This window comes from Pseudorasbora parva, chromosome 2 (assembly GCF_024679245.1).
Source record: "Pseudorasbora parva isolate DD20220531a chromosome 2, ASM2467924v1, whole genome shotgun sequence".
Taxonomy (NCBI): domain Eukaryota; kingdom Metazoa; phylum Chordata; class Actinopteri; order Cypriniformes; family Gobionidae; genus Pseudorasbora; species Pseudorasbora parva.
In genome coordinates this window covers 4,865,881-4,937,969 of record NC_090173.1, presented here as the reverse complement: position 1 = coordinate 4,937,969, position 72,089 = coordinate 4,865,881, and the positions used below count along the sequence as shown (strand labels likewise).

The 72,089-nt window shown below is 42.3% G+C and overlaps 2 protein-coding genes across 3 annotated transcripts; both read right to left on the bottom strand.

Moving 5' to 3' along the window:
- Positions 1-18,083: 18,083 nt before the first annotated feature.
- LOC137090661 (H-2 class I histocompatibility antigen, Q10 alpha chain-like) lies at positions 18,084-43,486 on the bottom strand. Of its 2 annotated transcripts, none has more exons than XM_067454613.1 (8): positions 43,327-43,486; positions 27,755-28,027; positions 27,372-27,659; positions 26,992-27,285; positions 26,777-26,869; positions 20,496-20,557; positions 20,282-20,351; positions 18,084-18,192 (listed from the first exon to the last, which is right to left on the bottom strand). In XM_067454613.1, exons 1-7 carry the CDS (start codon positions 43,406-43,408, stop codon positions 20,307-20,309), a joined length of 1,137 nt encoding a protein of 378 aa, XP_067310714.1. In that variant the 5' UTR covers positions 43,409-43,486; the 3' UTR covers positions 18,084-18,192; positions 20,282-20,306. The 2 variants fall into 2 exon arrangements, with proteins under 2 accessions (XP_067310714.1, XP_067310721.1); XM_067454620.1 differs by having other exon boundaries at positions 20,282-20,348.
- A 21,354-nt stretch (positions 43,487-64,840) lies between these two features.
- LOC137049841 (endonuclease domain-containing 1 protein-like) lies at positions 64,841-66,142 on the bottom strand. The gene is made up of 2 exons (XM_067428559.1): positions 65,734-66,142; positions 64,841-65,578 (listed from the first exon to the last, which is right to left on the bottom strand). The coding sequence occupies exons 1-2, from the start codon at positions 66,040-66,042 to the stop codon at positions 65,057-65,059; spliced, it is 831 nt and encodes a 276-aa protein (XP_067284660.1). The 5' UTR covers positions 66,043-66,142; the 3' UTR covers positions 64,841-65,056.
- Between the last annotated feature and the right edge of the window lie 5,947 nt (positions 66,143-72,089).

The window sequence follows — 72,089 nt, the reverse complement described above, 5'->3', positions numbered from 1 at the left end:
TACCATGTGCATTTTGAAAGAAATGAAGACTGAGTATGTTCAGAAATGTTTAGTTTCAAGATGGCTGTTGTAATAAAATTCCCTTAAAATTATATATTGCACAGTCATCAGTAAATCTCTTTCCAGAATGTATTTTTAGATTATGGAGCAGGCAACCATCACAAATTCATATATTTGGATGAGGCAGGCTTAAACCTGGCCAAAACAAGGAGGAGAGGTCAGAATTGCATAGGCCAGTGGGCAACCATTCAAGTCCCTGGACAATGTGGGGCCAACATTAGCATGTGTGCAGCTATATCAGATGATGCTGACCTCGTATTGGATCATATAATGCAGCTCCCCTTGTAACCTACCTTAAAGGGATCCCCTGGTGTTGAGACTTGTATGGCTTAATATAACATAAATGATGTCTCTTACTGAATTATGTAGTAGAAAACCCATGAAAGATCTACGTTATTTAAAAAATAGATTTTATATTTGGACCATGGGCGGCGCCATTTTGTTTGCGTTCTAGGTTGATGACGTAGATTGGTTGAACTCCTCAATCAGCTGGCGTTACCCGTAGCTATTTTTACCACAACGCAACTCGAAAATTGTTTCAGAGTTAAACAAAACCAATGAATTGCTTTGTAATTGTACTTAAAACACACTCAAACATACATGTGCACAAAAACTCACCTACACAAACAGATCGGCGGCCGGGCACACACACCTGACAGACTGCGTTGTGTCTCAATCGAGATGTTGGGCTGCTCAGTCTCCATGACAGGGGCTGAATCTGAAATCGACCCCCTATACCCTGAAATAGGGCATTATTTGAAGGGACGGCCATTTGTAGTGTTGTCCGACATCATAGTGGACATGTTCGAGTGCAGTCATTCAGTCTCACATTGCACCGCAGTGTACAGCCGATTTACAACAGCTGTCCGACTTCACGCACCCAAACATACATGTGGACACAAACTCTCTCGCTCACACAGACTCACACACACCCCAACAGATCGGCGCGAACACACACACACATATGAGGCGCGAACACACACGCACTGCGTGCGCGCATACATCACTATTCCCTGTGTTGATATCATAGAAAGACTGTTGATATGCAGTAGATTAACTGTAATGCCTAATGTATCCAGCAGAGGGAAATATCTAGGTAGGATGATGGGATAAGTTAATGTGAGGAAGAGAGGCAGGATGTTTTGGTGATGATGCATGGGATTAGTTTGTGCATTAAAGTTTGAGCACGCGCTCAGTGAATTAACCTCAATCTTTAAACTTTCACTTTTAAGACACAAATTACTTTCGCTACTTTTGTTCACTAATACAACTTGAAGGAGTGAATGAAGACAAATGCGTGAAGTCGGACAGCTGTTGTGTGTAAATCGGCTGTACACTCGTTATTGCGGTGGAACGTGAGACTGAATGACTGCACTCGAACATGTCCACTATGGTTTCGGACAACACTACAAATGGCCGTCCCTTCAAATAATGCCCTATATCAGGGTATAGGGGTCGATTTCAGATTCAGCCCCTGTCGTGGAGACTGAGCAGCCCAACATCTCGATTGAGACACAACGCAGTCTGTCAGGTGTGTGTGCCCGCCCGCCGATCTGTTTGTGACTTGTGTAGGTGAGTTTGTGTGCACATGTATGTTTGAGTGTGTTTTAAGTACAATTACAAAGCAATTCATTGGTTTTGTTTAACTCTGAAACAATTTTCGAGTTGCGTTGTGGTAAAAATAGCTACGGGTAACGCCAGCTGATTGAGGAGTGCAACCACTCTACGTCATCAACCTAGAACGCAAACAAAATGGCGCCGCCCATGGTCCAAATATAAAATCGATTTTTTAAAATAACGTAGATCTTTCATGGGTTTTCTACTACATAATTCAGTAAGAGACATCATTTATGTTATATTAAGCCATACAAGTCTCAACACCAGGGGATCCCTTTAATGAGCTCGATCAGGTCATTGTGTGGGAGAATGTCAGGTTCCACCATACCCATATGGTGCAAGCATGGTTTCAGTTCCATGTACAATTTTCCCCTTTCCTTAACCCAATTAATTTTTTCTCCACATGGAGATGGAAAGTTTATGATAGGCATCCTCATGAACAAGTCACACCTTTCCAGGTTATGCTCTTATGATTAATGCTCTTATGCTTTATGGTTAAACTATGGTTAGAGTAGCAAAGTCATGTATAATTTGTGATTACCATGGTTTAACTGTAATAACCGTGTTTTTTTTGGTTTCTTTGTAGTACAACCATGGTTCATTTTCGTAAGGATGGAGGACACCATACAATGACATCACGGTCAGACCTGGTTTTGTCCTTGATTTTTGGCTAATGAAACAATCCATTGTGATGTAGATGAGAACCTGAGGCCAAATCCACAAACAGAGTTGATGAAAATTTAGAAATATGGTAATAACTCCCAGGTGAAAAAGACTTACTTTTAAATGTATTAAAAATGTACTTGAGTATGTTTTTAGAACAATACAAATATAAAATGAACATACTACTTGAATTTTGAGTGCATTTTTAATACATTTAATAGTATGTCTTTTTCATCTGGGCTCCTATGTTTTGCTTTCTACAGTACAAGCAAGCAAGTTGAGGAACGCTGAATTTGATGTTTTACAGTACTGTCTTTTCTATTTTGTAGCAAATTATTTTGCTTTGATTCAAATAAACCTATTTTGTGTGATTGTACTGTATTGTTTTACCTAGTTTGTACTACAGTATTTAATGATTCTACGAACAATGACAGTGAACCTTTTGGTTGCTTGTGTGTGGGTTATCTAAGTTAACGTTTCAATGGTATTTCACAATAAATTAGTTTTTTGAACCAATGATTATGCAAGTGCAAGATTTCTTTAAAGATATGAATGTACAATGCAATGTTTTGAAAATTGGACAGAACAATGACAGTGAACCTTTTGGTTGCTTGTGTGTGGGTTATCTAAGTTAACGTTTCAATGGTATTTCACAATAAATTAGTTTTTTGAACCAATGATTATGCAAGTGCAAGATTTCTTTAAAGATATGAATGTACAATGCAATGTTTTGAAAATTGGACAGAACAATGACAGTGAACCTTTTGGTTGCTTGTGTGTGGGTTATCTAAGTTAACGTTTCAATGGTTTTTCACAATAAATTTGTTTTTTGAACCAATGATTATGCAAATGCAAGATTTCTTTAAAGATATGAATGTACAATGCAATGTTTTGAAAATTGGACAGTTTGTTACAAGGGATGACCGTTTTAGGTTTTATATTTTATGTTTATGTTTTAAACGACATCAAGGTTCTGAAATTAGTGCCAAATTGTAAAAAACAGGTAATCATGGGCATAGGTAATATACTGTGTATGTGTGTGTGTGAGTGAGTGAGAGAGAGAAGCCCCTTTCAAGTTCAAGTTCAAGTTCAAGAGTTTTATTTGTCACATACACAGTTATACAGAATACAACCGGCAGTGAAATGTAAACAGGTCCGCTCCATGGACAGCAAATAACAATTAACAACAACAAAAAAGCACAATAAATTATAAAATAGGGATAGGATAAAATAGGGATAGGATAAGGTGCTATATATATACATATGTAGAATTATGAATAAATCAAGTAAAAGAAATAAGAGATGTGGAATAAAATAAGTGAGATAAAGTAAACTGGAGACTATAAAAATAAATACGTGGATAACAGAAGTGCAGGAGTGTAATGTGCAAACAGCATTATAATGAGTAGTTACATGAAACACAAGAATAAAGTGCAGTGCAATATCAGTATGTGAGTTTGTTAATACTGAAGTGAGGTGAAGTCACATGTAGTTAAGTGACAGCGTTCAGGAGTCTGATGGCCTGTGGGAAGAAACTCCTCCTGAGTCTCTCAGTTTTGGCCATCAGGCTACGGAAGCGCTTACCAGAAGGCAGCCGGGTGAAGTGGGGGTTGGCCGGGTGATTAATGTCCTTGATGATTTTTGTGCATCGTTTGTGCGGACTCTGCATCGTTTGATGTAGATGTCCTGCAGAGACGGGAGAGCTGACCCTGAGATGCGCTCGGACAAGCGCACCACTCTTTGCAGGGCTTTGCAGTCGTGACTTGTGCTGTTACCATACCACGCTGTGATGCACTGAGTCAGTAAACTTTCTATCGCCCCTGAATAGAAAGTTTTCAGGATAGCTGGTGAGACCCGGAATTTCCTCAGCTGGCGCAGGTGGTACAGTCTTTGCCTGGCCTTTTTCACCTGAGACTGGATATGTGCAGTCCAGGTCAGGTCCTCGGAGATGTTCACACCCAGGTATTTGAAGCTGCTCACTCTCTCTACTGGTGTCCCGCTGATCATGAGAGGGGAATATGACCGCTGCTGTCTCTTCCTGAAGTCCACAATCAGTTCTTTGGTCTTGTTCACATTCAGAAGGAGACAGTTGTCTTGGCGCCATGATGTCAGTTGCTCCACCTCATCCAAGTATGCGGTCTCATTGTTGTTGGAAATGAGGCCCAGGACAACAGTATCATCCGCAAACTTGATGACAGAGGTGGAGCTGTGTGTGGACAAACAGTCATGCGTGTAGAGAGAGTAGAGCAGGGGACTGAGGACACAGCCCTGTGGAGCTCCCACACTCACGGTGATGGAGGTGGAGGTGAACTGTCCTACTCTCACCACCTGAGGTCTGCCAGTGAGGAAATCTTCAATCCAGTGACAGAGAGAAGAGTTCAGTCCGAGATCCAGGAGTTTGTTAGTTAGCTTAATGGGAACTATGGTGTTAAAGGCTGAACTATAGTCAATAAATAGCAGTCTTACATAGTTCCCATTCTTGCTGTCGATGTGTGTGAGGGAGGAGTGGAGGACGTGAGAGATGGCATCTTCAGTCGATCTATTGGGACGATAAGCGAACTGAAGAGGGTCCAAGGTGTCAGGGATGGAGGAGCAAATGTTGTTTTTGATGAGTCTCTCAAAGACCTTCATGACTAAAGAGGTGAGAGCCACTGGGCGATAGTCATTTAGGCAAGAGGGTTTACTGTTCTTAGGGACAGGAATGATGGTGGATTTTTTGAATGAGGTTGGGACCACAGATGTAGCAAGGGACTCATTGAAGATGGATGTGAGGAGTCCAGCGAGCTGATCAGCACAGGACCGCAGGACACGACCTGAAACACCATCCGGACCAGCAGCTTTCCTAACATCCACACGTTTGAGTGTCCTACGAACCTCATCCTCCGAGACAGAGATCACGTGATTGTTGCAGCTCTGAGTGATTCTGCCTGACGCGTCACTCGGCGGTGTCGCGCTGCCGCGATTGCCATCAAAGCGAGCGTAGAAAGAGTTTAACTCGTTCACAAGCAATGGATCAGCTCTCACTTCTGCAGAGGATTTCGTTCCAAAAGCACAGATGGTCCTCAGTCCCTGCCACATCCGCCGGGAGTCGTTGAGTTGGAAATAAGACTCCACGCGATCCCTATAACGGAGCTTTGCGGCTTTAACGGCGCGTCGGAGAGCATAACAGGATGATTTATAATCCCTCATATTCCCTGTTAGTAGACCGGCGTTGTATGCGGCAGTGCGGGCGTTCACTGCAGCGCGGATTGAACTGTCCACCCACGGTTTCTGATTAGAGAAGGACGTTATAGTTATTGTTTGTGTGGCTTGCTCTGTCAGTGTGTTGATGAAGCAGAGCGCCACATCAGTGAACTCGCTGACGTCCGATGAACTCGCCCGGAACATGTCCCAGTCAACGTCGTCAAGAGCTGCCTGTAGCGTGATCTCTGAATGAGGCGACCAGCGTTTAACTTCCCGCCTCACCGGGGGTTCCTGAACGAGCCTTTGTTTGTACTCAGGTGTAAGGAAAATGGCGGCATGGTCCGATTTACCAAAGGCTGGTAGTGAACGAGCCTTGTAGGCATTCTTAAACAGAGAATAGCAGTGATCCAGTGTGTTTGCTCCTCGTGTGGGACAGGAGACATGTTGGTGAAAGTTAGGCAATACTTTCTTAAGGTTGGCTTTGTTAAAATCACCCGCGACGACGAAAGCCGCATCGGGGTGGCTGTTTGTGGAGCCGCTGATGGCATCATGGAGGCCAGATAAAGCCAGTCCCGTGTCTGCCTGTGGCGGAATATAAACCACAGTGGCGACGACTGAAGAAAACTCCCTAGGCAGATAGAATGGGCGGCAAATTATTGATAAATGTTCCAGGTGAGGCGAGCAGGATCGCGAAAGGATGGAGATGTTTCTGGGATCGCACCATTTCTTGTTGATCATGAAACACACTCCGCCGCCTTTGGTTTTACCGGCCTCGGCTGTTCTGTCCATCCGGAAAACAGAGAAGTTCTCAGACGGCGTCACAGCTGTGTCCGGGACCGCGGGCGTGAGCCATGTTTCGGACAAACAATAGATGTTGCAGTCTCTCATGTCCCGTTGGAAACTTATCCTGGCTCTAAGATCGTCCATCTTATTCTCCAAGGATTGGACATTTGCGAGCAGAATGCTCGGGAGAGGAGGACTGAATGCTCTCTTCCTCAGTCTGTTGCGGATCCCAGCGCGTTTCCCGCGGTGTTTTTTGAATCTTCGCCTACGAGTCGGGTGGCCTTTGTTCAACTCGGCGTTCCGAAGAATCTCAGGTGGCCACAGAGGATTGATGAAAGCGTCTTGAACCAGGTCAGTGTAGCGATAACCTATATCCAAAAGTGTTTTGCTATCATAGCAGACCAAGGCTGATGATAGAAAAGTAAAAATCGAGAACAAAAGAGTGTAGAATAATAAATAAAAGCAAAGTCTCAGAGGAGCGACCTGAACGGCGACCGAACACAGCGGCGCCATCTTGCAAGCCATCACACTGCGATTCCGGCAAATACAGCTAAATATACTAGATTTGGTCCATTCACACCGCCAGTTTTCACACACAACCCGTAACGGTCCCGGATCGAGTTGACACGTGACGTCCGGATGTGACGTACAATGGCGAGCGATCTCAGCTTCAGCGCGGTTAGTAAGGAGCTCCATGGTCTCGACTTGTGTCCAGTTTGTGCACATTTCTGCTTGTTTAATTTTAGTTTATTTTGTATACGAACACTCTCTGTGTTTAAAACACAGACTAGCTCTTCTGGCACTGCAGGGTTGTATTATTGAAAAAACAAGCTCTAGGAGTCGCACGATAACTACGTACACGTTGCGGCATTAGTTTTGGCTTTTGTTCACACAGCGCTCGTCCCGGATAGAAGCCCGCAGTGTTACTAGGTCCCCGAACCGGGTTCAATTCGGTAATCAATTCCGGGACGTGGTTGCTTTCACACAGAAGGCGACCTGGCAATGTTCCGGGAATATTGGGGGTCCGACGTGCAGTGTGAAAGGGGCTAGAGAGAGAGAGTTTAGTTGTCAATAATTAACGTTAATTAAGGATGTGATCAAGAATCAAAAGTGCACTTTGTATTGTGGTTAACTGGTTCCACTGGAAACTGAAATTAAATCTATATAATAAAAGTGTTGCATTTAGAGCACACAGAGCAGCAAACAGTTCAGAAGTGCAATTACCCACTCCTCCTTTCTTTCTCCCCACTTCCTTCTCTCAGAGTTCCTCATTACAGGGACACTGGCTGAGCAATTTTGTTTCTAGATTGAGCAACTTTTCAGACTATCTTGGCAACTTTTAAATTACTTTTAAAGCAATGAAATATAGATTCTTTGTTACTGTACTTAAGTCATTTTAAAAAAAAAAATTTTTACTTTGAGTATTTTAATTTGTTGATACTTTTATTTTGCTACATTCAAATCAAACACTACAATTAGAATAATACAATATGATTTTAATAGCTTTCAATATCATTGTCAGGAATACTCAGGATTCAAGTTATTCAAGGAATAAGCAGAACGTTCAACAAAAAGTAAAGTCACAGGATAGGGTGCAGACAATGGTCCTTGGCAGCACAGGGACTACAATGGGCAGATCCTGAATGAAGATGCAGACGAGAACTCCACGCAGATATAAACATCCACTTCGGCAGGGGCAGGATCATGAACAGGACCATCCATTCCCAGAGCATGCATAGGAAACTCGGGAACAGAGCAAGCAAGCAAGCACAGCAAGACGAAAAACGGGCTTAATTTTGGAGACATGAAATACCGGATGAATTCTCCTGTACGCTGGAGGAAGTTTGAGATGGACTGTCACTGGACTAAGGATCTTAGTGACAGTGAATGGGCCACTAAATTTGGGAGCCAGTTATTTTACAGACGGTGCGGAGAGGAATATTCAGAGTAGAAAGCCACACTTTTTGTACAACAACGTATTCGGGAGGTCTTGACGGGTGGTGATCGGCCTGATCCTTAGTGCGCTCTCGCACCCGGAGGAGAGCTGTTCTAGCTTTTCTCCAAGTGTGACAACACCTCTGGACGAAGGCGTGGGCGGAGGGGACCACGACTTCGGATTCCAAGCTCGAAAAAACAGGTAGCTGGTACCCTATACTACTCTCAAACGGAGTGAGGCCCGTGGACGATACTGGTAACGAGTTATGCGTGTACTCAACCCAAGAGAGCTGCTGGCTCCAGGAGGAAGGGTTCTGAGACACTAAACATCGCAACACTCGTTCTAAATCTTGGTTGGCCCTCTCCATTTGACCGTTGCTCTGAGGATGATAACCAGAGGAAAGACTGACACTCGCCCCCAGTAATCGACAAAATTCCCTCCAAAATTTGGACACGAATTGGGGTCCCCTGTCAGAAACCATATCTTTCGGGAGGCCATGAATGATAATGTCTGGCCGCAAGTTCTCAGGCACAAAAAGACGGCTCGGTGGGCAACCGGACGGAGGCGTTACCCCTTGTAAGGCAGTGCGGACCTTCGACTCGATCTCCCAGACGACCGCAGAAATGACCAGTCTCTCCGGTACGATGGAACCGGGAGAAAAAGGGCTTGATGTTTTTAGAGCCCGGATGGTACGAGATGGAAAAATCAAAATGACCGAAAAAAAGAGCCCTGCCTAGAGTTCAAGCGTGTAGCGGATCTAATGTACTCTAGGTTCTTGTGATCGGTCTAGACTATAAAAGGAACCCCCGAACCCTCAACCAATGATGCCACTCTTCCAAGGCCAACTTAACTGCCAACAACTCTCTGTTACCAATATCGTAATTACGTTCGGCGGGTGACAATCGATGAGAAAAATACGCGCAGGGGTGCATCTTACCGTCTGCGGAAGAGCGCTGGGAAAAAAATGCACCAGCCCCCACCTCTGACGCGTCGACCTCCACCACAAACTGACATGAAGGATCAGGGGTCACCAGGATGGGAGCCAAAACAAAGTGAATTTTCAGGTTAGAGAATGCAGCCTCAGCTGCACTCGACCACCTGAACGTCACCCTGGTGGAGGTCAAGGCAGTCAGAGGAGCGGCTAGCTGACTGTAGTTGCGAATAAAACGCCGGTAAAAATTGGCAAACCCCAGGAACCTCTGCAGGGCCTTGCTGGAATCCGGGGTTGGCCAATCTACCACAGCCTAAATCTTTTCGGGATCCATGCGCACTCCATCGGACGATACGATAAACCCCAAGAACGGGACCGACTGTGCATGAAACACGCATTTCTCCGCCTTGACAAAAAGCCCATTCTCTAAGAGCCTCTGAAGCACTCTTCTGACATGCTGAATATGTTCCTGGAGAGATGAAGAAAAAATCAATTTGTCATCCAGGTAAACATATATGAACAGATCGACCGTGTCTCAGCACATCATTGACAAGTGCTTGCTTGGTTGATGGCAACAGTTTTATTTGGAATTGACAGTTTGTTATCTGATGTAGCCTCTGCAAGCCTCCGCTGTCACAGTCTATAATTAAGTATAACACATATTTTACAGGTAAAGTAAAAAATTGAATTGAAACTGTATTAACTTAACCCCCAAAAAGATAATTTTTGTTGTAAAAAATATGTATATGTGAATATATCATTAAAAAATGTTATCTACATAAACCTTTTTATCAACAATTGAATTTATTAAGTTCATGAAAAAAAAACATTTAGAACAAAAAGCTGAGAAAATTGCATTTTTGTCATGCGTATCGGATTCAGAACAATGGTCGAAATGATTATCGAAATATCGACATTATCGAAGTCTTGACCTTTTTCTTGAAAATTTTATATCGCTTTAATAAAAAATTTGGTCCCACTTTATCAATCAATCAGCTTCATTTATATAGCGCTTTTACAATCACGATTGTAATTAGAAAGTAATTAGATTTGGCTGTACAGTCGTACTGGAGAAAACAGTGATGTTATCAGCTAAGTTTAATTTATCATATAGCAACAGTGTTGGCAGATCAGTATTTAAGTTTATAGAATTAAATAAGACCTAATTCATACATTTTATTTGTATAATTAGTTGAATAACTTTAATCATATTTTTAGTGTCCCCAACTGAGCAAGCCAAGCCAAAGGCGACAGTGGCAAGGAGCCAAAACTCCATCAGGGCGTGATGGAGAAAAATAAACCTTGGGAGAAACCAGACTCAGTCGGGGTGCCAGTTCTCCTCTGGCCTATTAGGGAGATAGGCACTTTATATTAGGCAGTCTTAAGTAACATGTGAAAAAATAAGTACAATGTACTTATTGTGTTCATATTGTATTGTAAAACAGTTTTACTGAAATTGAGGTGGGTACGGGTAAAGTTAGGGACAGTTGTGGTGGTGTGGGTCAGTTTAAGGGTAAAGTTAGAGACAGGTGTCTTATTATTCTGTTTTCCGCCTGGTTATCTCTGTTATTCACTGTGAAGTCTTGTTTTGCGTACACTGCATTTCTGAGCATTTTCCCCGGTTTCATGTCTCTTGGTTTGTTGGATTTCTTGCCAGTTTCCCAGATTACCCGTTTGCCTGTCTCTCCTGTCTTGTTTGCCTTTTTGGACTGTTTGATTGTGTATGACCTTTTGCCTGCTTTTGGCTATGATTGTGGATTATCCTCTTAATAAATACTGCATTTGGATCTCCTACATTCTGTCTCAGAGCGGTTTTCACTTGAAATGTGGTGTCACACTTTGAATGTTATTTATGTTAATATAAATTGTTTCTGATTAACTGTAAATATTTGTCAAAAGTAAATTATTGAATACATTTTTTGTTGTTGAGTGTTGTATTTACCATGGAGTTAATAAGACTTTTACAAAATGCTCAAAGTTGCATGTGGGCCACATAAGGGCCATTAGATTTTAACAAAACTCAGCCATACTAAAATTCCATATAAGACCCACATAAGGGCCACATACAATTGTATTGTTTGGCTCACGTTTGGTGGAGTTATGGCACTGCTTTGGCTGTGCTGTGGTAAAGAAGAATTGGGCCAGATCTGGGCCGGCAAACACAATCTAATCTGGGCCACATCTAAGCTGTTTATCTGGGCCAGATCCGGGCCAAAGGAAATTTGCTGACCGGGGGGGACAGGTGTGGTGGTGTGGGTAAGTTTAAGGGTAAAGTTAGGGACAGGTGTGTTGGTATGGGTAAGTTAAAGGGTAAAGTTAGGGACATGTGTGGTTGTGTGGGTCAGTTTAAAGGTAGAGTTAGGGACAGGTGTGGTGGTGTGGGTCAGTTTAAGGGTAGAGTTAGGGACAGGTGTGGTGGTGTGGGTCAGTTTAAAGGTAGAGTTAGGGTCAGGTGTGGTTGTGTGGGTCAGTTTAAAGGTAAAGTTAGAGACAGGTGTGGTGGTGTGGGTCAGTTTAAGGGTAGAGTTAGGGACAGGTGTGGTGGTGTGGGTCAGTTTAAGGGTAGAGTTAGGGACAGGTGTGGTGGTGTGGGTCAGTTTAAGGGTAGAGTTAGGGACAGATGTGGTGGTGTGGGTCAGTTTAAGGGTAGAGTTAGGGTCAGGTGTGGTTGTGTGGGTCAGTTTAAAGGTAAAGTTAGAGACAGGTGTGGTGGTGTGGGTCAGTTTAAGGGTAGAGTTAGGGACAGGTGTGGTGGTGTGGGTCAGTTTAAGGGTAGAGTTAGGGACAGATGTGGTGGTGTGGGTCAGTTTAAGGGTAGAGTTAGGGACAGGTGTGGTGGTGTGGGTCAGTTTAAGGGTAGAGTTAGGGACAGATGTGGTGGTGTGGGTCAGTTTATGGGTAAAGTTAGGGACAGGTGTGGTGGTGTGGGTCAGTTTAAGGGTAGAGTTAGGGACAGATGTGGTGGTGTGGGTCAGTTTAAGGGTAGAGTTAGGGACAGGTGTGGTGGTGTGGGTCAGTTTAAAGGGAGGGTGAAATGCTGTTTCATGCATACTGAGCTTTTTGCACTGTTATAGACTTGGATTCCCATCCTAAACATAGTCAGTCAAAGTTTCAAAAACTAATGTTGGACGTTTGATGGAGTATTTCTGTGTTAAAAATACTCCTTCCGGTTTCTCACAAGTTCTGAGAGTTTTTTTCGAGTATGGGTCTACTTGACGTTAATAGAACGGAAGGTCCTTGTATGGGCCGTACGGGCTCTTCTCCCGGTAGGGTGCGCGCGCGCGCGTCACTAGAGCGAGAGAGAGGAAATGCACGGCCGTAAACACTCTCTCAGCTGCAGATCCAGCCGTCCGTGAACACTAATGTCGGTTATATTCCAAGCCGCGCTCCACTTCATTCCTCCACTTTGACATTAAGGCGACTTCAATGCTTCAGCACAGCTTTCCGGGAAGGCAGCGCTGCATTTGAACCGATTTGAACGCAGAAATGCTTCAGTCGCATCGCAAAGTGGATCTCCACACTCCAAGAAGTGTGTTTTTGACGGAGCCGTCCCAGCGATAAAGGTTCGGTCCTGCTTTGGAAGCAGCCGGTAAGTAAAACTGCTTCAAATGTCTGTGCTGTTGCTTATCGTCGCGTGAGTAAACATCAGTAAATGACACGATCGTGTGCTTCGTCATTCAAATGCGCTAACGGACTTCATTGCTGTTCTATGTAACATATAACGTTACACTAGTCTGACGTGCAAAACTGTTTTGCTTGCTACTAAGGTTTGGTCGCATACAATAGTCCATAAACCGAATCATGTCATGTTGACAGGCCTCTAAATACAGTACATACCACAGAGACGGACGTCCTGCTGTTGCTGTTTCTATACCAGCCTCCGAATTAGATTCTGGATCATATCTATTAACGTTAGCTGAGATAGCCATTGGGTTTCTCCATGCTTGAGGACGTCACTGTTTTGCGCATTCACATTCTTTAGCTCCGCCCACACGATACGCCTCCCAGGCGCTCGTTTTTTTCCGGAAAGACTCGGTACAGCCCATATTTCTTTTACAAATATAATAAAACGAAAGACTTTTCGGAGATATGAAGGATGCAATACTACTCTATAGGTACTCAAGATTGACATGAGATTGACTGAAACTGAGTGTTTCACCCCCCCTTTAAAGGTAAAGTTAGGGACAGGTGTGGTGGTGTGGGTCAGTTTAAAGGTAAAGTTAGAGACAGATGTGGTGGTGTGGGTCAGTTTAAGGGTAGAGTTAGGGACAGGTGTGGTGGTGTGGGTCAGTTTAAAGGTAGAGTTAGGGACAGGTGTGCTGGTGTGGGTCAGTTTAAGGGTAGAGTTAGGGACAGGTGTGGTGGTGTGGGTCAGTTTAAGGGTAGAGTTAGGGACAGGTGTGGTGGTGTGGGTCAGTTTAAAGGTTAAGTTAGGGACAGGTGTGGTGGTGTGGTTCAGTTTAAGGGTAAAGTTAGGGACAGGTGTGGTGGTGTGGTTCAGTTTAAGGGTAAAGTTAGGGACAGGTGTGGTGGTGTGGGTCAGTTTAAGGGTAGAGTTAGGGACAGGTGTGGTGGTGTGGGTCAGTTTAAGGGTAGAGTTAGGGACAGGTGTGGTGGTGTGGGTCAGTTTAAGGGTAGAGTTAGGGACAGGTGTGGTGGTGTGGGTCAGTTTAAGGGTAGAGTTAGGGACAGGTGTGGTGGTGTGGGTCAGTTTAAGGGTAAAGTTAGGGACAGGTGTGGTGGTGTGGGTCAGTTTAAAGGTAAAGTTAGGGACAGGTGTGGTGGTGTGGTTCAGTTTAAGGGTAAAGTTAGGGACAGGTGTGGTGGTGTGGGTCAGTTTAAGGGTAGAGTTAGGGTCAGGTGTGGCGGTGTGGGTCAGTTTAAGTGTAGAGTTAGGGACAGGTGTGGTGGTGTGGGTCAGTTTAAGGGTAGAGTTAGGGTCAGGTGTGGTGGTGTGGGTCAGTTTAAGGGTAGAGTTAGGGTCAGGTGTGGTGGTGTGGGTCAGTTTAAGGGTAGAGTTAGGGTCAGGTGTGGTGGTGTGGGTCAGTTTAAGGGTAGAGTTAGGGACAGGTGAGGTGGTGTGGGTCAGTTTAAGGGTAGAGTTAGGGACAGGTGTGGTGGTGTGGGTCAGTTTAAGGGTAAAGTTAGGGACAGGTGTGGTGGTGTGGGTCAGTTTAAGGGTAAAGTTAGGAACAGGTGTGGTGGTAAGGGTAAGTTTACCCTAACCCTAACCCTTAAACTTATCCACTGCACCACACCTGTCTCTAACTTTTCCCTTAAGCATATCCACTGCACCACACAAGCAACATGACTTATTAACAGTTTTTGTAGCATTGTTTTGAATTGATCTCACCAGTGTGTAAGACTGATTTATTGTGTATGTTTTTGAAGGCTTGTGTGTCATGTGTGAGGGCAAAGTTTGTTTCAAGATTGAACAGTTTTGAGTGGAGAGCTTTTAGGCCCGAAAAAAAGGAAGTTTGAGGAACTGAGTGAAAAGATCTGAGTTTATGTTTAGAGTTTCGAGAAAAAGAGCCATTATTTCAAAATTGTGTTTTCACAATCGAGAAAAACTGTACAAAGAAATTCTTAACTGCCAAGTTGCCCAACTAATAAACTGTAGTACAATTATGTTGGATGACTCAACAAGCTTATCTTACTAAAGGCTAAAATCTTATTTTAGTCATTGTCAAATGTGCTTATTGCCACATGTGATATCCGGTGCTATACAGTTTCAGGGTGAATATTTCACATTAAATAAAAATGCTCAACATGAAGGCAGTTTTTAAAATTGATACTAAAACTATTGATACTAAAAAGTCCATTTGCCATTTTTGTAAAAGGAAATTTAAACAATCAAAGTTCAGAAAGTTTAAAAGATCACAAAAGAGTGAAAAACACTAAGGTTTAAAACCTGCGTGAAGTTGGTTAGTCTCAATCGTTTGTGCTGGTTTGTGTCATATTTTTTTTTGTTTGTGCTGCTTTGTTTTTTAAGATATTAAAAGAACATTCTGAGGTCACCCACAAGCTCCAAATTCACCCCAAATAGTCTACCTTATCAGATCGATAAGGCAGAATGTCCAGTTTCCACAGCCTTTCAACCTGATTAAAGAGTTCAGAATCTGGTGCGACACAAGAAACAAAGAGACATTCCTGCGGCTGGATAGGTATGTTGTACAAGACCCAGCTCTTTAGCTGTGAAGGCTCCATGAATTTGGAATGATCTGTCAGGTTGCAAGGCTGGAGCTATAGAGAAGGACACAGAACTTCCAAGTATGGTGTGAATCTCATGCCTCACAGTACAAAGGGCTAGGTTCTCAGCTGTACCTTGTAGGCTTAAACGTTTAGTGGCCTCATGCAGCAGAATCGTTCGCTCTGAGCCGTCGTCCAGTACTGCATAGGTCTCTAGCGACTTGCCACCATTCTGAATCACAACCCGACTCAATTTAAGTAACCCTTGCTTTCCGCTTGTGGAACGGTCCAGATACAAGGTTTGGGAAGTGGAAATCACTGGGCTTGTGCTCCCCTCTAACTCTTTGATTCTGACTTTTCCACTTGAATCTGAGCTGCCATTAACATCATGTAGGACCTCAAGATGTTTCCTATTGCATCTCTTGCACTTATCTTTCAAAGTACACTTCGAGGTCTGATGACTTCGGCCACTTCTCCAACATCTACGGCCCATTTTTATCCAATTCTCGACCTGCTCCTTGGTCAAGAGCTTAAAGTTTGAACACTGATTCATGTAATGCTGGATGGTATCGCAGAATGGACAATACCTTTTGGGCTTCTGCTGCATCTTTTCTGTGGATATTGACCCTGTTTGTCCCATCAACATTCTCAACAATTATCACCTTAAAGAAGGCCGCCGGCACTTTTTTCTCAATGCATTTACACTTTTTAGATTTACCAGCATCTCTATCAGAGTAACCCCTCTCATCTTCTGCACCTCTACTGGCAATCGTTTCTGCTCTCCTTCATGCAGAACAGTAGTCAGCTTTCGAGGTGGGAATCCAGACTTCTTATCCCTGCGGGGACCATGCTTCTCATGATCAGGGTAAGTATCGCACTGAGTTCCCTCCACCTGCACGTGAACCTCATATTCAAGCCAATCTGCCAAGTCAAGTAAAGTATGGGAGTCTGAAGAGGGTTGACAAATCTCTTAAAGTTGGCTCTTAGATCATAAGGCAATTTAGCTAAGACGCGAGAGACATGAGAACCACACTTCAACTCAGTCCAACCTGGGCTACCCAACTGATTCAGCATCCCAACTAAGGCCCGAACACGTAAAGCGAATCCCTTGAAAGCTTTGATATCACCACTTCTGATAGTGGGTCCGTCCATCAAGCTGGTAATCCATTGCTGTGCCAGTTGATGTGGTTGTCCATACATGTCGGTAAGAGCTTGCATAGTGTCACTAAAGGGAGAACGACTGTGACTGTAAGAATCAGCAACTAGTAATGCGTCCTCCAATTTCAAATGATCCATCAGGATTTGAAACTTGAAAGATTCAGACGCGTCATCAGGCAGTACATTGCCTAAGCTTAAGTCTGGCGAAACTCTCGTGGATCATCATGAATGAAATTTGGGATTGTTGGTGTAGGCCCACGATATTGCACTGGCAGTGGGTGCAAAGGATGGGTAAGATCTTGATCCAAAAATGGATATGAGCGATCAGACGGATACAGCCGCTCGTTGCCACAGCAGAGTTCAGTTCTCTGATCATGTTGAAGAGGACTAGAATGATCACGTAAAGCAGTTTCTTGCCAAGAGTGCCCTCTGTCCCCAAAGTACGGATCATGAAGGTTTCTAACGGGCTGATACCCTGAATGTGAATGATAAGTATGTACATCTGCAGGAGAATGACTGAAAACACGAGGGGGGTAGAATGGTGGATTGGGCTGCAACAACATGGCACTATCTGACTGCCAATGAGGAGAATCATACTGACGCTGCTGCAAACTACGATTTCATAATTTAATGTGATTCTCATGATAAACATGGCCAGAATAAAAATAGAATAAAAACACATATTGGACAGAGTAGCCTATTTCTATTTCAATACATTTTTAAAAGTATTTTATTCCTATGATCAAAGCTGAATTTATCCTCATTACTATAGTGTCAAGAGTCACAATCCTTCAGAAATCATTCTTATATGAGGATTTGATGATCAACACACATTTATGATTATTATCAGTGTTGTTCTCAGGATAATTTAATTAACAGGAAGTTGAAAAGAACAGCATTTATCTGAAATATAAAGCTTTTGCAACATTATAAATGTCTGTACTGTCACTTGATCAATTTAATGCATACTTGCTGAATAAATTATGTAAGGGGTTAAAATAGGCCTTCATTACAATTACTCCATTCACTCACATCAGTTCGGCCGAGAAAGCCCCGCCCACAAGGCGACAGGATTGGTTCCATGTTTGTGACACGAGGAAATAGGCGGGTCTTTGAGATGAGCTTTGGTTCACTGCAGTTTAAATGGTGTTGACTTGTGCATTCTCACATGGTTTGTCTTAAAGCACACTGTTGTAAGTGTAAATCACTGACATCTGGAGGAAAACCAGGGTTATTACACATTGGGGTATACAATTTGCCTTCAACAGAAAGTTAAGGAAGAGGGCACTAAGTTGGCCCTTTCTAATATCTGTTGTCCCCTCATAAAATAATTCAACCATCTGTTTAAGTCTAGTTTCTGCAAGAAAATATCCGAATTATAATCTTTTCAAAAGAGCAACGCACGCCAAGAGACGGGAGGAGTATTCAATTATAGATCAAGTTTAATACAATTAAAAACAGGAGTAAACTTAACACATTATAATTGATCAACTGTTTCATAAAGTAGGAGTCTAGACTCGGAATAATGATAATTTAATAGTTCATAGTTCATTGATTAACACAACCATTTGTCAAAGCTGCCATCTTGGACCCAAATACTGATAGTGTCGATATTGACAAATATCTCCACTCTCAGGGCTTGAACTGTTGCTTTAATACTAGTCTGGGACTCCTGAAAAACAGACATAAACAGTGACTTTCTTTAAATCATGTTCTCAATGAAATCACGTAACACAAGACCACTGACATTATTCCCCAGGTGAGTAATGCATGTAAAACTTGGCCTTTCCCATATGACAATACATTTCTGTGCACTTGATATACAGTCTTGTTCAAAATAATAGCAGTACAATGTGACTAACCGGAATAATCAAGGTTTTTAGTATATTTTTTATTGCTACGTGGCAAACAAGTTACCAGTAGGTTCAGTAGATTGTCAGAAAACAAACAAGACCCAGCATTCATGATATGCACGCTCTTAGGCTGTGCAATTGGGCAATTAGTTGAAAGGGGTGTGTTCAAAAAAATAGCAGTGTCTACCTTTGACTGTACAAACTCAAAACTATTTTGTACAAACATTTTTTTTTTCTGGGATTTAGCAATCCTGTGAATCACTAAACTAATATTTAGTTGTATGACCACAGTTTTTTAAAACTGCTTGACATCTGTGTGGCATGGAGTCAACCAACTTGTGGCACCTCTCAGCTGTTATTCCACTCCATGATTCTTTAACAACATTCCACAATTCATTCACATTTCTTGGTTTTGCTTCAGAAACAGCATTTTTGATATCACCCCACAAGTTCTCAATTGGATTAAGGTCTGGAGATTGGGCTGGCCACTCCATAACATTAATTTTGTTGGTTTGGAACCAAGACTTTGCCCGTTTACTAGTGTGTTTTGGGTCATTGTCTTGTTGAAACAACCGTTTCAAGGGCATGTCCTCTTCAGCATAGGGCAACATGACCTCTTCAAGTATTTTAACATATGCAAACTGATCCATGATCCCTGGTATGCGATAAATAGGCCCAACACCATAGTAGGAGAAACATGCCCATATCATGATGCTTGCACCTCCATGCTTCACTGTCTTCACTGTGTACTGTGGCTTGAATTCAGAGTTTGGGGGTAGTCTCACAAACTGCCTGTGGCCCTTGGACCCAAAAAGAACAATTTTACTCTCATCAGTCCACAAAATGTTCCTCCATTTCTCTTTAGGTCAGTTGATGTGTTCTTTGGCAAATTGTAACCTCTTCTGCACATGCCTTTTTTTTTAACAGAGGGACTTTGCGGGGGATTCTTGAAAATAGATTAGCTTCACACAGACGTCTTCTAACTGTCACAGTACTTACAGGTAACTCCAGACTGTCTTTGATCATCCTGGAGGTGATCATTGGCTGAGCCTTTGCCATTCTGGTTATTCTTCTATCCATTTTAATGGTTGTCTTCCGTTTTCTTCCACGTCTCTCTGGTTTTGCTCTCCATTTTAAGGCATTGGAGATCATTTTAGCTGAACAGCCTATCATTTTTTGCACCTCTTTATAGGTTTTCCCCTCTCTAATCAACTTTTTAATCAAAGTACGCTGTTCTTCTGAACAATGTCTTGAACGACCAATTTTCCTCAGCTTTCAAATGCATGTTCAACAAGTGTTGGCTTCATCCTTAAATAGGGGCCACCTGATTCACACCTGTTTCTTCACAAAATTGATGACCTGTGATTGAATGCCACACTGCTATTTTTTTGAACACACCCCTTTCAACTAATTGCCCAATTGCACAGCCTTAAGAGCGTGCATATCATGAATGCTGGTTCTCATTTGTTTTCTGAGAATCTACTGAACCTACTGGTAACTTGTTTGCCACGTAAAAAAAATATACGAAAAACCTTGATTATTCTGGTTAGTCACATTGTACTGCTATTATTTTGAACAATACTGTATGTGATATCACACTATTTAATTCAATAACACATGCTTCAGAATCAGAATCAAGCATTCAACCGACTTGTGGTATAAAATATTTAAACTAATGTAACCAATGGTCAAGAGCCCAACTAAAGCAAACTAAAAGCACACTGATCACCATAATGGCGACTCTTTCCTTCACTGATTCTGCTTGTTTACATCAGGTGTCACCTTTAATGCTCACTCATCATTAATTAATCACTGAATTATCTCAACTTTAACACTGCTACTGAGTTACTTTAACAATATTGAGTATGGAGGCAAATAAACGTTTTGCTGTGTATAAAATATAGTTACCTCATCAGTTCATAATTTGTAATCATCAAACTTTCTTTCTGGTCCATATTTGGTGGGTTTTTGAGATCTTCTATCAAATAAGAATGCACAAAAAAATTAACACACATGCATTTACATAAACAAAGCAGAAAAGCATGTCAAACTAAATTGAATACTGATGAAGCTATGCACGTTCTTGCTGTTTGTTATGAGATTCAAAATGAGAGACAGTTACCATTTTGTTCTCTTGATCCAGAGAGCCAGTCGCACTGCTGCCTGATGTTCTAAAAGGTAGACCTGAAACAGTGAAATGTTCATTTACAGTGCTGTGGTTATAAGTGTCCTTAATATTTGTCTGCTAAAAAACAAAACAATTCCCTGAGAAAGCATTTAGTAGTTTGATTTAGCTAGAGTTGGTGGAGTTATAATCTAACAAAGAGGCATGAGTTAGTGTCATTGAGTCCTTAATTCTGTGCATAAGATATAGGAATTACAGGTCTAGTAGAGCAGTGGTTCTCAAACTTCTCAAAGTGGAGTACACCCTGAGGCATTAATCATCCTTCTTCACACCCCCTCTCTTCCACATATACCCATTTTTCACCAAGAGCCAGAGATTCAAATTTTCCAGAGATTCAAGTCTTTCCACAGTCAAAGCACCAGCTCCGAGCAAGGAAAAGTGGTTCTTAAGAAGCACCAATCATCGCTGGTCTAGAAGTAAGAACCGCTTGTGTCAGGGGCTGTGGATGGGGTTACTGTGACCAACAAGATGAACACAAACTTGAGATCCTCCATTTTTGAAATAGCAGCTAATCGAGCTAACAGCTGCTCGATTGTAATCTCCATCATTGGATGCGTTGGATTTGCTGGGTTTTGTTGCCGATGTAGGATCGTAAAGCCATGAGCATCAGTAGTAACGCAACATTTGCCATTGCTGATTGAAGACTTGTTCGAGAATCAACGGCACTCTTCAGATCGATCGCTGTAAGCCATTAAAGTACAGTAAGACCATGCGACTAGTGTTGTAGTACTCGAGATCGGTCTTGGTCTCGAGACCGGTCTCGAGACCACTTTTTAAAGGTCTTGGTCTCGTCTCGGTATCGACCGCATTTTTACTCGGTCTCGTCTCGGTCTCGGGCGAAGATGACTCGGGATTTTGTCTCAAGACCGGTCAAGACCACAGCTGAAGGCATATAAAGAGCAGAGAACTCCACCCTGCGCGCACTCTCTCTGTCTTCAAAATAAGCACATAAGCTCTCTCTGATACTTCACATATTAAGCTAAATCAAAAGTTCAGAAAACCGAATCCATGTTGAACGTTGCGCGTTCGGACAACTGTTTTGAAGTACCGCTCGGTGTGAATTGCGCTCAAAAAACGTTTGACCAGCTCAACAGCTGACATAAATCATACATTAAATAAACAGGAAACAGTTTCTATCCAGTTATGAAGTGTTTTCTGTGTGACAAACCTTCCGCGATGTTCTGACAGCCGTGATTCACACACAACGGGTCTGCTAATGTCCGATTCACGACCAAATGACTCATTTGAACCGAATCATTTTAACGACGGTAATAAGAACTGATCTGTTCAACAATGAACTGAACGAATCAGTTTAATCATTTACTCAGAACACCTCAGAAATGAGAACACAAGTGTGCTTACCCAATTTAGCAAGAGTGGAGAGTAAGATTTATTAGTTTTAACTATCCACAGTATTTCAGTTTATGTATGTTGAATGTGTAGTAAAATAAATAGTCTAAAATCATTTAGTTTAGACTGGAGTGAGGTGAAAACAGAACAAAGTTGTTTGTTAGCTAGCTGATCATTTTATTAAATTGTATATGGCAGAAAATGTGGCTATTTGTTAACTGTTAATGCTATTTCTAATATTGATATGATTATATACCAAAACAATTCAACCTGTTGGAACAAAAGAAACATCAAGATAAGAGATCATACATAATATGACATATAAACATAAGATAATAAAAAATGATTGTTTCGTTGCATTGTGAGATATTTGTTAAATCAAACTGTAGTTAATCAAAAAATGCAAGTCGGGTTTCTTTTCCTTGTTGTTGCACAATAAAGCTGCACAATAACATTTTCAATTTGTAAATGAAGAATATGTACATATGTAAAATAATTTGCTTAAGCAGCATACTAATGCATATCTGTATGATACATATTCCACCTCCTGTTATTCACATTCATTTAAGACATAATGGACTGTGTCTGAGATTAATACCTCATCCAGATTAGCATTCTTAGGGAACTTTGAGTTTTAAAATGGGCACGAGCGCTTTTCACAAAACAAAACACAAAACTCTGTTAGTGTCAGTTTGGTGTTTGTGTCCACCATAGACTGTAAACAATATGGACACGTCGTCTTCAGTGCCTCCCATTGACGAAAAGTTAAGTGTTATTTGCTTATAGAAGAAAAAGATTAATTCCCACAAAGCTGCAATGCCTTTTGATTATTTGATCAAAACTTCTCTCATGGTACACTTACACACCCACACATACGAGAGAAGTGCCAATCATTATGCATATTCCACATTTTATCATAAGTGTGAGGACATGCATTGGTCTCGGTCTTGACTCGGTCTCGGCCTGTCTTGGTCTTGGTCTTGACTCGGTCTCGGCCCTTCAAAGTCTTGGTCTTGTCTTGGTCTCGGCCCTGCAAAGTCTTGGTCTTGTCTTGGTCTCGGTTTAGGTGGTCTTGACTACAACACTACATGCGACTCCTTATGCTTTTGAATCGCACATGCAGTTTTTTAATATCACCTGCAAATCGGTCTGTGCAGCGCTGATGCATCTCGAACAAGCCTGTTGTGTTTCCCGCTGAGAAAGATGAGATGAGTACAGAGTTGTAAGACCTGGTTCTGTGCTGGCTCTCTAGCTCGTGGAAAGGTGTAACAGAGGCCAGCTAGTAGTAGTTGCTGTGCGAGTAAACCTCACTCCTCTGACCTCAAGAGATGCTCTAGCGACTGACGCTAGAGGTTGCATCCTTTAGCCTCCTTGTTAGAGCGTCCGACTCCCATGCCGACAGACCCGGGTTCGAGTCCCGGTCCGAACAGTAGGGGTTAAATTGGTGCCGTGACCCGGGTGGGAGTGAGGTTTAGGAGGGTGATTGTAACAGGGGCCAGCTAGTAGTAGTTGCTGTGTGAGTAAACCCCACTCCTCTGACCTCGAGACGCTCTAGCGACTGACGCTAGAGGTTGCAGCCTTTAGCCTCCTTGTTAGAGCGTCCGACTCCCATGCCGGCAGAGTCCTGGTCCGAACAGTAGGGGTTACAAAGGCAAACCGGTTCTTCAGTTGAACCCAACTCAGAACTGGCACTAGCACTGGCTCTGAACTTGAACTGGTTCATTCTGGTGGAAAGGGGTATTAGACTGCAGTCACACCTTTACCAGTAAGGGACAATATTTGCCCCCTTAAATCTTGTCATCTTGTCATTCAGCTCCTTGCACTAGTGATAAATGAGATATGACTCCTGCTGATCTGTGCTGCGACTCATTCGGCTCATGCTGTATTGAGCAGACATGTCCAGGTTTTAATTGTAGTGTCTGTTCTCTAACTGAGCTAAATTATTTTGTCACTACAAAGAGAAATTAAAATGATGCTGGGGCAGTGTTTCGAGTTTCAAATTCAGTGAAGGCATTTATGAACTGGGAGTGTTCAAAATTCGGATTAAAATCAAAATCGTAATATTGGTCAAAGAAATCGTGAGAAGCTTTTTTTAGTTAATATCGCACAGCTCTAAAAGCAAGTGGCTGTAGTTATGAACGGGTCATTGAATCATTGACTTACACAATGACTGGGTTTAGATGTGCACCAATAATGCAACTATTACTAATCAGAGTAAGGTCTTAATCTCCATATGATGTTTACATGACATGAGAAGAACTCTTCAAACCAATTTACATGCAATTTTCATTATTCTGATTCACTAATAAGCAGTGTTGGGCAAGCTACTTGGAAAATGTAGTGAGCTAAGCTACCAGTTACTCTACATTAAATTAAGCTTCACTACACTGAAGCTAACCCCCCTGGGAAATGTAGCACGCTAATCTACAGCAACTTGACAAAAGTAGTTTACTACATCTAAGCTACTTTTATTTAATTAATTTTATATTAAACCAACTACATTCATATTAATGCTATCTCAGTGATCAATAAAAGTCAAGCATATAGACATGCATACTTTTTCAGTTATTCAAAAACTGTCCAAAATCAATTTGGCAACAAAAACATGTGATCCATATTATTAACAAAACCAGGTGTTGAGAGTGTGTGTGTCTACGTTCATCTGTATGAAATGCATATGCACCTGTGTGTTTACATTTATGCTCAATTTAGACTTGGGGGCACTTTTGCAGGACAAACTGTAAGTTAATTTACAACTCAACTAGTACAGTTCAGTAGCAAAATAATTAAAAGACCTGACCCAAACAGTAACATGGCAAAAAAATAAAAAACAAACAAACATGTAGCAAACATGTAACAAAGTGTGTGTGTGTGTGTGTGTGTGTGTGTGTGTGTGTGTGTGTGTGTGTGTGTGTGTGTGTGTGTGTGTGTGTGTGTGTGATATATCTCCCACACAAACAAGTTTTGTGACATATCAAGAGGTGACCATGCAGGCTGGACACCGCTACTTTTAACAAGATGTGTTTATTAAAGAGACACAATAGATTTTAAAACTTTGCAGTTTCTCTTTTGTCACCGCGCGGACGATGTGCGTGCAACAGCAAATTGAGCGCTCGGGAAAAAAACGTCAACTAGAGCCTATCCCGTCTTTACGCGCTTACTGCCAAAGGCTCGCGCGCACATCTGTGTGTGTCTGCGCGAGGCAGAAAGGAACGTAGAAAGTGAAGTATATCCGCATTCTTATCACTTGTGTTTCCAATTTGAACTTGATCTTCAGAAATGTTTGGGGAAATGTAACGTTAGCTTGTGTGGATGCTACCGCACTACTTGATCAACAAAAGAGCTTCGCTACTGAAAAGCTATTTGATTGAGAAAACAGCGACGCTACCACCACGCCACTGAAAAATATAGATAAGCTAGTAGCGTCACTACTTGTAGCGACACTACTGGCCAACACTGCTAATAAGTATGGTTATACCACACTCAGAAAGGCATACAGTATGCATTTTTAATCTACTCGCATCAAATTTATCATACATTTTTCTGGACGTAGCTTACTGGATCAGGGTTTTCCTGATGCCGTTATGTTTTCTGCGCTGTCTGATGAAGATACGGAGCATAACGTCACAGAGTTTATTCATGAAGTTATGTGAACAACACACGACATCCGTGTACATGCTCACTTTGGTCAGAACTAGGGCTGTGCAATATATCGAAATTAGCGCAATATTGCAAATGTATACATTGCAATATGCATATCGCAACGGCACGCAATATCTGAATGATTTTAATAGGCTACTTTAACATTGTGAAAAGGTGTACATTTTAGATCTGCATATAGCAGAGAATAGACTGGGCACAAAACTTATTTATGTGACTTGCTTGATGTTAAAAAGAGTTATTAAACGCAATAACTTGAGAAAACAACAACTTGCAGTCTCGCGCTGTCTGACACACACATCGAAACGTGCACAAGTTGCCTCTCTGAAAGCGTGTGATCCCTTCAGTTCAGTTTCATGTCTGCATTACATTTGCAATTACATTTTTTTTTTTGTTTACATTGATGTTAAAATTATATTATTATTATTATTATTTTTTGCTAAAAAGCTGCTGGTCACTTTCAGAAGTTGTAGCGATGCTTTCTTTTCTTTGAAAGAAAGTTAAATAAATGGTATCATTCTCAGTTTTTTATTTTTTATTTAAATAGATGTTACACGCTAATTGCAATATCGTATCGCATATTGAATATCGCATTATTTAACAAGGTATCGCATATCGCATTTTTCTTCAATATCACACAGCCCTAGTCAGAATGGTTATGTGTTAAGGTGCCTGTTTATTGTGATTAAAATCAGCCTATGTCACCTAGTTTAATGCCACTTTAGTGACCATGATTATGAGCGTAATCGCATTAGTTTGATCTAAATATTGTGTTTACATGAGGTAAAGTTTAATCACAATATTTCCAAAATCCTATTATAATAACATTATGAGGGAGCATGTAAACGTAGCCAACGTGTTCAAGTTCTAGTGTGGCTTTCGTTGATCAAACTGTTTTTTCAGTGAAAAACTATCTGCCAAAAACATTATGACCACCGACAAGTGACGTGAATAACACAGATGATCTCTTCAGCACCTGTTAGTGGGTGGGATATATTAGGCAGCAAGTGAACATCGTGTCCACAAATTGTAGCACAATTTGCACTCAATCTGTCATTTCTGAGTCGCATCCTTCTCATGGGCATTTCATAATTTTGACTTTTCAGTGTCAGTTAAATCTATTTTACCTTTAGAAAACAAAACTGAATTATTATTCCTTTACAAAACACAAAGTCAAAAACAAGAATGTGTGGATCATCACTACTCACCAATAATATTTTTCTTCACTAATATGTAAACCACTAAAGACAGCAGAAGCACAACTCCAATCATAAATGCATCCCAGTCCCAGTATTGTCCATCTAATCAAATCCAAAAAGATGAAAAAATAGCATTGATTAATTAAGCATAACATAAACAAAAAAGTTTACTTTTTTTTATTCCAATAGTTATGTTTGTGTTTCTGTGTAACTGCTTTAATTACCCAATTTGACTTTACTTGACTGTACAATTGGTTCTCTGAGGGTTCTGTGGGACACAAAACAATCATATTCTGCTTTTTCATCCTCCTTGATCTCCACACTCTTCCTCATCTGGAAGGATCCATCATGGTTTGGTCTGATTCCTGAGAATTTAATCTCCTCTTCAGGCAGAGATGAGCGATATTTCCTAATGGTCATCCTCACGTCTTTGGGGTAGAAGCCAGTGGCCAGACAGGTGAGTTTCAGCTTGGATTCATCACTGGATTTCCTTGAAAACACATGAACATCTGGAGGAGCTGAAAACACAGGAATCAGTTCATCAATCAGTTTCTATCTCTATAACAGCTGCAGATCATCTACAAATACACACACATTTACTCACAGCCGTTTTTGAGCTCCTCGTCTCCATATTCTCTGAATTTGTTGAGCCAGTCCACACACTCTTTCTCCAGATAGCCTTTGGTGTAATAGTTTAGTATCGGCACATTGTCCCATTTTATCTTGGTTGGTCGAGCTGCGGGAACTGGAGCGACCCATAGAGACTCTTTATCATCAAAAGACAAGAAGTTCTCTCCATCATAACTGTACTCATCAACGCCTTTGAGAAACGTCACTTTATCTCCCTGCTGCTCAACTTCACATCCGACTCTCCACTGAAGAACATGAAGATCTGACACGGACACAGATTGAAATGTTTGTGGTGAGATGATAACACTAATAAAATGACAATATATATGCAGGATAAACTGTATAAATGTTCCTCACCTGACTCATTCTGTCTCATGCGGTTCATCAGAATATTGACGTTCACATTAAACCACTGTTCTTTGCTCCTTCTCGAATAAGTGCCTTTTTCCCAGTAATTCTCCTGCATTTTCTCTTTCATCCAGGTCTGTTTGGGAATCTTTATCTTGTCCTTGCTGTTGTAATAGTCGATCTGTCTGTCGTCTAGCAGACCCATAGCAGTGAATTCATAGATGCCCGGCAGATCCACAGGTTTAGACAAGGCCGTGTAAATGTAATACAGCGAGTGTTTCTCTGCAATGAAGAGGAATAAAACATGCATGAAATAACCGTTCACTGAAGTGTTAATGTTCTAAACGTGGTACATTTTAAAGAAGTAATAAGTTAAAGAAGTAAAAACATCAAAACAATACTCTCAAAACATTTTTTGTTACAGAAAGACATATAGAATAAATCAATTCTATTGCTTTTTAATTCTGAGCTTTTCACACGGTTAAAGACTTGAAACTGACTTGCTTAAAGACTTATGCGTCGTGTTTTCAATGTGTCGTTAAAAGCGTTATTTTTTGTGCATAAAAAGTACAATTTTAAAGATAAAGATGTGTTCTGGCGTCCGGGGTGTTTATTGAACCAATCAGATAAGAGTAAATCAAGAGTCAGCAGCAGCTCATTTGATTGGCTACAGAAGAAGGTGGTCCCGCCTTCCTCCTCGCGCTTGCAGAACTCACTCCGTGAGAGAATCGTGCCAAAACTCTTAGCGCAGCTAAAAGAAAGACAGAACTGTAACGTAACGCTCTCGTGAAGGACGCAGCATACAATTCATGATGGGTTTTTCTCTCTCTCTACTGTGTTTTTTGTGCATCCCACTCGAGGGTTATAAGGTAAACAAGTTGTAATGTCTTTTAGTAAGTAATTGTATTGTTTTATTGTGATGTTGGTTATTGTGTGGGAGTCATACAGTGTTTGTTTAGTTTTTTTGCTGTAGCTCTCATGGTGTCTACGTGAGTGTCACGAATAAAATGCTCATGGAAACATCAGTTGAACGAGTATTCAACCATCATTCCAGTGGGTTAGCAACACCCAGCACTTCAGTCTAGCTGGGTTTTGGTTTTGTGTTGGGATTTGGACATTCATGCTCCTTATGTGTTGTGTGGCATGCAGCTGGTGTTTTTCATTAGCTGCATGCGTTCCTGTTTTCATGTTTTGTGTAAACATGCAGTTTGACTTTTCATTAGCTGCATGTTCATGTCAGGTTTAGTGTGAGCACATGTTAATGTGTTTCTTTGTCCCATGTGCTCTCATGTCAATTGTCTAACCCTGCCCTTCTTGTTTCCTGATTATTGGTTCATTTGCCCCACTTGTCTTCTCTCGTTACCTTCGTTTGTTTGCTCCCCATTTAGGCCCCGTCCACACGAAGCCAGAGCTTTTCGTATCCGATCTTTTTTTTTTGTCCCGTTTCAAGAAATATCTGCGTCCACCCGAGAGCTATGAAAACGACTCAAAACGATATAGTATGTATGCCAGGCCAGAGTGTGGCGCTGTAATTCTCCCACAGAAATACACTAAAAACGGAGAATAAGAGTTATGGATAGAAGGGGTAAAGCATACCTTTGCTACTTAACAGATGTGTTTTATTAACGCCTACACCTACCCCGACCCTAAACATACCTTACAGTAATGCAGATACGGTAATTAACTGACGCAATATTGATATGGGCGTGCCCGTAGTTGTATCCCTTAAAGCTGCAGTCCGTAACGTTTTGAGCTCTCGTGGTTAATAAACAGAACTGCATGTGTCTTGCGGAAGAACATTGCAGCCGGAGCTACTTCTCTCTGTTTATGTCTATGGCGAATCACGCAGGGACTGTGCTCCTTCGCAGCGGTACCTACCAGTCTGATCTGAAATAGTCCCAATATAAACACTTATTATAAACGTACCATAATGATTCAGGGTTGGGCTGAACGATATTCTGTTTTAACATCGCGATGTGCGCGTGAGCGATAGTCACATCGCCGGAACATGCGGTGTGAAGGGTCGTAGCCCATGGTGTATTAAGAGAACGGTAGCTCACAGTAAACACACAGAGTTTGTTGCCGGAGTGACATGCACGTTCCTCATGCCTGCACAGTGATTGGTTCGCTGTGCCGCTGCTCACCCCTCACGGCCAAACATCCACTGCTAAAAATGGGCAAAGAAGAGGATCCGTCGCAAAAAGAAAAAAGGTTTCGTACCAGAAATCATCTTTTTGGGACTACTTTAGCTACAAAAAGGAGGATGTTGACCTAAAAGAGGTACTTTGCATGGAGTGTCAGAAAGTTGTGGCCACAAAACAAGAAAACACCACCAATTTGTCTGATCAGTTAAAATGGCACCACAAAGCTCTTTACGACGAATACAAAGCGGCTCGACAATAACACTGGTCTGGGAAAAGTGAAAGAGAATTTTACTTGCCCTGACGGACAAGCCAAAAAGCAAGAATGATTGTGGATTAATTTAGTGCAAGTGGCGATCGATAGGTGATAATATATAATGAACTGACAAAAACAAGGTGGTGCTGTTGACGCTCGTGCAGTCTCTCAAGGAGAAATTACAACACTTGAGCGTTTTCCACGAATACCATCACAACTGAAAATGACACTGATTTCATATGACAGATCCATAAACAACTAATTCACATTCACTTAAAGTCACTTACATTTTAGATGCAATATTGACTGTTTTTGTTCAATGTGGCAAGGGGGGCGTGGTTTAGCGAGGTCTGCAGCGGGAGAGAGAGCCGCGGGACGAGCGGTAAGTGAGTGGGTTGGACGCAGATTAATAACACCTGTATCTTGTTCCAGTAATGGGCGTGGAGAGGGGATAAAACGCCAGTGGAACCGGAGACCAGAGAGAGAGAGAGTGGGACGGTTGATGCCAGAGACACAGAGACTGAGAAACCGGAAGCCGGAAGTGCCGACCCGGAAGTGATCGTTGTATTTTTGAGTTTGAGAGAAACCACACTACTGAGTGTGTTTTGAGTATTGAGATACTAAATAAAGTAGCATCAACCGTCCAGCCGACCCCCGTGTCCTCTTCCTTCCTCACATTCACGAACTTATTACACTGGTGCCGAAAACCCGGGAAGGAAGTAGGACAGCGCCGCCGCCATGCAGACGCCCTCCGCCACGCCGTTTGCGGACATCATTTCATCCCTCGCGGCCCTCCACCAGGATCAACATCAGGCTATGCTGGACCTTCGGGCAGACCAAGAGCGCCGCATCGCGGCCATAGTCCAAGGCCAGCAAGAGGACCGCGAGAGGTTCCAGAGCTGGATTGACCGGGAGGTTCGCACCGAGGCCGCAGGGCTGGCCGGCGCACCGGTTCACGTGCCCCTTCACAAGATGGGGCCACAGGATGATCCCGAGGCCTTCATAGACCTTTTCCAGAAAGCCGCGGAGGCCTGCGGGTGGCCCCGGGCACAGTGGCCAGTGCGCCTGATACCACTGCTTTCCGGAGAAGCCCAGGCGGCCGCCCAACAACTACTGGTGGCGAACCTCCTGAAGTACGAAGACCTCAAGAGGGCCATCATTCAGCGGGTCGGCCGGACCCCTGAGCAGCATCGCCAACGTTTCCGCTCCTTGGAATGGGGCGAGGCCGGCCGACCCTTCGCGATGGCCCAACAGCTCCGGGACTCGTGCCGCAAATGGCTCTTGGCCGGCGGAAGCGACGTGGACCACATTGTCGATCTGGTGGTACTGGAGCAGTTTGTTGTTCGGCTCCCGAAGAAGACCGCCGAGTGGGTCCAGGGCCACCGGCCCACGTCGCTGGAGACGGCCATCAACCTGGCGGAGGACCACCTGGTGGCGTGCCCGGGGGTCGGCGAGCCCCTATTAACCTCTCCCTCTCTCTCTCCCCCCTCTGTCTCTCCCTCTCGCCCTGTCCCTCTCCCTAGGTCCCGCCCTCCGGGCTCCTCCTCGCATTCCCCCCAGAGGCCGGGGTGGGGTGGGATGGGCCCTGGGCAGTTCGGGAGTTCGAGGGCCCCGCCCAGGGGGGCGGGGCTGCTGGGGGCGGGTGGGGATAATGGTTCCGGTTCCACCCCCTCTCCACGCTCATTCTCCAACCCACTCCCCGCCGCTGGGCTGGCCTGCTGGCGTTGCGGCGACCCGGATCATTTTGTGGACCGATGTCCTATGATGGACATCGGGACAATGATCCGGGTCCCGGACGTCCAGCGGAACACCCCCGATAAAGCAGGAGATTACCAAATTCCTGTGAGTATCAAGGGGGTACATATCAGGCCTTGGTGGATTCAGGATGTAACCAAACCTCAATCCATCAAAGCCTGATGCAGCCTGGGGCATTGGATACAAGCCGCTTGGTTAAAGGGGGGGTGAAATGCTGTTTCATGCATACTGATCTTTTTACACTGTTAAAGACTTGGAATCCGATACTAAACATAGACAAAGTTTCAAAAGTTAAGGTGGACGTTTGATGGGAGTATTTCTTTGTCAAAAATACTACTTCCGGTTAGTCATAAGTTTCGGCAAGTTTTTTGAGATCATGCGTCCCCTTTGACGTTAATGGGGGCGGAATTTCCTTGTATGGGCCTTACGGACAATTCTACCGGAAGCGCGTGAGAGAGAGAGAGGGAGAGGGAGAGAGCGAAAGTAACAGGCTACCCCCATTAAAGCGCTGGCTTGTAGGATGCTGGACAGGTGATGTGCACATAACAATGTCACCAAAAAAGTGCGTTTTTGGTTGCCAGACCAAGACAGTCCTGCACAGATTCCCCAAAACCCCCACGTTAAGGCAACAGTGGATGTAATTTGCTTTTCCGGATCAGCAACTGAGTTGCGCGAATGTTTATATCTGTTCGCTGCATTTCGGTGCCGACTGTTTCATAAACAAGGCCCAGCTTGACGCCGGCTTTTCCAATCGCCTAATGCTGAAGGATGGAGCAGTCCCAACGATAAAGGTCCTAAAGTTAGAACCGCAGGCTGTGAGTAAGAGTGCTTCAAATGTCTGTGTTTTTGCCTATGCTCATCAAGTAGCCCAAACATGATCACGTATAGTTAATTGATCAATGGAGCATGCGATGTGTAGTGCGTGTACATTTGTTTAGCTGGCCACTATATGTGTAACTTTATGTTTGTGTATTGTAAAAGCACTCCAAACAACAATACACAAAGAGGGGGGAAATATGTTGAACTAAATAAGCACGCTTCTTCATTCAAATGCGCTACTATTCCGTGTCTATCTATGTAAACACTAGCCTGCGGTGCAAAACCAGTCCGCTTACTAACGTTACAATTGTCTACACAAACCACGCGTAAACACACGTGCACAACTGCACTTCCCACATGTACACCTTCAAAGACAAAAATACGACGATATAATTCAAGTATAAATTTGTAAATAACACAAGCCGCTAAGCATATTATATAGTTAGTGTATAACTTGTACCACATAGAGACGTCCTGCTCTAGTCGTTTTTGCTGCTGCTCCTGTTCAACTGCAGCCTCTGGGTCTGATTCCGGATCATAGATGTATGGCTGTATCTGATTAAAAGCCATATTTTTATTTTGAATAAAGTTTTTTTCCCGCTGTTAGGGATGACACAGGTTTACGACGCACTCGACTCAACACAAAAGCAGCAGCGGGCACACGTCATTATTTAGCTCCGCTCACACGACACGCCCCCACCCGCTCGGCTTTTTTCGGAAAGACTCGGAACAGCGCATCTTTCTTATATAATTATAAAAAAATAAAGACTTTTCGGAGATATGCAGGATGCAATGCTACTCTATAGGTACTCAAGATTGACATGACACTGACTGAAACTGAGTGTTTCACCCCCCCCTTTAAGGTGCGGTGTGTGCACGGGGATGTGGTGGAATATCCGCTTGTCCCAATCACGATACAGTTTCGGGGAGAAAAGCATAATGTAGAGGTGGCGGTTAGTCCTCACCTCCGGCATCCGCTAATTCTGGGGACGAATTGGCCCGCCTTTTCGGCTTAATTGGGGTCGTTATGTGCGGATGCCGCTTGGGAGAAAAAGGCTAGGAGGGGGGGCGGCGCGAGTGCAGCTTGGGGAGACTGAGACGGGACCCTTGGGGACGGCTTCAGAGGAAACGAGCGGGATCGAGAGACTGATTCTCTCAGACCGCGATGACTTCCCTCTGGAGCAGTCCCAGGATGAGACCCTCAGAAACGCCTTCCAGCAGGTCCGCTCTATCGACGGCCAGTCTCTCCAACCTTCCTTGCCTGTCACTTATCCTTATTTTGCCATAATAAAGGACCGGTTGTATCGAGTGACCCAAGACACTCAGACAAAGGTAGATACAACCCAGTTGTTAGTTCCAAAGAGCCGCCGGGTAATGCTTTTCCAGGCGGCTCACTCTAATCCAATGGCGGGTCACCTGGGACAGGCGGCCACGCTGAATCGCCTTATGACCCGATTTTTTTGGCCAGGCATTCATGACAACATGCACAGGTGGTGTGCGTCTTGTCCAGAATGTCAGTTGGTGAATCCACTGGCTGCCCCAAAAGCGCCTTTGCGCCCCCTTCCATTAATGCAGGTCCCCTTCGAGAGAATTGCGATGGACCTCATCGGGCCATTAGAGCGGTCCGCACGCGGGCATCGTTTTGCGTTAGTCATCGTGGACTACGCAACACGATATCCGGAAGCAGTGGCTCCCCGCAACATCTCCGCGAAGAGTGTTGCGGACGCACTGTTTTGACTAATCTCCCGGGTGGGGGTTCCGAAAGAAATCCTCACTGATCAAGGCACGGCGTTTGTCACGTACGTTACGTGAACTGTACGGATTATTGGGCATTAAATCCATTCGAACAAGCGTCTATCACCCACAAACGGACGGCTTGGTCGAACGGTTTAATCGCACACTTAAAACCATGATCCGTAAGTTCGTGCAGGAAGACACCAAAAATTGGGATCGGTGGTTAGAACCCCTCTTATTTGCCGTGCGGGAGGTCCCACAAGCCTCCACGGGGTTTTCCCCCTTCGAGCTTCTCTACGGGCGCCAGCCACGGGGGGTGCTGGACGTCCTGCGAGAAACTTGGGAGGAGGGACCTTCTTTGGCGAAGAACGAAATTCAATATGTGCTGGACTTGCGAACAAAACTCCACACACTGGGGCGGCTATCCAGGGAGAATTTGTTACAAGCCCAGGACCGCCAGAGCCGGTCATATAACAGGGGTACGAAACTACGCAAATTCACACCGGGAGAGAAAGTGCTCGTATTACTCCCTACGTCGAGCTCGAAATTAATGTCAAAGTGGCAGGGGCCGTTTGAGGTCGCACGACAGGTCGGGGATCTCGATTATGAAGTGAAACGATCCGATAGGAACGGGGCGCGTCAAATATACCACCTTAACCTACTTAAAAAATGGAATGAGGTGGAATCCGTGTTGTTGGCAACGGTGATCGGGGGGGAGGATGATCTCGGGCCAGAGGCGAGCATCAAAGCACAATCGGTCGTGCTGGCCCCTGATGGAGATCACCTCTCACCGTCCCAACTCACGGATTTATCAAAATTACAGGCGGAGTTTGCCGACGTGTTCTCGTCCCTACCGGGACGTACCGACTTAATTCAGCACCATATCGAGACCGAGCCGGGCATGGTAGTTCGCAGCCGGCCATATCGATTGCCTGAACACAAGAAAAATGTGTTTCAGGAAGAATTAGGGGCAATGCTCAACATGGGAGTAATAGAGGAGTCCAACAGTGACTGGGCGAGCCCGATAGTTTTGGTTCCTAAAACCGACGGCTCGGTCAGGTTCTGTGTGGACTATCGCAAGGTGAACGCAGTGTCGAAATTCGACGATTATCCAATGCCGCGGGTTGACGAGTTGCTTGATCGACTGGGCACGGCTCGATTTTATTCGACTTAACAAAGGGCTATTGGCAGATCCCCTTGTCTCCATTGTCCAAAGAAAAGACAGCTTTCACCACGCCGTTTGGATTGCACCAATTTGTCACTTCTCCTTTCGGTTTGTTCGGGGCACCCGCTACCTTCCAGCTCCTCATGGATAGGATTTTACGTCCCCATGCCGCATATGCTGCTGCCTACCTGGATGATATCGTGATTTACAGTCACGATTGGCAGCGGCATATGCAGCATGTCAGGGCGGTCCTGAGGTCGCTGAGAGGAGCGGGGCTCACGGCCAATCCGAAGAAGTGTGCGATTGGGCGGGTGGAAGAAAGGTATCTGGGCTTCCACTTGGGTCATGAACAGGTGAGTCCCCAAATTGATAAGACTGCCGCGATTGCAACCTGTCCGAGACCCAAGACCAAAAAGGAGGTAAGACAGTTCTTGGGGCTGGCGGGATATTATAGACGGTTTATACCAAATCATTCGGACCTCACCAGCCCTTTGACTGACCTTACTAGAAAGGGGCTACCAGATACGGTCCAGTGGACGGATCCGTGCCAGCAGGCTTTCACCCGAGTTAAGGCTGCTCTATGCGGCGGGCCGCTTTTACACTCCCCTGACTTTTCTCTCCCTTTCTTGTTGCAGATTGACGCGTCGGACAGAGGGCTGGGCGCAGTCCTGGCCCAGGAGGTGGAGGGGGGAGAGCGGCCGGTGCTGTACATTAGCCGTAAGCTCTCAAAGAGGGAAGCTAAGTACAGCACCATAAAGGAGTGTCTGGCCATCAGGTGGGCCGTTCTCACCCTCCGCTACTACCTTCTGGGGCGGGACTTCACCCTCTGTTCGGACCACGCTCCTCTCCAATGGCTCCACCGCATGAAGGATACCAACGCGCGGATCACCCGTTGGTATCTAGCCCTTCAGCCTTTTAAGTTCAAGGTGGTCCACAGACCGGGTGCTCAGATGGCTGTGGCCGACTTCCTCTCCAGAAATGGAGGGGGGGCTGCAGGCCGGACGGCTCCCCGGCCTGAGTCGGGCGGTGGGGGTATGTGGCAAGGGGGGCGTGGTTTAGCAAGGTCTGCAGCGGGAGAGAGAGCCGTGGGACGAGCGGTAAGTGAGTGGGTTGGACGCAGATTAATAACACCTGTATCTTGTTCCAGTAATGGGCGTGGAGAGGGGATAAAACGCCAGTGGAACCGGAGACCAGAGAGAGAGAGAGTCGGACGGTTGATGCCAGAGACACAGAGACTGAGAAACCGGAAGCCGGAAGTGCCGACCCGGAAGTGATCTTTGTATTTTTGAGTTTGAGAGAAACCACACTACTGAGTGTGTTTTGAGTATTGAGATACTAAATAAAGTAGCATCAACCGTCCAGCCGACCCCCGTGTCCTTCACATTCACGAACTTATTACATTCTATTTCAGCAGTGAAAATCATTCATCAGACCCGTAATGCGTCTCACTCACAGCAACACAAGTGCGTTACTGAATGATTCAGTGTTTGAATGAATCATTTGAATGAACGACTCAGTGACTCACTCATTAAGACGGTCACCTGCTGCCACCTACTGGAGGTTTAGTTTCATGTTTGCACATACTTTCCAACATCTCTTTTTGTCACTTGTAATGAAGCTTGCTTATTAGTGAAATTATTAATATCATGGAATGGTAATTGTTGACTTTAGCCTGGATTGATGGCTCTCAATATCACAATGTATATCATGGGGGGGGGGGGGGGGGGGGGGGGATATTGCAATGTAATTTTTTTCCAATAGCGTGCAGCCCTAAATCAGGGTAAGACAAAAACACTGTTTGGAAAATGGATTCATGTTGTACATTCTCATTATATAATTTTTGTAAATCTTGAACACAAAAAAAGTTACGGACAGCAGCTTTAACTCTTTCACCGTGCTTGACGTTGTGTGACGACATCACCGCTTTGCAAAATATACGGATTGGCTGTACACACGAGACGGAAGATTGTCGTTTTCAGATTTATCCACTTTGGGACCCGGTTTCCAAGAATATCGTCATGCTTCCAAAACGCCGAATCCGTGTGGACGAAACACTGATACGGTACACAATGTATACGTATACAGCTAAACGCGTCTCCGTGTGGACGGGGCCTTAATCTCCTTGTGTTTGCGATCCTGTGCTGGATTGTTGCCGTATGTACCTCATGTTTCCCTGCTCGTCAAGACGTGTTTTTCCCCCTTGGGGTAGTTTTTGTTTGTCTTGGTTTATTTTTTATTATAACACGGCTCTGTGAAATACTTGATTCTGATTGGTCAATCGCGCATTCCAGCGGTATGTTCTTTCCAGATAACAACCACTCATTCGGGTACTACAAGTTATCTTGACCGGTACTACTTCTGTGCTTAACGCTGGCACCATCTTGTGGCTGTTAAATACTTAAACAGCCATGGCTACAATGGAAGACTTCAAGGCAGGTTTCCTTATATTTAAGTTTTAAATATGGATATTTTTCTTACACAAACGCATCGATTGGAATCAGAAGGCTCTATTAACCCATCGGAGTCGTGTGGAGCACGTTATTTGACGGACAGCTGCATTTTTTTATGGACTTCAAACACAACTACAACTACTGCTGGGATTAACGTTAGCCTGGACTTTTTAAATATAACTCTGATTGTATTTGTCTGACAGAAGAATGTCATATACACCTATAATGACTTGAGGGTGAGTAAATCATAGGCTTGGTTTCATTTTTGGGTGAACTAACCCTTTCAGCATTCATTTTAACATTTAGCAGCAATAGATAAAGGCTTAAAGCAGTACGGAACTGTTTTTCTTCGCGGAAGCTTTGCGTAAGAGCTAATAAAATATTTAATCTCAAGACAATATTTTGTGTCTAATAATTATTTATTTGAGTCTAGTAGCCGTGTAATAAGCGGAATAATGTCCACCCAGCCGGTTGTTATCGCAGAATAAACCCTTTCAGAGTGATCAGGACCCCGATGCGAAGCGGAGCGTCACTCTGTCGGGGTTTATTCTGCGATAACAACCGACTGGGTGGACATTATCCCTCACTTAAATAAAGCCCATTCCTTTTGCAATTAAGTCCTCGCTCCCTTTCCATTCAACAAACCCTGACACCCATAAATGAAGTACGCCAGAGAATGGCACTTGGAGCTTAGCTTTGCACCAGTTGGTTTGCACAATTACGCCGCTCTGCCATTAGTTCTTGCAGTTTCCGGTGGCCAGCCAATAGCGTGCAAGAGTCATCAGTAGCACTATGATTTAGGGAAAGGCTTTAGTATCTCGAGGAAAAGGAGCTTTTCCCTAGCCTAGCGTCTTCCACACAGTACTCTCAAGGAACCACGGTTATATGTAACTAAGTTTCTGTCTATGAAGGATAGTTGCTCACTGTCTAATAAAACGCATCATATTAAAGCATTTTTGGCGTTTCCATGGTTAGTACTAAATATAACTGGACATGTGATGTCATTGATAGGCAACACAGGTCCGTGTCCTGGTACAAATCGTGTATTTCATTGGATTTAAACATTCTTTGAAACGGGCGTTTCATTTTAGTGGGGCTTAGTCCCCAGTGAGGGTATAGCCTATGGAAAAAAAAAATACACTTTAGTTTAGGTTCCTAGTAGCTTACTAACATGCATACCCATAGGATATTGGCCGTTTATTATTACTTATAAAGCTAATATTAATACCTTATTGCATGGTCATACTGTGCATGCATTAATCATACTCAATAATGTAGATTTCTATGATCTACATATGTGCATTTTAAGATGTTCTGAAGGCCAAAAAATGAGATAACAATAGCTTGAAAACCATGTCACTGGGCAGTAGATTATTTGTCTCTCTTATCTCCACATCTCTCTTTTTCTCTGTTTGTATCCTGCCCTGTCTCTTCATAACGCTGAGCTTTGACTGATAAAGCTTTTCCATTTTCGTCAGTGAAGAAAGTAAACATATGGTGTACATATTAACATAGCCTACTGATATGTATATGTTTATGAATCATTTTCTTAGACACTTTAATTTTACTGTTTATTAAAGTTTTACGTTTATTAAATTAATTCACAATATAAACACATTCATTACTAATCTTATGCCCAATACAGGCTGAAAAAAGTGGCGTTTTTTTCTATTTAATGAAGGTTACAAATGGAATGATATTAATTTACAATATATACACATTCATTATCAATATGCCTAATCTGATGAAACTGGCTTTATTAATATTTCTTGTTCATTAATTAGGCCTACATTATGAATCACATATTTTCAACTCAAAATGGTGTTCATTTGCCTGAATATTTTTGTCTTTAACATTTCTGACTTAAAGCAGCTTCTGTCAAACATGGATGTGCTGTTAGTTATGTCTCGTGGTTTTTCCGCCTCCTACTGGACCTTTAAGATACTACACTATAGTTGACTGTTTACTTTCAGTTTCTCTCAGTGAACGCAGTCAAGAAGAATGTGCTAATCGGCGATTCATTCCATCGTTTAGATCCTAGAAATATATGTCTGTAAGTGCTAAAATGTAGATCGAAATTATTGCTATGTTTTGGTTAACATCTCTGATATGGTTCGCGTTATTGGCAACGTGTACTAGCATGCAAATTTATCGACATGTAGCCTACATTACTTAAAAAGGAACTATGTACAAAATCATACTGTAATGTTAAGCTGTATGCGTACTTAATGTTCATACAAATTTATATTTATTTTTATTTTTTTCTTCTTGTTTGTAGTTTTACATAAAATAATTGAGAAGAACGATCATCAGTAAATTCACTTAAGTGACTAAAGTTATGAAAACTGCTTTCTGGAGTTCTTTTCTGAAAGTGTACGCTAAACTGTTAAGCCTTTCCTCAAACTACAAGTTTGGGTAGGAACAGAATAATGAATGTTTAGTTTAGCTGCTTAAATTTATCTTACTTGATGTCGAGGTGCGCTGCTAAAATTTGCTCGGCCTCAGCAGTTTCTGTTACTTTGTATTTTCATATTTTGGCCAATTTCCCATTCATTTCATATGGGGGTCATTTTTGACCCGAAATTCCCTACCCTCTGGGGATTAAGATTTTTTAAATCAATGATTTGTTTTTTGTTAGGGTTATATATAACATTTTAAAGCTGTATTTCATTTTAGAGTCAAGGCCTCATGAAAGCAATTTTTTTAATGAGATTGGTGCCATCCGGTGGACACATTGAGCATTTTTATCATGCAATAGCACATTTTTTGGATTTACTGCTCTCTGTAGAATTCTAGTGATTTTTGCACATATTTGCCCATTTTTTTAGGTTGTTGATTTTAATATATAATAACAGATTCTCAAAGACTATTTTTGTCAAGTTTTTTGTTTGTTTGGTTGGCTTTTGTTTTCATAAACAGGCGCTGCAATAGGCCTGGAGGTTACTACGGAATGATTCTATTCATTGATCTTACACACACACACACACACACACACACTCTCTCTCTCTCTCTCTCTCTCTCTCTCTCTCTCTCTCTCTCTCTCTCTCTCTCTCTCTCTCTCTCTGTGTGTGTGTGTGTTCAAGAGAGAGACAAGAGAGTGACTTTTTTCATTTTGAATCCAATGTCTCTTCTTTATTTGATTCATTGATTTCATTTCACATTTTCACATTTCTCTGTTACAGTTTCACCAGTCTCATATTTCCCTATCTGTGTGTGTGTGTGTGTGTGTGTGTCTATTTTGCAACCTTGATGGCTTACAGTCTCATGCTTTCATTGCTGTGCACGTTATGTCTTACATTGATGAATAATTGCTTTTATATCACAAAATTAGCTTTTGGAATGACACGTGTTCACTTGTGTATGCGTGTGTTTTTGTGTGTATAAGTGTATGTGTGTGTATGTGTGTGTGTGTGTGTTTTGTGTCTGTTTTGGACTCTTGATGTTTTAGAGATTCACCCCATCAATGTTGAGTACTTTTTTTTTCTCTGCATCCTGGCTGATTTGTAGATTGTATGCACAAAAAAAAACTTTCATATTTTCGTATTTTCATATTTTTGCCAATTTCCCATTCATTTCCTATGGGGGTCATTTTTGACCCGAAGACCCCGAGTGTGACAATTTTTTTTACGACAACTTAGATTTTTCAAATCCTGTCCCCAATTTTTCTGGGTGTTCATATACCAACTACAATAAAGTCACCAAGCTTCGAACCATTCCGATGAAGCTACGATTTAAAAAAAAAATTTTTTAAGTGCTTCGGGTCATTTTTGACCCAAAGAACCCCAAACTGTATTTTATTATCTTAAAGTGAATTTTTGGATAAATTTGGGTTTCCAGTTACACCAAAAGAGTATGCTGCTGTATTTGGTGCCATACCTCAACAAGTTATACAGCTTGTAAGAGCGTGAGGCAGTATATGTTCAAGACAGCATGTTTTTAGGAGACATTGACATTCTGAAACACAGTTGTGCTAATAAACATTTTAGGGATATTATAACAGGTGAAACGGCTACTCATAAAAGCTTATTGTGGAACAGTGTATTTAGGAATATAACCTGGAATAAAGCTTGGTGTATTTGTGAGTATAACTGAGTTAGCCATGTACGAAGAACAGGCCACGGACGTGCGCTCTGCTCGGCACCGCTGCGGATTGAAGAACACACACAGACTAAAAAAGACGGGACAAAGTTGAAGCCTCCCGCCAGTTTCAGATGTTTTAAAGGTTAATCACATTTTTTTAGAGGGGCTGAGGCATAAGAGACGTCCATGGAAACATTTGGGGTAATGCTGCATACACAAGTCAACAAATTATATTTGTTCTAGTGGTTTTGGGATAGGCTATTTTAATTTAAATAATTAAAAAAAAAACACTTACAAATTGTGCCTTTAACATTGATTTAACTTTGATTGTATTGGGATAAAGTATGTTAAATTAATTGAAGGTTGCTGAAACAATCCTGTCTAACATGTAATTACAGCTAGGCTAATATCACACATCATGGACTGAAGTTTCGGTCAGGGCTGGACTGGTAATCTGGCATAGGCTACCGGGCATTTTCCCGCACTTTGGGCGCGATACGAGGTTATTTATTATTATTTATTTAATTATTTTTGTCACTGACTGGTCCATCATGCAGTGACAAGCTAATAAGACCTCCCCTCCATATTAGGTTCTTTTTTTCCTATTTATTTTTTTATTTGAGTGCATGGATCTGCAAAAGGCGAATATCCGCACAACGCAGCCGCTGGCGAACTTAAGCTGCGTTTAAATGCTGCTCTATGCAGTGATGAACGGCACTTTCACTCTGAATTTAGTTTTATAGTGAAACAGGAACGTGCAGAGGGGGGCGTTTTGGGTGCTCGAGCCCCTGCCTTTTCTCAAAATAAATCAAGTGCCCCTTTCACACAAATATTAATGATAATATTTGTGATCAATGAAACAAAACAAATTTGAATTATAATAACACGACAATAAGTAAAGAACGGCTCAAAAGTCGGAAAATATCTGTTTATTTTTCATATCAGTCGGTCTGAGGCGTTGCCATAACGTTGAATTAGCCCCAGTCCAGCACTGGTTTAGGATATTTTAGTTGAAGAAACTATAGCCATACTTTTGTCATTTATAAACAACGCTAGCATTCGTTTATAGTCAAATTTCATTTGTTTTGTTGCAGAGCCGTTCATGATCAGACAGTTTAAACTTTGCTTTCACTTCGGTTCTCTGATAATCATAAAAGGTTCATCATAGGTTCATAATTTACCTGTTTGAATTGAAGGAAAAGTCCCGACAGGAAAAAACACACAAAGCAGAGCGAAGATCTTCGCCGAGACACTCTTGATCATGATGAAAAAGCCTTTAAGAAATGTGTGAATTTCGCAGAGTATTAATTTTTTATGAAACCTCCAACAGAAAGTAGCGGATGTTCATCCGTATCTGGGCAGAATCCGGATACAGCAGGGGTTTACAAAACACTTTTTTTCAGTCTCTAGTTTGTGTGTAGTGCATACAAGCCGGAGATGTTTAGTTTCGCTTTCTCTCGCAGCGCAGAATCAAACACTTGACCCTATGGAAGATCATTTCGTTCTTCACACATTTTACTTGTATATTATCAGTTTTGGAACATGAGGAGAAAACATTAATATATTATAAAAACGATGCTCTTTCCCGCTGTCCCACATCTCTATGAGCACCTCTGTGGGGAAATATAAAAAACACAGGCTATTTAACTAATGTTTAACTTTATATAATCTTTATTACCACTATTTACTTATATTTATTTAAACAGTTTTTAGGCTGTAGTGTGTTCACTGACGGATATAGTATAGCTCTGAAAAAAATTTAGAGACCACTTAACATTGATTTTGTTCACCTTGATAGGCCTATACTGCTCAAAAAAAATTAAAGGAACACTTTTTAATCAGAGAATAGCTTCAAGTCAGTTAAACTCCCGGGATATTGATATGGTCAGTAGTAGGCTATAGCAGAGCGGGTTGTTAATCAGTTTCAGCTGCTTTGGTGTTAATGAAACTAACAACAGGGGCACGTTCAACGCTCAAACCGGTGCGCAACCTTTCGCTGCGGTTTCCGGTTGAACGTCGTGTTTACTGGAAACGGTGAGAGGGTTCAACACCCACACTTTTCCCGCAGTTTTGCACAAACGCGCCTTACAGCAGTCGCTCCTCCCCTTCTCTGCTCCCTCCCCCTCAAACATGACACCGGCTTTGAGTGTGACAAGCTGATGATTGGCTGTTCTGCCTTAAGTCCCGCCTCTCTTGTTGTGTTATCGGTCAGCTCGTGCTGAGCAGGAGGGAACTTATGATTATACTTATTTACATCTCAATTTTGCAGGTACTTTGAATGAGTGTTTATGCTTTCGGGTTTTTTTTTTTTTTTAACTTTGTGTTTGGGAAGATATTCTGTTTCTGTTGTCATGTTGCGTGTTTTCGGTATTATATTTCGTTTTTAGACTAATGCTAATTGGGATATTGTTCCGCAGATAGCTAAATTCGGTAATGTGGCATACAATGTATAAGTATGATGATGAAGGCCTGGAATTGATGAGGAGGAGGGAAAATTATTACTAAGCAGTGCATTTATGGGTATTGAAGGATATTTTCATTTATTTCAGGATATGTTCATTATTTTCATGCAAGTTGCTTATTATGATTTGAAGTATTAACCATGTTGCAGATGATGATTCACAGTCTACAATATTAAGTATACAGTATTAATTGTGTTTTTCACCATGAAGTATTAATGATTGAGTATAATGTTCATTATGTATTGATTATATTTGCTTATGATGATTTAACTTGCAGATGTGCAGATGATTTTGCAGAAGCGCTAAAGGTGTGAGGAGAAGTAGATGTGGTACTAGGTCAAGCAAGGGTGAGATAGCGTTGGTAGGGGATTTCTGAGAACCACATAGCTACAAGTGAAACTGAGGTTAAAATAAAACAAAGCTGTAGAAGGATATGTCTTATGATATGGAAAAATACCAAAGCTGTACTTTCTTTGTGTGTGTGTGTGGTTAACCTGTGTTCATAGAAACACTGGAGACTGATTATGCGGTACACCCGGATTGGAGGAAACGTGGTGTGGGGAGGAGATGGAAGAACAAGAATATAAACATGGATAAAAAAGTTGTGCGGCATTCAGGACTGCCCTGATGCTCATATCTGTTGTTCTTAATCCTGAGCTCAGAAACCTTTTACTCACTGTTACTTTTAGTAAATTTATATTTTGATTGATAACTCGACTCCTGGCCGATCATTGACCTTGGGGAGGACCTTGGGGAATAAAAAGTCCAACAGTATTTAGATATTTTGAGCTTTGTTTGTTGATGAGCTGAATACTTCTGTGGATACTACCTGTGTGTTTCATTGTACCTGCTGTTGAGGACAAAAAAAAAGTAAGAAATGACAACATTGTTTGCATACCTGTTGAAGAAAAATATGAAACAGGGTTCCCGCGAGGTCTTGAAAAGTCTTACATTTCAAAATCAAAAACTCTTCAAATTCGCGGAAGTGTGTGTGTGTGTGTGTTTGTTCCAGAGTGTTGTTGTAGTTCTTGGTAACATACATTGGTAACCATAGTAACACAGTTCCTACGCTTGCAAACCGAGTGAGAAACATATATTACAGTATCAAAACGTTTATTTAGGTAGGCTAAATGGATGATTTTTGTATATCGTTTAATTTGGATGGTAAATATGGCAATTTTGAGAAACGGCCCAGGCACAAGACAAAATAGAAGACTTGGAGAAGACTTTGAACGACAAAAAGAGGCACAAAGATTTAACAGCACGTTGGACTTTTAGTTATTGAAATATGTTCTCAGGGCAGCATTGCTTCGCATTGGTTCTCTCAGACATCCAGTCAGCCACAGCAGGAGGCGGGACATGGATTATTCAAGTTTTTCTCTCAGGATATCACGAAGAGTGGACACATCACACTAAGGAGTAATGTTGTGTTTTATTTTGAGCTAAATTAGATTATTTAATTAAAATGTCAAGATAATGAAGTATTTGGATTTTAAGTAAAGCTTATTTTTCTCTAGAGCTTTTATTTAACTAGCTAACGTTATCTAACTAATGTAAGTAAGCTAACTCGCAACATTAGCAAGTTAGCTCTAAGAAAGGATAATAGCTAATGTTAGTTTATATTCTATTATAACTTTTAATGGCTATTAGAGCAAGTTACGCTGCTGTTATTGCACACTTCTGCTGTGGTATTGTTGCTGCTCCCAGGGCATTTGGTCATAGCTAAATACAACAAAATGCTTTATTATTCATTTGTTCCTCTAAGGACGTTTGTTGCAGATATTCTAACGCTGCTCTGAGGGCACCTTATGACTTTAGATCTACAACTGGCTGCTCTAAGGGTATTCTTCTGTGTCCTTACTCACATTCAAATACTGTTCTCAGGACTCTTCTGTGTAGTACTGAAATTTGCAAACATACGACTAGTTTTCTTCTAATCCGGTAACATTCAGGTATATGTCTTCTTAGCCTAGAAATCTAGATGCACCCTAGCGGCAGCAAATCTAATCTGCCGCGAGTGTTGTCTAGCAACTCTCAATTAACTTCTGAGCTGTAAACGCCAAACTCTTGTCGGGCCAATCACATCATGTATAGAGTCGGTGGGCGGGGCTTAATATAATGACGGCCGAAGCTGGCAAACGGCGGTCTTTGGAATCAGCTTTGACCGCGACTCTGGAAGACTTGGAGTTGAGCTTTTCTCTGAGAAAAGAACAAAGAACGGCACTGAAGTCATTCTGAAGAAGGGAAGATGTGTTCTGAGTTTAGCAGACCGGATACGGCGAATGTTTAAGCCGTCAACGAGCTCTGCTTCACCTTCGTTGCTCTGGTTGGTGTAGCGCTATCCAATTGCGTGCAGAGGGAGTTTGAAAGACAACCGTTTATCCGCCCCTCAGATTGAGCTGTCAATGGTGAGTTTCCAGACCAAACATCTTGATGTGGGTCTGGCTTGTCAGGCTAATGTCTTCTGAGCAGTGATGCCAGTAACATCTGACTACTTTTTTCCAGTAACGAGTAATCTAACACGCTACTATTTCCAAACCAATAATCAGATTAAAGTTACTTATCCAAGTCACCGTGAGTTACTATTTTAGTCATTTTCTTTAGTAAAAACCGACAGCTTATCAAAATTCTCAGCCCGAGTCCGGCTGGAGCCGTGTTTTTTATTTATTTTATTTTTTATTTTTATTTTTTATTTTTACATTATTGCAGCCATTAAAATAGTTCAGTTTTGTTTTTAATGTCAAAGTAGTTATATTTCGTTTCGTTTCTTTATTAACCTAATTTAGAAAAATGTTCAGAGCAATTTTTTGTTTGTTAAATTAAAGTTTATATAGGCAACTCACTGGGTTGTCACATAAAAGAAATTAAAACTTTAATTTAACAAACAAAAAATTGCTCTAAACATTTTTCTAAATGAACTTAATAAAGAACCGATACGAAATATAACTACTTTGACATCAAAAACAAAGTAGGCTAGTTATTATACCACCACAAAGGCGTTTTTGACGAGCTGAGGCAGGCTGATAGATTAGCCTACTGCTCGCAACGGCGCTCAAAAAAACGAAACGGGCTACACAATCTAAAAAAGAAAAGAAAAGAAAGTACATGCAGGTTGTCTTATAGCCTACCTTACACTTCAGCAAAATTAATATAAATCCGATCTTCAATTCCCGCAGTATATGCTCATTTAACGGAGTTCACATCAAAGCAAAAGATTCCAGCATTTTATTCAGCAGCCCATTTCAAATTCAAAGATCGCAATATGAGAGAGAGCGACCTAAGCACTGGTAAGATCATTAGTCTCATTATTTTATACTGAAGATGATTGTGTTTTGTGTGACTTATTTTAAAGTTTCATTTACGGCCATATGCGTTGGCTTGCTTTACTCATTTGCAGCGATGTTGCAGTAACACCATCATATCTATCTGACTACACCATAACACACTCTCACGCATTTATTTTTTAATTATTTGCCAGGAGTAAAATTTACACATGTGGTTTAAACAACCAGATACATTTACATTTGTCCGGTTTCGTCTGAAATGCTTTCATGAACCTTCTGGTTTGTTTGAGTGATCAGAATTAAATACGTCTCGAAAGACTCTCGGAAGGCATTAGGCCTACTCCTGGTCATTTCGCAATCAGATAGATACCTGGTCAAAGAAAATGAATGAAGGAACCAGTTGTAAAAAGGCCATAACTTTTCAACTTTTTTTTAAATTCAGCTGCACTGAAGAAACGGACTCTTTAACCCTGTGTGAGCCATATCTTGACAGTCGCGTAAGCTATCATGGTCTCATGTTGTTTCCACCAGCACAGCACATCTCATTGTTCCAATAAAATGCACTTCCAATAAAGTGTGTTGCCAAAAACGGTTGTCATTTCTATGTTGAGGCGGCAGCGGTGTTGTCGGCAACTGCTGAATGTAACTAATAAAGTAACTTGTAATCTAACTTAGTTACTTTTAAAATCAACCCAGATAGCATGGTGACATTGATTCAATGTTGAAATTCCATCAGAATTATCATTTTGGTTGAGGTTGAAATTTCAATGCTAAGTAATATTGAATCAATGTTGAAAATTCACTGCTAAATAATATTGGATCAATGTTGATAATGTCATGCTTTTCAGTGTTGAAAAGACAAACATTGAATCAATGCTGATGTTTGGTCATCTTATTTCTCCACCGGTGAGGCTTACGGTCAATCTATCTGTCCCATTATTCAACATGTTAAGGCAAGTCCAAATCAATTGGGTACATTTGTGTGAATGTGAGCACATTTATTATCCTCAAAGGATACGATGAGTACACCAACGAGTGTGTGGATTAACAAAGAATACATAAATGTAAATTTTCTTTAAATTTTTCTGGAAGAGTTAAAATTGTATGCGTGTTTGATTTCTGACTCTTCCAATAAGAAAGCTGTAAAAACTATGAATCTTTTTAAAAGGTATATTATTTTCCTGCTTCCTGGCATGTAATGTTGTCATTCTGTGTTTCATGTTATTATAATAAAAAATGTAAAAAACAAATAAAATAAAAAACAAAGAACTTCTACCATAAATTTAGTCTATCAGTTTTAAATAAATAAAAATGTAGCCTATTATTATCATTTAAATCATGTTAATAATAGTTAATAATAGTCACGTGAACGCCCTCGTACACAACCAACGGCCAGGATCATCTTAATACATTGAGTTTCAGTTTGTTTTTCACCAAACCATATCATATTTGTATTCACAGTAGCGTACCGTGGGGTTTCAGTCAGGGCCTTCACTAATGATCAACACGCCCCACGCCATAACAACACACACACACACACACACACACACGTTCAACAAGCCCCACGCCGTCGCCATAACAACACACACACACACACACACACACACCCCCACATGCACACGTTTGTTTTTGTGACATATGGGGACATTCCAAAGGCGTAATGGTTTTTATGCCGTACAAACCGTATTTTCTATCCCCCTACACTGCCCCTGCCCCTAAACCTACCCAACACAGGAAACATTCTGCATTTTTACTTTCTAAAAAAAACCTCATCCTGTGTGATTTATAAGCCTTTTGAAAAGTGACATGGCCAATGTCCTCATATTTCACCCTCTCCTGTGTGTCATAATACACACACACACACACACACACACACACACACACACTCAAAATACAATAATGCACTGTACGCAATACTACTATGAACTTTGCTTTCATAGTTTTCGTTGGGAAGGGGGCAAGCAAAAAGTACACGCGAGACAAAACGGCAGTTTGACTCTTTATTGATGATACTGCACTCACGTGTCACCGTTTAGGCAAATGGTGAAAAGAATCAAAATCAGCTGGCACAAATACTCTTAAACAAACAAAAATACGGACCAACAGAACATCCAAAGAAAAAGAAAAAACACCGCTTGTTAGCTAACATTACCGGCTTGACATCAGGATCGATCATTCGCACGCAGCCTGTCATCCGCGGCGGCCATAGTTTATTTCACACAGAATTCTCACAACCCGCGCGGCTGATGACATCAGCAGGGGGTAGCACACCGACACATCGCTGGGCCTCTGGGCCGTTCTATCACTACACATCAAATTTTGATTGGCTAATGACCCACGTCCAGGGACGTGCACAGGGGGGTTGCTCAGGTTGCCCGGGCAATTGCCCATTTGCCCTTCTCGACTCACGTTGCCCTTCCGAGGTGGAAAAAAATAAATGAAAAAAATCGTACAATGGATGCAGAATTTCACGTAGGCCAAGATACAAAAAAAAATCGCAAAGCCTCGTTCACTTCCATATTCGGATACCCGTCCCAAAGTGAAAGTCAAGCAATTGCTTGGGGCACCGAGCTGGCCTGGGGCCTCAAGACAACGACAGGTTAAGAATAAAATGCAACGACAAACTGCTTGAGCGCCCCTTTGATAGTCAATGCAGTAAAGTGCAATGACACTGTTATCGGAATCCCCCTCAAGGGGGCCCTCTCAGTCGTCGCTGACAGCAGCCACCCAACCACGCAATCTCTGCTGCCGGCAAAATACAAAACCTCCTCGGCGATCATGAAGCGGAATTATGCTTTAGGAAGCCAGAAAAGAAAAAAGAGAAAAAACAAGATAGTGGTAAGTGATAAATTACACTATATAACGTTAAAATAGCTTTATTTGTACAAAAATGGTGTAATTTTGCAGCAGGTAGGCTAGCAAAAATATGTTTATGTTAGCTAACGTTACCTGCCTGGCAAATGCTGCTTGTAACGAACAGTTAGTGCAACTTTGTTTTCGAACGGATGGAATATGGTTACTTACTGTAATATGTTTTTTTAACGGGATAAGGAAGACGCAGATCTGTTCCAGAATAACTGTTTATCGTATTTAATGACATAAAATTGCTATAGCTTTGTAATAGGTTTTGATGAAAGTGGCATAGCATGCGCATGCTATACTAACTATTTTTATGCTATGCATAAATAACCTGGAATAGTTAATATAGCATTAACTATTATTATAAACATTATTTAACCAGAAAGAGGCAGAGGAACATGATTTTTTTCATAGCTTATCTTAATGTGCTAGTGTCGGGATATATGGTAGTAACAGTTTATGCAAATATGATATTATTTTTATAAGTTACCAATGGATCTTGAACAGTTACTTTATTCGGTGTGGCAATTTTTACACTGTTGCATTTTGAAGTACAGTATCAGGACAACCCACATGTTTTACTGTTACTGTTTATTAACTATTTAACAGGTATTATAGTCATCTGTTGTTGCAACTTTATAATAACCATCCAGATAATGTTTATAGACAGTTTACAAACCAACTAGTAACCCTTAACAAAGTGTTAGGAATATTTGGTCTGTCTATCTATGTAATGTTTATAGATGTTTTACAAATGGTTTCTTAAAGTTTTACAAACATTTTTTAATCATTACCCGTTTATCTGTAGAAAGTTAGCCATGTCCATTTTGCTTGGGGCCCCCAAAATCCTTCTAACCGCCTTGGCTGAGCCTGCATGAGCGGCACTAGAAGGAGATTGTCGCCGTTGTCGGGTGAGACTTAACGTTGTCGGAAAGGTATAACAAATGGACGATCATAAACTGTTGATGGCAGTTAAATTAATATTGTCTTTTTTTATTAGACTACTGATATTGACTGGTTTGAGTTCTTTATTGGTATAGGCAAGGGAAATGGCCTCAAACGCACCAAAATGCAGGAAATCACATCTACGAAATAAATACATTTTATGGGGGAGAAACCCCCAGACCCCCCTGCAAAAAAATAGCCCCACCTATAATATTTTTCCCGAGCAATAATAATGATAATGGCAATAACAATAATATGTAATTGGACAGATCATGGGGGGTGGGGTTCCCTTTTTTAGGTCAGAGCAACTGCCCCTCAAAAATCCTGTGCACGTCCCTGCCCAAGTCAGTCAAAGCTATGGTCCAATGGAAAATAGCAGCTTCATTGGAAGGCAAGCTATTCTACTTGTGCTGGTCCTCGGGGGTTTAGATGATGACATATGGAAAATACACCAAAAATAAATACATTCTTTCTGGAAATATAATCGTAACTATTTAAATATATACGATTTTGACAGGGCCAGCAGAGAAGGCCCTGCTGGCCCTGACAGCCCACCACTGTGTATTCATTTATTTTTCTTAAGATTGGCATATACACTCGTGCAACTCTTTTTTTTTTCTTTTTTTTTCGTGTCGTTTGTTGTGAGGTGTTCATCTATTTTATGAGATGATTTTAGTATTAAGATCTGTGCATGCAACGAGTAAAATGTGCATTTGTGGAAACGGTGCTGCGCATGCATTTATTGACTTGTGAGTCGATCATATTTGATTCATTTGGATTTTGAGACCATATAGGATCGACTCACAAGTCAATGAATGCGCGGCGCAGATCCCCAAACGTATCTTACTCGTTGCATGCACAGATAAATCATTTTGGATCATCCTATATTTGTCCAGTGTATAAACGAGAGGCGATCGGAAGGTTAGATGAATTTCTGGCTTGTCAGTAATTGTGTTGGCCACTCGTGAGAGTATCTGTAACGGATTCACAGAGGCAGGATTCAAAAGCAAGTAATTCAGTTTATTTGACGGATAGTGTCACAGAAGTCAAAACTCAGAACAGTGAAGAAGTCCGGATAAGACAGAGCAGTGAGAGAGGCTCTGTTGGCGACACGGGCAGGCTGTGAGCAGCAGTGACTCGGGAGCGCGGTTGAGGTAATCCGGGAAGGGATCCAGCGTTTCACGGAAGGGGGAAACGACAACCAACACGGAGACACAAGGGGAACATCCAACAACGCTCTGACAAAGACAAGAGAGAAACAGAGAGACTAAATAGGGTGAAGGTGATGAGTTGCAGCTGGTGCAGGTGATCAGCCACAGGTGCGTGATGAGCCAATCCCAGGCTCCGCCCTCACCTACATTCAACACGCACCCAAGAGTGAGACAGGGAATCCATGAACCGTGACAGTACCCCTCCCCCTAGGAGCGTCCCCTGACGCTCCCAGCCGACCTTACCTGTTGATTGTAATCATCAATAAGGGAGTGATCCAGAATGTCCCTAGCAGGAACCCAACTTCTCTCCTCCGGACCGTAACCTTCCCAGTCCACCAAGTACTGGAAACCGCGTCCCCTCCGTCTAGAATCCAGAATGCGATTAACCGAATAAGTTGGTTCCCCATCTACGAGTCGCGGCGGTGGGGGAACCGGGACTGGCGGATTAAGGTGGGAGTGAAAAACAGGTTTGATTTTGGATACATGGAAGGCGGGATGAATCCTCCTGTACGCCGGAGGGAGTTTGAGGCGGACTGTCACCGGACTAATGATCTTGGTGACAGTGAACGGGCCGATAAATTTGGGAGCAAGTTTATTAGATACGGAGCGGAGAGGAATGTTCTTGGTAGAAAGCCACACTTTTTGACCGACGACGTAAACGGGAGGCTTAGACCGGTGGCGATCGGCTTTAGCCTTGGTGCGCGCTCCCACCTGGAGCAGAGTCTCACGGGCTCTGGTCCATGTGCGATGACACCTCTGGATAAAGGCGTGAACAGAGGGGACCGCGACCTCGGAATCCAGACTAGGAAAAATAGGTGGCTGGTAACCTACACTACACTCAAATGGCGAAAGGCCCGTAGATGACACTGGTAACGAGTTATGAGCGTACTCAACCATAGAGAGTTGCTGGCTCCAGGATGAAGGATTCTTGGATACCAAACATCGCAACACTCTTTCCAGATCCTGATTGGCTCTCTCGGTCTGACCGTTGCTTTGGGGGTGATAACCCGAAGACAGACTAACCGTGGCTCCTAGTAATTTACAAAACTCCTGCCAAAATTTGGACACAAATTGGGAACCTCTGTCGGAGACCACGTCCATCGGGAGGCCATGTAACCGAAAGACGTGGTCTACTACAGATACCGCTGTCTCCTTGGCTGAGGGTAATTTGGGCAAGGGAATGAAATGTGCTGCCTTCGAGAATCGGTCCACGACGGTCAAAACGACCGTCTTGCCCTGGGAGGGCGGGAGGGCGGTAACAAAATCTAGAGCGATGTGGGACCAGGGTCTCGAAGGAACAGACAACGGCTGAAGTAACCCATGGGGAGGTTGGTTAGATGTCTTACCAACCGCACAGACCGAGCAAGCCAAAACAAAACTGCGAATGTCGCGAGCCATAAGTGGCCACCAAAATCGTTGCTTTATTAAACTGCAAGTGCGGTTTACCCCTGGATGACAAGCAATGTTGGAGCAGTGACCCCATTTGAGGACCTCGGATCTTAACCCCTCCGGAACGAACAAACAACTCGGTGGGCCGCCGGGCGGGGGCGTTACCCCTTCTAAGGCCACTTTGACCTTCGATTCGATCTCCCATGTGAGTGTAGAGATAACTATCTTCTCTGGCAAAATACACTCGGGAGTAACCGGGCGTTCGGAAGCATCAAAAATACGAGATAAAGAGTCGGGTTTGATGTTTTTAGACCCGGGGCGGTACGAGAGAACAAAGTCAAAACGTCCGAAAAAAAGTGCCCACCGAGCCTGCCTGGAGTTGAGTCTTTTAGCAGATCTAATATATTCAAGGTTCTTATGATCCGTCCATACAATAAAAGGTACCCCCGACCCTTCAAGCCAATGACGCCACTCCTCCAACGCTAACTTGACGGCCAACAACTCTCTGTTACCAATGTCATAATTGCGTTCGGCAGGAGAAAGACGATGGGAGAAAAACGCGCACGGGTGCATCTTGTCATCTGAGGGAGAGCGCTGTGAAAGAACCGCTCCTACCCCCACCTCTGATGCGTCGACCTCTACCACGAACTGACGTGTGGAATCAGGGGCGACTAAGATGGGAGCCGAAACAAAGCGGCTTTTGAGTTTGGCGAATACAGCCTCGGCTGTATCGGACCACCTGAACGTCGTTCGGGGAGAGGTCAAGGCAGTCAGAGGTGCGGCTAGTTGGCTGAAATTGCGAATAAAACGCCGATAGAAATTGGCGAACCCCAGAAACCTCTGTAGGGCCTTACGGGAATCTGGACTTGGCCAATCCATCACAGCCTTAACCTTGTCGGGATCCATGCGCATTCCCTCCGATGACACAATGTACCCTAAAAAAGGAACAGACTGTGCATGAAAAGCGCATTTCTCCGCCTTGACAAAAAGCCCATTCTCTAGCAACCTCTGAAGCACTCGTCTGACGTGTCGAACATGTTCCTGGAGAGACGAAGAAAAAATCAAAATGTCATCCAGGTAGACATATATGAATTGGTCGACCATGTCTCTCAACACATCATTGACGAGTGCCTGGAAAACCGCTGGGGAGTTGGAAAGGCCGAAAGGCATGACCAAATATTCAAAATGCCCCCTGGGGGTGTTAAATGCGGTTTTCCATTCATCCCCCTCCCTGATGCGAACCAAATGATAAGCGTTACGTAAGTCCAACTTCGTGAAGACGGATGCTCCCTGTAACCTCTCGAAAGCTGAAGACATCAACGGCAAAGGATAGGTATTCTTTACCGTGATGTTATTCAGCCCTCGGTAATCAATGCAAGGCCGCAGAGAACCATCCTTCTTCCCCACGAAGAAGAACCCCGCCCCCGCTGGAGAAGAGGAAGGGCGGATGAATTTGGAGGCTAAAGAATCAGAAATATATTTCTCCATGGCCTCCCTCTCTGGAATAGAAAGAGAGTATAGTTTGCCCTTAGGCGGAGACTTACCTGGGAGTAAATCTATAGCACAGTCATAGGGACGATGCGGAGGAAGAGAAGCAGCTCGGGACTTACTGAACACTTCCTTCAGGTCGAGGTACTCCGGAGGCACGTTAGACAGATTCACCGTCTCACTCTGAAAAACAGAACGAGAAACAGACGAACAAGCAGACACCAAACAAGACTCATAACATTTATCACTCCACGCAGACACAGAGTTTTGTCCCCAGTCAACCCTTGGATTGTGTAACTCCAGCCAAGGGTGACCGAGGACAACGGGAGCCAAAGGGGAGTCCAGGATGAAAAATGAAATGCGTTCAGTGTGGTTGCCGGAAGTGATCAGTGTAAGTGGTTCAGTGGTGAATGAAATGTCAGGGAGAACTTGTCCGTTGAGTGCGTTGACAGAAATGGTGTCTTTGAGTGCAATGGTGGGTATGTTGAGTTTATGAGCAAGGGCAGAGTCAATGAAGTTACCTTCCGCTCCGGAGTCGAGGAGGGCGAGGCTGGAATAATCCTGAGCTGCCCACAGCAATCTCACCGGGAGGAGAGTGGAGGATGAGGTCTTTTCCACGGAGATCCCGCCCGACAGTAGCCTTCCTTTTACCGCCGGGCGTGGTCTTTTACCGGGCAGGAGTCTAGCAGGTGTCCGTTCCCGCCGCAGTACAGGCAAAGACCACGGGATCTCCGTCTCGCCTTCTCCTCCCGGGAGAGCCGAGCTCGACCCACCTGCATGGGCTCCGGGTCGAAGGTGTAGCTGACCGCATCCGTAGCGCTGGCCTGAGGGCATTCGACACTCCCATGCTGAGGCTCCATCCTGGACCTCAGCCGACTCAGACGAGCGTCCACCCTCAACGCAAGGTCAATGAGACCGTCAATCTTCTCCGGAAGGTCGATGGTGAATATCTCCTTCTGGATGCGGTCAGCCAGCCCATGCAGGAACATGTCCCACTGTGCCTCCTCGTTCCACTTGCACTCGGCGGCCAGGGTGCGGAACTCGATGGAATAGTCCGAGACCGAGCGGTTACCTTGGCGGAGCTCTGCGAGTTGACGTGCCGCTTCTCTTCCGGTCACCGCTCGGTCAAACACCCTTCTCATCTCTGCCGCCAGCGTCTGGAACGAGGAGCAGCAAGGATGTTGATTCTCCCACACCGCCGTTCCCCAAAGTGCGGCTCGTCCGGAGAGCAGGGTGAGGACGAATGCCACCTTGGATCTTTCTGTGTTGAAAGTCTGCGGTTGAAGAGCGAAAAACAAGGAACACTTGGTAAGGAAGGCTCTGCAATAATTGCTCTCACCGGCATAATTCTCGGGGGTAGGCAGACGTGGTTCCGGTTGCCGCGATGCAGATGGTGTGTGGGGAATCGGCGGTGGGTCGGGCACAGTGGGACCGACGAGTTGTTGCATCTGTTGGGTCAGCTCGGCCACCCGTGCCACCAAGGTGTGTACTGCCTGTCCTGTGGCAGTTAAGTTCGCCTCCTGCTGGTCCAGTCTCTCGTTGCTGCTGGTCAGTAGGGCGTTGATACTCGCTGAATCCATGGTTGGTCAGAGCGTTCTGTAACGGATTCACAGAGGCAGGATTCAAAAGCAAGTAATTCAGTTTATTTGACGGATAGTGTCACAGAAGTCAAAACTCAGAACAGTGAAGAAGTCCGGATAAGACAGAGCAGTGAGAGAGGCTCTGTTGGCGACACGGGCAGGCTGTGAGCAGCAGTGACTCGGGAGCGCGGTTGAGGTAATCCGGGAAGGGATCCAGCGTTTCACGGAAGGGGGAAACGACAACCAACACGGAGACACAAGGGGAACATCCAACAACGCTCTGACAAAGACAAGAGAGAAACAGAGAGACTAAATAGGGTGAAGGTGATGAGTTGCAGCTGGTGCAGGTGATCAGCCACAGGTGCGTGATGAGCCAATCCCAGGCTCCGCCCTCACCTACATTCAACACGCACCCAAGAGTGAGACAGGGAATCCATGAACCGTGACAGTATCTCACAGCTGATGCAGAGCTAGATCTGATTGACCTGTTAGCGCTGTGAGGGGAAATACAATCAGCTCAGCTCTGCTTCAGCTGTGAGAAATCATCACGAGAGCAGATCACAATTACATCATTACAGTTTAATCTTTAATGCAGCAAGAAAAAAGAAAAGAAAAGAGTGAGATCTTTAACTTCTGTAGGCAGCTATATCAAACTACAGAAATTTAGTAAACAGTTGTGCCTCCAGTTCGTGTTGTAAATGGAAAAAAAATCTCTTCCAAACCACCATGTAGCCTATACAGCTCCTCTTTTATTTTCTTAATTTAGCTATTTGGTCATTCATTTACTTGTTTCATTTTCACACTTTATTTATTTACTATTAAATACAATAATATTATTAGATAAAACACCGGATATATTCACTTTGCTTTTTCATTCATTGTGTGTCTGCAGGTCCTTTAAAGTCTATTTTAAAATGCATTAATAGTCCTGAATTTAATGTTACCGTTTTAACTGGGATATCAAGATTTTGATAAAATTTCAAGTTTCACTTCATTTTGTAGTACGCTATATTTGTAATGTATAATTAATCACATTTCCAAATATTTACTAACTTCTTGTTGTTTTAGACGCCGTGAATGCTGATAAAAAGAGGCATCAGAGTTTATCTTTGCTGGGACGGTGCAGACCTGGCTCCATTACAACCTGAAAGGCTTCGGGGCATTGCTCATGGTGGAAACCCCTGAGTTTGGAGTATTTCATTCTTTCTTCTACCTTCTTTCTAGAGGGTTAGGTACGGTTTCATTTCAGTATTTATTGGCAAGTTTCTGTTTGCATTTACTTCCGTTTTGCAGATGCAGATGTCATGTTTTTCCAGGCTCTTCTCATTTGTGTCATAAATTCAGATGTAATTGTTTTAAGTCAATGTGAGATTTCCTGTTGTAACTGTGGGGGCATAAATAAATACATTTGCCTGTAAACTGAAGGATGCTGTTTACTTTGAGTGACTTTTTGGTGCAAAATCATATCGACTGCAGCCACACATGGTCTCTGATTAAAATGAATAAAATAAAGAGACAAATTAACTGGCTTAGAATCCTGCTGTACATAAAGCAAGATTGATCTATTTTTCATTGTTGAAATAACATTATTTCACGGTGCAAACCTGATGAAAAATCAACATTCTCAACATTGATTCAATGATATTTAAGTTGATGCATTAACATTGATTCAACGCTGATTCACTGTTTGTCTGCTATCTGGGAAGTAATCTGTAACATAACTAAGTTACTTTTTAAAGGAGTAATCAGTAATCAGATTACTTTTTCAAAGTAACTGTAACAATGCTGCTTCTGAGACACTACCAAGTAAGGTTGGTAAAAGCATCTCCGTATCTTCACTTTGCTGGACATCGAAAATATTATTGGTAAGGCCAGTATAACGTTATAGTGATGTTGATCACATTCATTTTGGTCACAATGCCTATTAGGATGTTAATTCCGTAATGCCACTTGATTTCATCACTGTTCACCCCACTGATGTAAGTGCCACATTTGTATTTACTGGTGACCCTGCCTTTTGTACCAGTGCTGTCAACAGTTACAGTCAAAAAGTGTGTGTGCTTACATGTTGCTGACTGCCAGCAAACCACCAACAATTCACATTTTACATGTCCCACTGCCGGAAGCTAAAATCTGTTTGTGCTAACAAATGCACAAGTTTAGGCATTGTGTCAAGAAAACGGAAAATACACACATGCTTATCACCAGTGGATAGAGCAAGCCAAACGAGAGCTTTACAAAAACCACAAAACAAGAAGATACAAGTGTTTATACAAACAGATTTAACCCCCAAATATTGTTTAATTGCATTTCTTGCAGTAATTTAACAGTGAGCAGTTTTCAGCACATAGTGTAATTGTGTCAGAAATCGTGTCAAAATTCCATTTTCTAGAGCCTTTGATTTTGCAACAAGTCACTCTCTGATGATCTGAAACACAACTTGGCATTCTTGGGGTCCAAGTGTGTGTGACCTTTGAATACATGTAGCCAGCAGCCATATCACCCTGTAGCCCAAGACTGGTTTCCCACTGAAGCTAAGCAGGGCTGAGCCTGGTCAGTACCTGGATGGGAGACCAACTGGGAAAACTAGGTAGCTGCTGGTAGAGGTGTTAGTGAGCAGGTCTGTGTGGGTCCTAACGCCCCAGTATAGTGATGGGGACACTGTACTGTCAAAGAGCACCGTCCTTCGGATGAGACATTAAACCGAGGTCCTGACTCTCTGTGGTCATTAAAAATCCCATGGCACTTCTCGTAAAAGAGTAGGGGTGTAACCCCGGTGTCCTGGCCAAATTCCCTCGATTGGCCCTTACCAATCATTGCCTCCTAATAATCCTCATCCACTGAATTGGCTCTATCACCCTCTCTCCTCTCCATCTATCGCTGGTGTGTGGTGAGCGCACTGGCGCCATTGTACTGTGGCTGCCGTCGCATCATCCAAGTGGATGCTGCACACTGGTGGTGGATGAGGAGAGACCCCTGACATGAGTGTAAAGCCCTTTGGGTGTACAGTAGTTCATTCATTCATTCATTTCCATGTTGTCACCCAACACTTGTTCGATTATGTCAAGTTCCTGACTGTAAACAAACAAAAGAAATCTCTGAGACAAGTTACATTATAAGTACAATTACGAATAGAGTGAAAGCACTGGCATAGCAATATTATGCCAATTCAGAAGGAGAAAGACTTAAAGGCCCACTGAAGTGCGTTGAAACGCACCACATTTAACAAGGTACATATAGGCAGAGGTAATGAGGTGATGAGACACAGGTGTAAACAGTGAGTGCTAATGAGTCCTAGGCCAAGGATTATGGGTAATGGAGTTTGTGATGGAGTGACAGTCCGGAGTGCCCTCTGGTGGTGATCATGGGCACTCACACTGGTGAATTGTGACATAGCCCCCCCTCAAAGGAGCGGCTTCCAGACGCTCCTAAAATTGTCCAGGAGGGAGGTGGAGCGGATGCGGACCCGGGGGCGGGATGGAGGGCCAGGCCCATGTAGTGGAAGAGGGCCTGGAGATTCAGGCAGAACACGAGGCCAGGATGGAGCAGGACGGGCAGATGACCAGACTGGTGCAGGCGACCAGGGCAGAGCTGGCGGTCTTCAAGACCTCCACGGCAGAGCAGATGACCACCACAGCAGAGCAGATGGTCTTTAAGACCCCCCATGGCGGAGCAGACAACCACCACAGCAGTGTAGACGGACTTGAAGACCCCCACGGCAGAGCAGACCACCACCACAGATGCGCAGGCAGTCTTGAAGACCCCCATGGCGAAGCACCTCTGCGAACTCAAACATGAGTAAGTACCGATCTTTTATACCCATGTATTAGAACGAGATTGGATAGATAAAAAGTTGAAGTAGCGTAACAATTAGGTCTTCCCGGAGGAACTTATGCTAACACTTTCATTTACAGACAAATACAGCTAGAATTAAGGAGCTATCATATCACACGACTTACCGCTGGCTTTACACACATAAACTGATAAGTGCAATAGAGGGCACACCCAACAAAGAGAACCAGCCAGCCAATAGGACGCCCTGTTAATCCCTGTTTGATCCAATCATCTTTCATTGTGATTATTTAACAAAGCATCTTTAGCAAGTGGAGAACATGACATGTTTTGTTACGTTGTGTTTTTAACGTACACCCACACTAAACCTACCCGAAAGTGTTAACAAAAGCAAATGTGACAAAAATAAAATTGTGTCCATGTTTAGAACTCGTCTTTAAGCTCTTTTATCATGACTCGTTCTTCATGGGGTTCGTTCTCAAGCTTTTCGCATTGCAAATACAAATCTGTATCAGCTGAGCTATCAAGTCTGGTGAATCAGAAAAGCAGAACATGGAGCTGTGACGCAAAATTCAAAATGTTTTAGTTTACAAACCATAGACTAACAAAAAATGCAGTTTTTCTGCCTATAGTGTTCATTTCTGTTGGAATTCCTGCAGTGTGTATTGGTACGTATTTTGTGGTTTGCAAAAACATTGTCACAGGTACATTTTGCCAATGAGGTTGCTCGTTTTATGAGAAAAAAAAGATATGTAAATGTGCAGATGTGAACGTTTGTTTGTGGACGTGTGTTCGGAGGATTCAAACGATTTGTCAATGCTTGCACAAGAGCGCATATGAGGAAAACACTCGGACAGTGTGTGAAATACTATTACAATAAAGGAAAAGGGCCCATAGTTACCAAATTACCATTAATAGTGTTCAAATATAGGCATTATTGTTACTCTTACCGCTGTTTTCTCAGGTTGGAGCTGGAATTATTGTATGCTGGGATGTCAGTTCATTTTGGTGCACACAGCATGCATTAAATTATGAAACTGTTCTTTTTGACATCTTGAACTGAAACCAGGCTGAACTTGAGGCCACGTACGGGTGATCTGCCGTCGCTCACACACATCTCCCTCTGCTTCGGCCATCATCTTCTGACTAAACGCGCGCTAATTTTATGCGGGTGATGCGTATCCACCTCTCGCGAAGCAGCCTCTCCAACGTTTCGCGAGACTTGCGAACAAGTCATAACTTATAATAAAATATATAATTAATTATCACCATTGACAGTAGCGGAGGAACGCCACCGAATGTAACAAAGTAAAAGTACAGTTTTTTCACAAGAAATGTACTTGAGTAAAAGTAAAAGTACCCATTTTTAAATATACTCTAAAAGTACAAGTTACCCAAAAAATGTACTCAAGTAAATGTAACGAAGTAAATGTAATTTGTTACTACCCACCTCTGGGTGAATGCATACAAACAAGCTCTCTGTTTAGAACAAATTCAACCAAGCGCCTTTAATGACGTGCTGTTTATCATCGTCTAAAGCCCGCCCTGATGATTTCATTGGTCCGAACAGTTTCTGTTCAGGGATAATTACCCCTCTTTGGATCAAATAATGTGGGCAGGACTGAGTTCGGCTGGCATCCAGGCTAGCAATACCTAGGCACTCCTCTGTGAGACAAAATTAGCCAATGAGTAAATGAGACTTTATCATGTTACTAATGTTGTTTATATTTTAGTTACGAAACTGTACATTTTGTTAAAATGTATGCTATTGGCATTTGTTTGCCTATGCCTCATTCATTCACCTAGGCTACTTATGCCTCCAACATGGCTGACATTCTAAAACTTGAAGTTTTGGTGTGAACACCTAATTCAATAATAAGGTCATCTGTTTGAATGTACACCTTTAAGAAATCTCCTAGTTCTGACTACTGTGATGGAAATATTTGATATAATGGCCTCAGAAGTGGTAAAAGGGTTAATTTAACATGAAACTACAGAAAAGCACAGACTAAGGGTGTTCAGGTCAAAGACCATCCAAAAAGGTGCTTAACACAAATAGAAGTCATGTGATACATTATAAACCAATCACCAGAACCAATCACAGTGAAGGAAACTTGAGTGACATTGATTTTCACTCAAGCTGTATTGTTTAAATGTGCATGTTTCTTTCTGTTCAGAGAGACTCATTTGGTTGTTGTGACCAGTGATCTCCCGGCCGAGAATAAAACTTCATTTCAGCAAATAGCCACTTGGGAGTGATGTCAGTTTGCTATGTAGCTGAGGAATAGAAGTACTAAAGATTCTGCGCTCAATAGATCACAGCAGAGACAGTGATAGTTTTGGAAGACTATAGAGACGTCCTCCAGGTGAGGCTGTAATACGAAAGTATTAAGGATCCTGCAGAGACCAGCGTACGACTGAGAAGAACGGTGACAGTGTACAGATGCTAAAGACCTGTGTGCTCACGTGTGTTTGAGTAAATGCTAGTGATAGTAGCTTCTTGATGGGACGCGGTCATCTTACTTCGAGCGGCGAATTACCTTGAAGTATTGAAATTGTGTTAGATGTATTCGAAAAGGGGATTACCTTGAGATACTTTAGTTTTATATTAACAACTGGGAGTTGTTTAAAATTGTTTGTGGTGAAGTCAGATATTTGTATTGAGAATTTCCACGACACTACATATATGTTACCTTCAATTAGTTTGGTGGGCATTGTAGTGTTTGAGCCATACAGACTCAGCTGCACCCCTGCCTCTTTCAATTCCCTCACAAGATCCTTTTTGCTGACATTGTCCGTAATGATTACTGAGACTTTTACCTTCTTTAAAAAGGTCCGGAAAAATGACCTCGGGTAATACTAGTCCCGTTTAAATAGACCCGTTGTAAAATATTATGGTAAAATTCCTTCATTTTTTGTTTAAAAGTTGTTTTTGGCGCATTTTGCGAGCATGAAGGCACTTGAAGAAGCATTCGGTTGTGTTGTAGGTGGTAGGACAACTCTGTGGTTTATTAGAGGCACAACACTTCTTTTGGCTCTAGGTAAGTGTCTATTACCAACACAATCCAATCAGAATCGTTAGACTGGACCTAACTGGTTTATAAAGCAGACGAGTTCAGACTGGCGCTCATGTTGTGTGTTTGCTCACGTGATAACAGCAACGTCATACACACATGACTACAAAAAGGTTACTGTGGTGCGTAAAGCGAGTTACTCCTCCCACTTCTGCTAGTTTCACTGAGATGTTTTATCCCTTGCAAGTTGGCCGTTAATATTACAGACGTCCTGAGGTAAAATTACTTTACCCCCACGTTCCCATGTTAAACTAATCCCAAGGAGATGGGAGCTTCACTTGCATTGCAGAGAAGCGTTTTAAAGATGGCCGCAGAGTGAAATGACTTGCCTGTAGGGGACTTTTAGATATATAGATGTTTTATGAATATAGTTTATTATTATTTTTTTAAACTCAGAAAACTTATTCTCATGTCCTTGAATTTTTAGTCAATCAAATACTTAAGATAATGAGTGCAAATTTAATAGATTCTATTGTATGTTGCTTTAACATCCCATTTAGATTTTGTTGTTGTTGAAAATGATGCTGTTGTGACAGCCAAAATAAATGACATTAATGTGCTTGTGTCATGTTCAATAGATAAATAACACTAGGACTCATTTTGCACTGAGATTATAAGCATTTATTTGTTTAGCATTACATGGTGGTCAAAGAAATAACAGGAATATGTTATCATTATTGTTTCACACCACCTTTACATTTAGACAAGCTGAGCATGATTTTAGAGCTGCATAACCAAGAAAAAAATAATGCTGAAAATTATTTAATTAAAGACCATCAATATTTATGTTTGTCGTCTTCAGGACTGGCTTGGCTGATCTTTTACATCTATAAATTGTAACACTCTGTGCTGAGGAGTGAGGATTGTTTATATTTCTTCCACAGGAATTCCTCTAATTCCTCCAGTTTTTTTGCATCGATTGGCTTTGGGTCTTCCTCCTCTTTGTTTTCAGCCCAGTACGCCTTAGATTCCCATGCTTTAAGTTTAGCATTATAGCAGCAGAAAACAGTCCACATGTATGAGGGGATGTTAACTCTGTTATTTAAGTGTGTGTTGCCAGGCACAGCTCCTGTCAGCACATATGCCAAGATTTTATAGTTTTGGCCACGACAGTTCGAATTCATGAACTCTCTAACACTTTGCTCCATAAGTTTCCAACTACCACTATTAAAGCTGCTCTCTTGTGGCACACTGTTGGTCTGTGTGTATGTGGATTCAGCATTGATTTCATCAGCTGCGTGGCCGTTGGGAAACAAGTGTCCACGATCCAGTGTCTTCTGGTTCCAGTAGTCTCCTGGTACAGCCTGATTGGCACCTGGTTCAGACATTTCACCGTCTAATGGTTCGAGCTACAGAAGAGAGAATGAAGAGAAAGAGATTCAATTCCATAAATAATAACCAAACTATTATGAGATGAAAGTAAAATCAGATACACAAAGCTCAGACAATTGTGAATAATGAGGTTTCGATTACAACTGTAAGAATCCAGTATGAGGAACATTACCTGCGGCTCGATCATCCATTGAATATGTGGGGTTTTTTTATAAATCCCAGTAAATTTGTAAGCTGAGAAAACAGGGATCTTCTCTCTTATGTCATACAGAGTGGCAAATCTGTATTGTTCATCATACTTTTGACAGATTAGTTTGTAGCGGTCCTCATCCTGAGAGACTGAATTCTTCAGAACACCTTCAATCTCTGGAGGCTCGTTTTTAATAAAGAAATCACTGCACTTGCTGAATGAATCAACAACTTCAGCCATGATGGACGGAAAGCCCAACACCAGCAACGCAAAGATGACCAAAAGACGCATCTTCACCTGAACAGAATCACGATAACCGAATGGTTGTAGCAGTTCCACAGAAATGCACTAAATGTTTCCTTGAAGATGTTTAAATAGTGTCGCAATAGAGACCACACCTACACACACGCTCATCACTATGAACTCAACTCCCACCGAGTTTGTACGTTTATATGCCTGGTATGACATGGTGTGGTCATATTTTGGTTTTTACAAAAGTCCTGAGGGAAACTCAATCGAGTATGGTCACCCTGTTTGCAGAACATGCAAAAAAGAAAGTTGCAGTAATAGGAGGAAACACTTCAAACCCAATATCCCCACAAAGACTGCAATATCCCCCCCAAAAAAACAAGCATGTGTGTGATCACACTAAATTGGAAATCACTGGAATAAAATTTATTTAAACCCATAAATCTATTTAAATAAATTTGGAACAATATGTTCAATCAATCAGCACTGTTACAAAACACACAAACTCATAAAAAAAAGCTAAGAGTCAAACTGCCTGACTAAAAGAAACACTTTCAAGAAACATTTTCAATAACCCCAATTTACAAAGCAACCACTCAATCTAATAACACAGAACAGGTATCATTTTAAAGCGTAGAATCTCAGCTTTCCAATGCATCTATCCAATAGTGATCGCTGAGTTACTCCTCTAAAAAAGAAATTGTCATATTTTAGAGTCTAAACTTTACAATCAAGTCAAGTCAACTTAATTTATATAGCGCTTTTATACAATGAAAATTGTTTAAAAGCCGCTTCATAATGTTTGATTCGAAACAAAATTGATTCGTCTGTACATTCGTTCTGGAGAAAAAAGTAATGTTATCAAGTCATTTCATTTAATCATATAGCGACAATGTTGGCAGATCAATATTATAGTTCTAACAATTAATTAAGACCTAATAAATTAATTGTATTAATTTTATCTTTAATATATCATTTGAAAGGTCTCACAGAGTAGAACACAACAAGCATAATTGTTTTGGGCTTTGACAAAACTTAAGCAAGTTTTTTGTAAGTTAAGTCCTGCAAGACCCATATGTAAATAATATACTGATGGCGTTTTTCACTCGTAACTTCATAAAACGTGAAATTATCTCCAGCAGTTTCTCTCGATTAAAAAGAGCCCAGTGACACCCTAATCCGTCACTCCGGTCGAAAGTTTTTACTCATGTAATTATAACACGCTATAACCTGACAGGAGCACATAAGCTAAATAACAGTAGCTCTAAAGTGGTGTTTAGGTTTGTAACCTCATGAAACATGCTCCGATGGGTGAAAACAGCACATCAATACTTACAGTTGTAGCTCCCGATTTAAATGAGTCCAAACTCAACATAATCCATTTGCGTCGATCACAAGATATTCCTAAGGGATGTTGGGTTGATCAATGCAGTTTTGAGATATATGGCAATTCATTTTTATAGCAGTTAGGTGGCGCCCACGGGCGGTACACTCCGGTTTGGAGGAATAACTCAGCGCTCCTTAAAAGTTGATGGATAGATGCATTGGAGAGCTGAGATCCTAAGCTTATAATCTAATATAAATAATATTATTATAATATAATGTATTTTATCAGCAGTTTCTCAGCATTAGATTGTCCAAATATAATAACATTTATATTTTCTAAAAATATAAAACGTTTTCTAACAAATGATGCCTACCAGTTGACTCTCCTTGCTATAGTTTGAGTTTTGAGTCTTTAAATTTGTGTATGCCACTCAGACAAAAAACTCTAAAAATACCTGCAGGCCTTAAAGGGTCGATACAAGTGAAGCCAATAACCACTTCTCCTTTATTTCTTCCCACTTCCTCCTCTCAGAGTTCCTCAATCCAGGGATACTGACTGAGCAAGTTTGTTTCTAGATTCAGCAAATTTTCAGACACTCTGAGCAACTTCCCTATTTTTGTTAGCCTAGAAATCTAGGCGCACCCTAGCGGCAGCAAATCTAATCTGCCGCGAGTGTCGTCTAGCAACTCTCAATACCCTTCTGAGCTGTAAACGCCAAACTCTGGTCGGGCCAATCACATCGTGTATAGAGTCGGTGGGCGGGGCCATAATGACGACGGCCGAGTTGCGCTTGCGTGCTTCTAGTAAACACAGAAACTGGCGAACGGCGGTCTTTCGAATCAGCTTTGACCGCGACTCTGGAAGACTTGGAGTTAAGCTTTTCTCTGAGTAAAGAACAAAGAACGGCACTGAAGTCATTCTTAAAAAGGGAAGATGTGTTCTGAGTTTTGCAGACCGGATACGGCGAATGTTTAATCTATCAGCGAGCTCTGCTTCACCTTCGTGGCTCTGGTTGGTGTAGCGCTATCCTATCGCGTGCAGAGGGAGTTTGAAAGACAACCGTTTATCCGCCCCTCGGATTGAGCTGTCAATGGAGAGTTTCCAGACCAAACATCTTGATGTGGGTCCGGCTTGTCAGGCTATATTTTTGTAGGACGATGGAATAGATTCTATTGTATTCTGCCTGGTTAGGGCCAATATAGATATTCTGGGGCAGAATTATTTTGTTGTAAAGTACATTAAGTAATAAAAAAAAAAGGAAATGTATACATTTGTTGTGTAGAGTCAATAGTAAGAGACCTCCAAACTTTGTATGGTCTTCAGACACAAGTGCATTATTTAATTTGAACATAATTTAATTATTTGGACCAACAACAGACATATTTTATTAGTGCATGCGGTTGAATGTTTGGATGATCGTTAGCTCACTTGTCCATAAACAACTTGTATCCTCTCTTTCCAGTTTACACACATCTTATGAATCCTCAGATTCTGTAGAAGATCCATAACGGTGCCCCTACCATGTAACAGTGAAAACACGGACTGCCTGCCACATTATTACTTCCCAAATGTATGCATTTGGCAGATGCTTTTATTCAACTTATTACAGGGACAATCCTGTGCTAAAATCAAGTGCCTTGCTCAAGAATATACTGGTGGTGGTGACAAGCAACCTTCTGCATATCAGTCCAGGGGTTTAACCCACTAGACCAGGGGTGTCCATAATCTATCATGACATACCATAGAAACATTACTTTAGATAACCCACACACAAGATCATAATAGTGATAAGTGACACCCTATGAACACATTTTGAGTATTGTCATTTTGAAAGAAAAAGTATATTTTCCATTTTTATATATAAAATGTCAAGTATAAATCATTGTTGTTGTTGTTGTTGTGTTTTTTAGTTTTTGTTTTTTAGTTTTTTTTTTTTGCTAAGTGAGATCGGGACTCTTATTTTGAAAGTGAACGCAGGACTCGCAGAGGAGAATTGTGCGCCGTCGCCCTCACAATTGCTGGGGATTATGTGCGACACACATGCATTCGCTCCTCTCTCCTCATTTCTCTTCCTGTTTTCACAGGTATTACTTTCATTACAACAAAACTATATCTGCACGGGTCATTTATTTACTATGTGTATGTTTATGTTGCAAAGATATTCTGTATAAATGTCCTGATGTGTGAATATAGTTAAAGTGCGTAGATCCGCCATTTTGTGAAAGCTGTGAAATGCTCGCATGTGCTTGTTAAATGTATTTAATTTACAGGCTCCAGTTACCAGTAAATATTTGTGTTTGGTTAATTATAGCTCATGTATGTGTGACACAACTGTCAATGCAGCTTCTCCAGGTAAATGTTTTAAACAGACATTTCAGTGAAAACGAATGTAAAACAAATATTTCCTGCTAATGCAGAAGGGAAAACTAATGTTACAGTAACATGTTGGCAGATTTGATTATCAAAATCAGTATCTTACTGATGTTACATGTGTATGGTTTACATACATTTACTTAAATTTTCAGTAATGTGATGATTGTTTTCCGTTAAATACCTCTTGAATTGTTTGAGTAGATTTAAAGAAGTAAAGTGAAAAGCTCAAAAGTATCTTTGTGTAAAAAAAAGAAGAAAAAAAAGGTACATTTGAATTGAAAACATTGAGGGGGGAAAGAATGGCATTTGTGCATTAAAGGAAAAAAATAAATATATTTTATTGAAAAAGTTTTATTGGTTTACAATGTAAAAAATACATTGAATAAACAATTGCTGGGGATTATGTGTGACACACGCATTCGCTCTTGTCTCCTCATTTCTCTTCCTGTTTTCACAGGAGTTTTCTAATCTGTCAACACAGCCCTCAGCACGTGGCCTGTAACAGATACACAAGTCATAGTTTCAATGTGTAGTTGTTAGTACAATCATTAAATATTGGTATACAAAATACATGATGCAGGTTTATTTATGCTTCTACCCGTTAATGCATCACTTTAATAGACTAGAGATAATAGTACAGACACAGGGGAATCACTGAACAAAATCTGAAATTTATTGACAAATTAAAACTAGAAAAAAATTGATTACATGAAAAAGAAAAAAAACCTACAGAACAGTAAAATGGGAACTGAAGTTGTCCTCACTGCACTTCTATGTTTCCATCAACCAAATTTTGTGGATTTGGCCACAGGTTTTTATCCACCTCATAATGGATGTTTTCATTAGCTAAACATCTTGGAAAGAATATCCTGGTATGATGAATCAAGCCTGACACTGGTCCGCTGTGATGTTATCCATGGCCTGGAGAACTAGTGGAGGCCCACTAGTGTTTAATTCGTTTTTATTATCTGCATGTGCTCCTCCTGAAATGTGTTAATAAAACATCACTACGTGTTCATTTTATGTGTTTATTAGAGCATGAATTCAAATCAAATGCTGCCAAACTGCCCATACTACTTCTGTATAGGATGTCTGCATCATGAATTGTATGAAAATTATGGAAATATATGGTTCAGATCATTTAAACCATATATGGTAATGGAGGCACCCTAACACTGTATCCTAACTACACACGACGTGATAAGATTCTAACTGTAGATGTCCACACCAGACGTTATGAGATGCAGCTACAAAGTGTAACAAATCAATCAAAATCCACAGTTAACAAAGTTTTGTGCACTCTGAAAACTTACCGGTTCTCATTGCAGACAGTTCTGAATGATTGAGGCCACAGTTGATCTTCTGAGATTCGGTTCAGTCGTTGTAGCTGCCTCACTTATTGTCATGTTATAATATATGGCATAGTCTACAACTATAGCTTGGATTTCATTGGACTTCCTTTGCTGTTGCTGCCGGTGTCTTGGACAGTCTTACAGTTGCGCTTGCTGCTTCCAGTAAACGGCGAACGGCGGTCTTTTGAATCAGCTTTGACCGCGACTCTGGAAGACTTGGAGTTAAGCTTTTCTCTGAGAATAGAACAAAGAATGGCACTGAAGTCATTCTTAAAAAGGGAAGATGTTTTCGGTGTTTTGCCGACCGGATACGGCGAATGTTTAAACTATCAACGAGCTCTGTTTCACCTTCGTTGCTCTGGTTGGTTGTAGAGCTATCCTATCGTGTGCAGAGGGAGTTTGAAAGACAACCGTTTATCCGCCCCTCGGATTGAGCTGTCAATGGTGAGTTTCCAGACCAAACATCTTGATGTGGGTCTGGCTTGTCAGGCTAACATCCACACACTCCTCTCAAACAAGACCCATGACTATCTCTCTGGTGAGGCGTCTGATGTGGGCCTCAAAGACATCTTCAACCACTGTTTGGATGACCCTCTTCCACAGTGGGAGATGGAGCAGGTAAAGACATTACACTTCTGGAATTTCAAGTGACCTGCAGCACTGCAAGAAGGGGAAGGTCTGAAGACCTCCAAGGTCCATCTGCAGTGAGTATCCCACCATCCTTCCTTTGTCAAGTCAAGTTTCAGATCCTCTTCTGACTCAAAGGAGGAGACAAAGGTCAAGGAGAAGAGCGACCAAGACCTCTGCATTAGTCCCAGAGTCGGTCGAGTCCACTCCTGCCAGTCCAAAGCCAGTTGTGTTCACACCTACCAATACAGTCGAGCACAAATTGTCTTGTCCTCAGAAGCGGAGAAGGAGGGCCCATGTTGGCAGTCAGATGCCTTTCTTTTAAAGGCCCCTAGACCTTCGGTCTGGGAGTGCCTGAATCAAGAGACTCCAGCCCCTGACCAGCGTCCCATGATTTTGTTGTTGTTTGG

Excerpts from the sequence above, each read along its gene's own strand:
- LOC137049841 (XM_067428559.1), bottom strand. The coding sequence starts at position 66,042 with ATGCGTCTTTTGGTCATCTTTGCGTTGCTGGTGTTGGGCTTTCCGTCC. Across the intron at positions 65,579-65,733 it reads AATGGATGATCGAGCCGCAG|CTCGAACCATTAGACGGTGA; the intron begins GTAATGTTCCTC and ends TCTCTTCTGTAG.
- LOC137090661 (XM_067454613.1), bottom strand. The coding sequence starts at position 43,408 with ATGATCAAGAGTGTCTCGGCGAAGATCTTCGCTCTGCTTTGTGTGTTT. Across the intron at positions 28,028-43,326 it reads TTTTCCTTCAATTCAAACAG|AGAAACACTCGCTGTATTAC; the intron begins GTAAATTATGAA and ends TCTTCATTGCAG. Across the intron at positions 20,558-26,776 it reads AGTGAAGAAAAATATTATTG|GTCTACCTTTTAGAACATCA; the intron begins GTGAGTAGTGAT and ends TCACTGTTTCAG.